Source organism: Perca flavescens, chromosome 16 (genome assembly GCF_004354835.1).
Source record: "Perca flavescens isolate YP-PL-M2 chromosome 16, PFLA_1.0, whole genome shotgun sequence".
Classification (NCBI taxonomy): domain Eukaryota; kingdom Metazoa; phylum Chordata; class Actinopteri; order Perciformes; family Percidae; genus Perca; species Perca flavescens.
In genome coordinates this window covers 32,071,323-32,143,411 of record NC_041346.1, presented here as the reverse complement: position 1 = coordinate 32,143,411, position 72,089 = coordinate 32,071,323, and the positions used below count along the sequence as shown (strand labels likewise).

Sequence of the window (72,089 nt, the reverse complement as noted above, 5' to 3'; positions counted from 1 at the left end):
AAGTCTTTTCCAAACAGAGAGATCACTGAATTAAAGATGTACCTCAGTCAATCAACCTTTGACTGCTGGGTAGGGCTGAGTATCGTTACAAAAATAATTTGATACCAGTACCGGTACCGTGACTTTGATATTGGCTCCTGACGCTCCTTTCTTTGGTCAGTGCCTAAAAGGTGTTGAATCCAGTACCCAGCCCACCATGTATGTACCCATGTATGTTAATGTCCAGGGCTTGACATTAACTTTTTGAGGCACTTGTCATTCGGACAAGTACATTTACGTTTCACTTGTCCATGCACAAAAGTCACTTGTCCGGGTAAAGAGTCATCATTTTATAAAAAAACATTGTTTTGCTAATGCAGAATTCGAACAAACCATTGAAAGCATCCAAACACTATCAACATTAATAAAATTCAGTTGAAACAGTAGAAACAAACGTGTCCCAAAAATAGATTTCCCATTCAACAAAAAAAAGGATCTCCAGACTTCATAGTACAAAGTAATATGTTGCACGCCGGTGTGCAGAAGTTAATATATTGAGATTCTAAGTCAGTATTTTAAAGTTTGTCATTACTTTCAGATTCCCAGTCAATATTCTAAGTTACTAAGTCAATATATTGAGATACTAAGTCGATACTTTGAGATGTTGAGTCAATTTATTAAGATTGTAAGTCAATATTTTAAATGTTCTTATTGGTTTGAGATTCTTAGTCAATATTCCGAGTTACTCAATCAGTATATTGAGATACTAAGTCAATATTTTAAGATAAGTCAATATATTGAGATTCTAAAGCAATATTTTACATTTTCTCATTAATTTGAGATTCTTAGTTTATATTCTGAGATACTAAGTTAATATTTTGACCAGACATAGTGGTGACTTAAACTTGAACTTATACTATATCTAAAATAATTTTGTAGACATAACAATGGATTTTGCCACTTAATGTTGGTGTTAACTATTTTTTTTTTTTATACAATTTCACTAATTTCTACCCAGCAGAGGCTGATTTAGAGATCCTTTAAAAGCTGTAGCTACTTTACAGTTGATTATTACCTGATATTTAATCAGCATGTTATTTATTTATTTGTTTCAAAAAGGAGCACAAAAAAACGACATTCTAGAACGGCAAAAACTACCTCTGGATGGGAAAAGGGTATTTTACAACAGCTTTGAATGCAGCACGAGTATGGCGAGGCCAATTTCAAGTGAACGCAACATCTGTGTTTTTCCGACAACAGCAAATAAAACGTTATACGTTCCTCTCCAGTGAAATACTGACAGACACACTTTTACACCGTTTAGCTGTCAGCATTTTAACCGTGTTTACTCTAGCTGCTAGCTAACCGTAGGCTAACGTTACCTGCTGCCAAGTGTAGTGTTTACTAGCGTGACATGCGGCGATGTTTAGGTTCCCTCGTCCGTTTTCGGAGCATCCGAGAGAAGCGCAGGCATTTCAGTGGCACCAAAATCTGCGTTGCAATTCGGTCCGGTAGATAACGGTCATTAAGGCACCAGTGCCGTATTAGCACCGGGTCTCTCGTTTTCTGTCAACGATGTGGCGAGGAGGTAACGTTAAGGCGGAGTTAGCAAGCTAACGTTAGCTAACTAACACCGGCAGGTTCACCGTGCTTTCATGCTGCATCGCTTACAGAGAACGAGCTGAACAGCGGGCTGGGTCTAACGTTAGCGGCCCGCTGACCGACTACCGCTGGGTCCGCTGCCCGGGATTGCGGGGGGGAAAAATGTATCGTGTCAAATCGGTAACATAGACGTAATGAGTGGCACATAACGTGAACTAACATGGCATTTTATTTTTTTTGAGTTTTAACTTGTCCAGTGGGACAAGTAAATTTCTCTTCCACTTGCCCTACAAAAAATCCACTTGTCCCGGACAAGCAGACAAGCCTTAATGTCGAGCCCTGATGTCCAATGTCAAGTCTATATTTGATCATATAACGAGGCGATATACATTAGCTAGTTTAGCGCCTGTCATAATATCATAACTACCTTACACCACTGATCAGAGAATCGTCCTCTAAAGCTGAGGTTTTATTCTGGTCAGAATTGTCCCAATCGGTTTTTTAAAACAAAGAAACTATTAACCAGTTAGATGTTCCTTTTGCTCAGAAATGTTTGTATTTCAAGTCTACATTAAACAGTCAACAATACAAACTTATAAACTTATATATACATACTTAAATGCAGAAGACTTGTGTGATCACTCAGTTTGATATGTTAGTCCTCCTGCATCTTACCTTGTGCTCCTGGGCTGATGCTTGATAATTTCTCCACCAGATCATTCCTATTAATCTCCTTTAAAACCTTCTTCACCACTTCTACAGACTGATGGCTGAAGGTCTGTTTGATCTTATCGACTGTGTCCAGCCTGTCTGCTTTTTCCAGGTGGTTCTTTGGGATGGCGTGGAATCCTACCAGGATCCACTTGAACTTCTTGAATTCTTCATCTTTCAAATCTTCCAGTGTATTCAAAACCTCTTTAACAGGCATTATCTCCTTGTTTGCCAAGTTTTCACTGCAAAAGAGAGACAGTACATTATGGTGACCTTATCATGGGGGAAGAGTTGAGTTTGTATTCACAGATAATTAAATGTTTTAGATGCTTCTTAAATAAAATAAAAAAAATACTCAAATATCCTCCAACAAGGAATTAAATCATAATAATAATATGAGCAGGTCTCAGAGTTTTCTTCAGTGGAATCATAGAAACACCCCGCATATTATTGGAGTGTAATACAGTACTCTCCTCCACCACAGTATCAGACGCAGTAGAACTGCCTGTTGAGCATTACATCAGCAATGTTTATCAGGTGCTGCCTCGTCACTTCACTTCACCACAAAAGCCAAAGTACTCTTCTACGCCTGTGGGAAAGCCGAGAGAATGGGATAACCTGCTCCTTCCTGAGGAGCTCCTGACAGCTTGGGATGCCTCGGTAACCAAACTCTCCCCCCTGCCACTGATGAACCTGCCCCACTGCTACATTCCTGCTCACATGGACCAGCCTGATGCAACCCATGCTGCATCTTCTGCGATGCCTCTTAGTGGATTTTAGAGCTAAGCCCTTAGCACCATTCATGGCGGACTTTCCCTCAGCACGCCTTCTTCATCTCTGTAGAGCGCCATTACGCTCTACTGGTTTGGACTGTTTTGGCCCTTTTCAGGTGAAAGTAGGACGCCGGACAGAGAAGAGGTGGGGCCTGATATTCAAATGAGCCGTGATTTTTATATATATATATATATATATATATATATATATATATATATATATATATATATATATATATATATATATATATATATATATATACTAACACTAACACTAACCCTGTAGCTATGCTTGCTATCATTTTAGCTCAGGTAAAACTGTAAAACATGAACACTACATAAAGAGATTGAATGCCTTAGAACTTTATAAGTGCTTTAAAGTGATGGTTCGGAGTAATTTCACCCTAGGGTCCTTTGCACCATGACCTCGAGCCAAACAACCCCCCAGAAGCTTTTTTCAGCTGGGTCTAACATTGGGAGAGTTAGTGTAGAGTAGCTTTATCAGCTGAATAGCTTAGCACACGGGCTAATGGACCCAGTGATGTATCTTGTAAGTTACCCCACTAATAATGCCCGAAATGATACCAAACGTCTACACTAGTACAAATAGGTTATGTACTCATAAAACGATGGATTGGAAAGTTTGTAAGTACACCAGAAGTTTATGAACACTTGCCTGCTCTCTTCTGCTCTCTGCTGTTGCTGCTGCTGCTACCTGCAGTTAGACGAGTGCTTAGGACCGTCTACAAATTACTACACCGAAAAGAGATACAACAAAAATATTTATTAATTTAATGATTAAGTAAGGTAATGTCTCCAAACTTACCTCAATTATTACTTGTCTCCTGCTAGTTATACTACAGCACTTACTTAAAAAAAAAAAGTTAAATTAAAAAATATTTTTGTTGCATCTCTTTTCAGTGTTGTAATTTGTAGACTGCAGACATGGGGGACTCGAGTCACAGGACTTGACTCGAGTCGCAAATTTTAGGACTTGAGACTTGCTTGATTAACATTCATAAAATACTCGACTTGACTTTGACTTGATATTCATGACTTGAGACTTGACTTAGACTTGAGTCAAATGACTTGAAATGACTTGATTTTCTGTTTAATAAATATATTTTCCCCCTCTGATATTGAGGAGGAGTTAATTTTACGATTTTAGTGCTATTGCATGCGCTGGAACCGTTGATATGATGACGCGGCGCGCGGCGGCAGACCGTCAGTAAACAACACTGGCTATATGTCAATGATGGCTAGTAACTTAACGTCATGGATCCCTCTCATGGGCGCCGATACCGTGGGTCCTCAAGATCCGGAGCACCCGAAAATACTGACCGCCCACGTGTGCCAGACTGCCGGTTCATTTTTACGTGAATCTAAAATTAAACACTGCAGTTGTGGAGCGTCTGTCATAGTGTGATTGCTTATGTCGGTGGCATTGATTCTTAATTTCCCACGAAGCTTATCGCGGTTACTTTTCATCTCCAATCCTGTCTGTAGCCTATTTGTGAGAAGTGGCGCTGTCCAGGCTTTATTACGGCGTGTGTGTTCGTGTCGGCCGCTGTCCGTTTCCTAAGGGTCTGAAATGCAAACACTTTTTTTTGTAAAGGGTGTGAGCATGTGAGCACCCACGGAGGAAAACATAAATCGGCGCCTATGTCCCTCTGCACAGAAAATAATAAAGTTTGGCTACAAGGATTAGCCTACACATCTGACCAGGCAAAGAGAAAACATATGGCAGTTTGCAAGGTCTGCAGTACAAACATTTCTGACGTCGAATTTCATCAGACACTTCAAAGCGGGAGAGATTCGGGTTCCAGTCCCCATATTCAGCTGAACCACTATTTGGACGTTTGTGATGGACAGAAGTCCCAGAAGTTTTTGGCCATGAATAAGCACACCCTCCCCTCTTTGTTCAAGGTGGCGGGAAGAGCGAATAAAACTAGGCATACATACATATTTTTTTTCTCTCTCTCTCTCTCTCTCTCTCTCTCTCTCTCACAGATGTAAGTATGTGAATAAAGCTAGGCACACATACAACGCACTCTCACACACACGCACAGTCACTCACCAATATTAATAACTTTTCACTCTCTTTCTCAAACACGCACACATTCACTCACAAATACACTGTCAAATATCAACATATACTTTCCATTCCATGTGATAAGCAAAGGTGGGGTGGATTCAGCTACTCCTAAAGAATATGTTTTGTTCTTAAAGAGAAGGAAAGGTTAAAGGATGTGTTTCTGTCTCATAAAAGTGAGGCATGTTTGAAGAATATTATTTGACTTAGGAACCATTATACTTTAATTGTTGGAAGGAATTTCATGATTTAACCCTCGTATTATGTTGAAAAAAAATTACATTGATGATGTTACGGGTCAGAATGACCCATACAGTGTAAATACACTCAAAACAAACTTTTTTTCCTCATCACAAAATCTTTTTCCCCAAAACTGTTTTTACCAATTATTTAGTGAAAATATTTCTGGTATACACTTGCATATTCCATGCATAGCTAGATTTGGCATCCTAGGATGCCCATATTTTGATGCCATACTTGGCAGGCTTGTTGGGCATGTACTGTCAGAAGGGACAGGGCCCCCTCAATGGAACAAGGTGTTCATCTACAGTGACATGGGGACGAGGATTGTACAAGACAGGTAAAATTTTGACCCATTTATCCCATACATCTCTGATCTCAGCTAGTTTGTCTCTTTCATGTCGACCAGCTCTAATGTTGTGGAACACCCAAGCTTTCGTATGAACTGACTCCAAAGACATTGTTGTTAGAAATATTGGCCTTCCACTCTCGTCATTCCACAGACTGGCAGTTGCTTCTCCTTTGACTTGTACACTCCAGCTAATACTATTCAATTCAATTCAATTTGATTTATAGTATCAAATCATAACAAGAGTTATCTCAAGACACTTTACAGATAGAGTAGGTCTAGACCACACTAATAAATTCCAAAACCCCAACAATTACAGTAATTCCCCCAAGAGCAAGCATTATCAGTGGCTGTTGCGTTAGTGGTGAGGAAAAACTCCCTTTTAGGAAGAAACCTCGGCAGACCCAGACTCTTGGTAGGCGGTGTCTGACGGGCCGGTTGGGGGTGTGATGAACAGTGGCAAATAATAGTCACATTAGAGATATTGGAACAGTGACTTCGAGGTAGTCATGGAAGTTCATGTGATAGCAGGGCACATCATGTCGTACTGAGTAGTGCAGTCTCCAATACCGGATTACTCTGACTACTCTGTGCGTATGAACATCACAGCAGGGTGTTGCGGGATGTAACGTGGCGCTGCAGAGCACGGGTGGATGCTGCAGACGCAGCAGGACTAGGATTTCAATGTATGCATGCAAGTCAATCTGATCCAGTGGCTTCCATTTCTCTTGAAATACACACCTCCCCTACAAGTTGGTCATGTCCAAAATGATCCTATCTGTTGGTTGGGATATGAAGAGATGAAATGGTGATTGAATATCATCAGCTAGTGTGGCAGAAAATCTTGTGGAGCTTGGAGTCATTTTGACTGTCAGTCTGTGTGGTGATGTTGACCATTTTATGTTACCATCTTTAGCTGTCCATGTTGAGGATGATTGCTGCCCATTGTTTTCAGCTAATGTAGAGACTACACCAGACTGGTCCCCTGAATCCTCTTCATCATAGGAAAATTCACAATCCGGATCGTCAATAGCATTGTTCTCGGTCTCTGAAAGATCCTCTGACTCTGAAATCCCTTCCTCTACATCACTATTACCATCACAAATCTATGCTAAAACTTCTTCAGTTGCAGCTCATTTTGTAGTGTGCGTGTCAAAGAGATGACATTACAACAGAGAAGAGGACAAGCGCGAGAAAGCTCCTCCTCCTTTATACAAACACACACACACACACACACACACACACACACACACACACACACACACACACACACACACACACGGTTCTAAATGGGTGTTGAAAGTCTCCGGGTCAAAATGACCCGCAACATCATCTTTGTATACAAACTCTGAACAGACATTACACTACACATTAGTGTGTCCAGATTTTATTAACAAGTTCATGACCCTAAATGAGGAAATGTCATACAATTTCATGAAGAAAAATATAGGTTAACCAGTATTTTGGTCAACACAAAAACGCAAATGGGTCAAATTGACCCTTAACATAATACGAGGGTTAATGTCATGTTTGACAGGCATATTGAACAATGTTGATTTATTGTTGGCCTAATATCAGTTTTAGGCTGTGATTTTTTTATCTGTGTTAATTTAAACTCTTCAGATGTATGTGGACGCAATGTCTTTTGAGTAAAAAATGCAAATAAAACTCCAGCTGTTCATAATCACTGCCTTTAGCTTGTTTAAAAATGGAACTTTGGTATGACTTGACTTGTGACTTGCTTGACCAAAGCTATGACTTGACTTGACTTGACTTGCTTGATTGTCACAAAAAATGACTTGGACTTGCTTGAGACTTGAAGGTTAAGACTTGAGACTTGCTTGCGACTTGCCCATGTGTGACTTACTCCCATCTCTGGTAGACGGTCCCTAAGCACTCGTCTTACAGCAGCAGCAACAACAGCAGAGAGCAGAAGCCAGCAGGCAAGTGTTATTTACATAAACTTTTGGTGTACTTACAAACTTTACAATCCATCGTTTTATGAGTGCATAACCTATATGTACTACTGTAGACGTTTGGTATCATTTCGGGCATTATTAGTGGGGTCATTTACGAGATACAAACGTGGGTCCATTAGCCCGTGTGCTAAGCTATTCAGCTGATAACACTACTCTACACTAACTCTCCCAATGTTAGACCCAGGTGAAAAAAGCTTCTGGGGGGGTGTTTGGCTCGAGGTCATGGTGCAAAGGACCCTAGGGTGAAATTACTCCGAACCATCACTTTAACATCCGGTCATAACGAAAAAGAACATAACTAATTGAAAGCAGGTTTCTTATGGGCCTAAATGACATGGTTCGGATCGGTGCATAGACTTGCATACTGTTCGTTACCGACAACAACTCTAGAAAAATGCAATGCAAGGTCTGTATAGAACCCCCCTCATGTCCCTTGGAATTATTTGACATGAAGTAGCCTATTTTTTAAACCTCTATAATCTTAGTTATGTAAAAGAACAACACAAGATAATAGAAAGATGTTACATATGAAGAGCACCAGAAGACACTTTCTACAGACAACCGAGCAGCACTCCATTAAGACTGTTACACTATATTATGTATCAAACATATTTGCAGATTTGATAAATTATTGATTTGTTAAATTAGAATGTAATTATGAACTACAGACCCCTGTCCTTGTTGTGCAGAAAACAAGATGCAGTTCCATATAGTTTACTACTCACTTAACTTATTTTTGCTGGTGCCCCACAGACATTGGGTAAACCGTCTGAGGGCGTTTTCACACATACTTCATTTGGTCCAGACTTTTGGACTTTTCAGTTTGATCCAAACCAAAATTACAAGACCGGGGAAGCTCCTTTAAGGAATAGCTCGGTGCTTAGTGTGTAGGCTACATGAGAGAGTGAGTGATGTTGAATGTGCTCAGAGCAGACAGCTGTCTACTATCAGAGCAGCAGTCAGTAGGAGAGAGTAGCAGTCAGTAGGAGAGAGTAGCAGTCAGTAGGAGAGAGTAGCAGTCAGTAGGAGAGAGTAGCAGTCAGTAGGAGAGAGTAGCAGTCAGGAGAGAGCAGCAGTCAGTAGGAGAGAGTAGCAGTCAGTAGGAGAGAGCAGCAGTCAGGAGAGAGTAGCAGTCAGTAGGAGAGAGCAGCAGTCAGTAGGAGAGAGTAGTAGTCAGTAGGAGAGAGCAGCAGTCAGGAGAGAGTAGCAGTCAGTAGGAGAGAGCAGCAGTCAGGAGAGAGTAGCAGTCAGGAGAGAGCAGCAGTCAGTAGGAGAGAGTAGTAGTCAGTAGGAGAGAGTAGCAGTCAGGAGAGAGTAGCAGTCAGGAGAGAGTAGCAGTCAGGAGAGAGCAGCAGTCAGTAGGAGAGAGTAGCAGTCAGTAGGAGAGAGTAGCAGTCAGTAGGGGAGAGCAGCAGTCAGTAGGAGAGAGCAGCAGTCAGTAGGAGAGAGTAGCAGTCAGTAGGGGAGAGCAGCAGTCAGTAGGAGAGAGCAGCAGTCAGTAGGAGAGAGTAGCAGTCAGTAGGAGAGAGCAGCAGTCAGGAGAGAGTAGCAGTCAGGAGAGTAGCAGTCAGGAGAGAGCAGCAGTCAGTAGGAGAGAGTAGCAGTCAGTAGGAGAGAGTAGCAGTCAGTAGGGGAGAGCAGCAGTCAGTAGGAGAGAGCAGCAGTCAATAGGACAGAGTAGCAGTCAGTAGGAGAGAGCAGCAGTCAGGAGAGAGTAGCAGTCAGGAGAGAGCAGCAGTCAGTAGGAGAGAGTAGCAGTCAGTACGAGAGAGCAGCAGTCAGTAGGAGAGAGTAGCAGTCAGTAGGAGAGAGCAGCAGTCAGTAGGAGAGAGTAGCAGTCAGTAGGAGAGCGTAGCAGTGAGGAGAGAGCAGCAGTCAGTAGGAGAGAGTAGCAGTCAGTAGGAGAGAGTAGCAGTCAGTAGGAGAGAGCAGCAGTCAGTAGGAGAGAGTAGCAGTCAGGAGAGAGCAGCAGCAGTCAGTAGGAGAGAGTAGCAGTCAGTAGGAGAGAGTAGCAGTCAGTAGGAGAGAGCAGCAGTCAGTAGGAGAGAGTAGCAGTCAGTAGGAGAGAGTAGCAGTCAATAGGAGAGAGTAGCAGTCAGTAGGAGAGAGTAGCAGTCAGTAGGAGAGAGCAGCAGTCAGTAGGAGAGAGTAGCAGTCAGGAGAGAGCAGCAGTCAGTAGGAGAGAGTAGCAGTCAGTAGGAGAGAGTAGCAGTCAGTAGGAGAGAGAGAGTAGCAGTCAGTAGGAGAGAGCAGCAGTCAGTAGGAGAGAGTAGCAGTCAGTAGGAGAGAGTAGCAGTCAGTAGGAGAGAGTAGCAGTCAGGAGAGAGCAGCAGTCAGTAGGAGAGAGTAGCAGTCAGTAGGAGAGAGTAGCAGTCAGTAGGAGAGAGTAGCAGTCAGTAGGAGAGAGCAGCAGTCAGTAGGAGAGAGTAGCAGTGAGTACACCGTCTACAAACCAATCAGTTACAACTGTCGGGAGATGTAGCTCACGTATGTGATGACGGCAGGACGTAGATTTGTCCCGTAGAGATCTTTAGTGCGCTAACATAACTGCAGCGTGAAACCAAAACTTACGGGATCAAATAGACAATAGAACAAAAACATGAGCATTGGTTCAGACTTTTAGGTGTGAAAACGCTCTGAACGATTTTTAACGTTTAACTATTATACTAACATATTTCTATCCACATCTTGACAAAATAATTAATTTTTTTAATTAATTTAATTTTTTTAAACCAGGTTGATTTCATATGCACTTTTGTATTCTAGAGGAGCAGAAACCGTCGTTTCACATCCTCAGAGCTCGGGGTCGGTCTACCTCAGAATGTCTTTAGACTTTATCTCTGATAATCTAATCAATCAATCAATCAATCAATCAATCAATCAATCAATGGGATTGTTATTACCAGAACCACACTGTTGAGCTCTATTATGCATTATTCTTATGGCTCTTTTTTGCAATATAGCATTTATATAATATATAACATTCATAAGTATTGCCACAAACCTCTCTCATGTAGTGAATTGTCTCATCATCAGAGGTGTATAATCCAGGTGCCAGAAAGTAGAAATCCTGTCCAGCAGCTGTCCCAACCATCACTAAACCAGCTCCTCTACCAGGTAGATGAGCTCGTTAGTGAAAACACTTGTTCTATATGTAGAGGCAGATCCAAAAACATGGCAGGATTTTTACTTTCTGGCACCTGGACTATACACGTCTGCTCATCATGTAGTAAATGTTATCCAGCAGTGTTTAAAACTGTGTTTTAGCATGTAATACTCACGTTGCCATGGTAACAGTTTTGTCCCTTAGTTCAGACAGATCAGAAGGCTGTTCTTTGTTCCATATTATTCTTAGTGATGACCATGAACCCCCCATCTCCAGGTCTCCTGGTCCTCCTAAAGTGTTGAGATCTCCTCTTCAGAGTGATGAAGAAGCTGACTTTAAATTAAACTGTGGAGACAGGAAGAGACACACATCATCAGAATAAACACACACACACACACACACACACACACACACACACACACACACACACACACACACACACACACACACACACACACGTGTTTCCTCCCAGCTCCACTCAGGTACATACTGCGGCAGTAAAGGAGGGGGGGGGGGGCGGGATACGAGAGGACGGGGAAGCGTCAACAAACCAATCAACTATAAGTATCTGGAGACGCAGCTCACGTATGCGATGATGGCAGGATGTAGTTTAGTCACGTAGAGATCTTTAGTGCGCTAACATACAGTAACTACAGTGTGAAACCAAAACTTACCGGATCAAATGTATATGATGAAAACATGAACCTTGGTCCAGACCTTGGTTCGGACTTTCAGGTGTGAAAACACCCTGAATGATTTTTAATATTCAACTATTATATTCCAACATATTTCTAGCCACATCTTGACAAAATAATGTATGTGCACATTATGTTTCTGACGTGAAAAGTATACAGTACATAAAACTAACGTGTCACAACAGTTGTAATAAGTCTTGTAGAAAGGTGAAATAGTGACCTAGATGGTAGGGGTCCACAATAAGAAGTTCCTTATTTAAGTTATGTCAACAAATCAAAGTTTACGATCAAATTCCATTAAGAATACATACGGGACATTTTTGTCATTTACAAACATTGGTTTCATTCAAAAATAAAATGATCTTTGGGCGCCCGGGTAGCTTAGCTGGTAGAGCTTGTGCCCATATAGAGAGGATTATTCCTCGATGCAGAGGCCGAGGGTTTGAATCCGACCTGCAGCAGGTTTTCTACATGTCTCCCCCCTCTCTCTCCCCCTTCATGCTCTCCTGGTGATTAAAGGTGGAAATGTACGAAAAATAATCTTTAAAACAATAAAATGATTTTACAGAACTCAATAGAAGAGTTGTAGAAGAATGGAGGGAAAGAAAAAACGGAGGGAAGTGAGGAGGAGGAATGTGAACGTTGCCGTTGGCTGCCACCCAGAGCCAGTCTTTGGAAGTGATTTTCATCCATTCTATATCTCCGTTGATGTTTGATTAAATGTTGATATAAAGAGTTTTAACCCTGGAACCGAGCCAACCAGCTAGGAGAGGAATCAGGAGCAGAAAACATTTGATTTGGCGCAAAAAACATTTTGAGAACAGCAAAAAAGTTAAAGGACCAAAACAGTTTACATTAACTATCAGAGACTTTAATGGTAGAAGCTCACTGTAGCCGTACATTAAACATTTCCATGGTAACCCCGAGTTGGACCAATCAGAGACGTCACTGTTAGGCTTAGGATTGTGGGTAGTGTAGTATTTGTTGTGGGTAGTGTTATTTTTCCATGACAAAAGGTGAATAAATCCTGTCCTGTCATACAGTACAGGCCAAAAGTTTGGACACACCTTCTCATTCAATGCGTTTCCTTTTTATTTTCATGACTATTTACATTGTAGATTCTCACTGAAGGCATCAAAACTATGAATGAACACATATGGAATTATGTACTTAACAAAAAAGTGTGAAATAACTGAAAACATGTCTTATATTTTAGATTCTTCAAAGTAGCCACCCTTTGCTTTTTTATTAATAAGGGAAATAATTCCACTGATTAACCCTGACAAAGCACACCTGTGAAGGTAAAACCATTTCAGGTGACTACCTCATGAAGCTCATTGAGAGAACACCAAGGGTTTGCAGAGTTATCAAAAAAAGCAAAGGGTGGCTACTTTGAAGAATCTAAAATATAAGACATGTTTTCAGTTATTTCACACTTTTTTGTTAAGTACATAATTCCATATGTGTTCATTCATAGTTTGATGCCTTCAGTGAGAATCTACAATGTAAATAGTCATGAAAATAAAGAAACACATTGAATGAGAAGGTGTGTCCAAACTTTTGGCCTGTACTGTATCTCTGATAATCCAATCAATCAATCAATCAATCAATCAATCAATCAATCAATCAATCAGATTGTTACTTCCAGAACCACACTGTTGAGCTCTATTATGAATTATTCTTTAGCTCTTTTTAGCAATATAGCATTTATATAATAAATATCATATACAAGTATTGCCACAAACCTCTCTTATGTAGTGAATTGTCTCAACTTGTAGTAAATGTTATCCAGCAGTGTTGAAAACTGTGTCTTAGCAAGTAATACTCACATTGCCATGGTAACAGGTTCAGATTCAGACAGATCAGGAGGTGTTTCTCTGCTCCATCTTCTTCTTCTTAGTATCAACCATAAACCCCCCATCTCCAGGTCTCCTGGTCCTCCTGAAGTGTTGAGATCTCCTCTTCAGAGTGATGAAGAAGCTAACTTTAAATCAAACTGGGCTGATGTGATCAGAAATGTTCCTATGGAGACGGGAAGAGACACACATCATCAGAACACGAACACACACACACGAACACACACAAAGACACAGCTGTTTCCTCCCAGCTCCACTCAGGTACACTCTACAGCAGCTGGGAGGAGAACTAGACTCACCTTAGATTTCTGATTTAAAAACTCTCTATTCCTTTCAGATTAAAAGAAAACTGAGTTAGAGCAGCAGAGTAAACTAACCTCAGACAACATCAACAATAATACTGATCTCATATTCAATATGTTGGACAATCGGTTTAATATTTAACTTTGGACTCCTGGGCTGAGAATTATTTTATTGAGGATTTAAATTAATGTTCATTAACTCTTATCAGCCCTGAGACCCTGGTTAATACAGAAAGAGGAGAGGCTCAGAGGTTATAGAGTTTCAATAGTGGTTCAACGTTCCCTCCTTCACTTCTCCTACAACGTGACATCATGACTTTGTGTTATCTGTACGCATTTTTAGCTATTGGTGTGTATGTCTACGTTTATACACAGAAGGGTTGGGTTTAGGAAAACAATAGCGGGGACACGGGACAACAACGGCACGTTTGGGTTTAGTAAAAGAAGAAAGCGACGGTTGGATTAAGAAAACTTGACAGGTGGGACCTGATCCCCGGTCTCCTGGGTGAAAGTCCTGAGTTGTTTGACCCATCCTCCCCCCCAATGTAGAAATCTATTGGGTTTAGAATAAGAATGTCCTGTAGCCTGGGACGGCCTCGCTGTCTCCTCCTGTCTGGCATGTGTAAGATAAGACAGGTTCAAATTTAGTGGAGCTAAAAGTGCTCCTGATTAGTTTAATAAACAATTGGAACAGAAGGCACCTAATGAAATCTCTTAAAGGAACAGACAATCTCTAGTGCACAACTTCTCTATCTTCTCAGACACAGAAAGTCTGAGTGATATCCAACCAATTGGCGGACCACACACAATGGCGGGAGAAGGAACTTGAAGATGAATAAAAGAAAAGGGAAAAGGAAGGTCCGGCGTCAGACCCGGAAAGACTTTGTTGGTGGTTAGGGAGAGAAAGTCTCGAAGGAGCGGCTGATCCATATGCATATGAAAGATCTGTTTGCAATATAATTTTACTAAAGATTGTTATAGTTTAACTGAACGAATCCTGAGTTTTCATTTCTTGGTCTGCCTTTCAACGAACACAATCATTTTTTCCTACACCGACCAACCTCCTTATGAGGATTTTCACCCTTTCATACTACTCTCTACGGCGTAAATTCACAAACAATCGCCAGGTAATGTAAGTCAATGGATTTAATAAACACGCTAAAAAGTGAGTATGCGTCTTGATAACACGCCAAAATGGCATATGGATTGGCGTGTCATACATACGCCACTTCATGACATCAGTCTGTCCCCTAAGCACTTCTCCTCGGGGGAATACCCGCCGCCATCTTAAGTGTCGTTCCAATTGTCTAAAAACCTGAAGTGAACTTGGTGAGATCGACCCTCAGAGGGCTGAGGGAGCGAGTTAACAACAGTGGTCCCTCCAGAGGTGGAGATCACCCACAATGCATTGCAGTCATGCATTTGGTGCAATACAATCCCTCCATGGTTAGGTGGAGTCATGTACAACTGCTAAACCACTAAAACTCCTGTTCCTAACCACCCAAGAAAGAGAAGATGAATAAATACATTTCACTTTTTAGTAACCTCATTGTTTGCTTGATATTTTACTGAAACACATAATATCACTAATGTCAGTTCATATTTATTCTATACTATTTATTTATTAGATAGTTATATTTGTGATTTCTATAAGTCTATATTATCTTTAAATCCACATCAAGGTACTGGTACTGGGAACCCAACTACGGTGGCCGACAGGTGCAAACACACTAAAACTTTATGAAACACATGAAAATAGAAAAAACGCAAGAAAACATCTTCATTAATTTCACAACACATACAATACACACAACACAACCAAATACACAAACACTCTGTATATACAGAAACAATGCAAAAAGAAAAGCACACAATCCAGCACCACAAAAACTGCTGCATCCAGTTTACTAACATTGTGTTGCATACATCATTTCTTCCTCTTCTCTTCATATTTTTCTGGTGTTTTATAGAAAAAATCTTATAGTCAATATTTGCTGGATTTTATGTGATAAGATGCAGTCTGGAATATCTGGCTTCATTATTATTGCTACATGATATCTCACAACATCATTACTGCATCGTCTGACACATGGTCCTCAGGACATTTAATTTGGAATGTAACTGTTGATAAATAGCTCTAAGCTTCTGAAAAAGGAAAATTTGTTTTATGTAACAAATAAATAATACAATTACTATTCTTTTTATGTAACAAAGGGGTGTGAAAAAATAATTTAATATGTACTTATTTACTCTCTTTTTCTCCAGTATTTCCTGTCGGGATTTTCAAGGATTTAACCCAAAACAAAGAACTTGTTAAGATCATCACGGCATGGAGATAAGACTCGTTTTTGACTCACTGAAGATCTCTGCTTTCAGAAATCCGGGCTGTAAACTGGATGCTCTAATTTCATGTACAGTATTTTTTCAATTGTAATTTAAATGTTTTCATTTGATTTGTGAAGCTCTCTGCCTACTTTTCAGTAGCTTATAATTCAACTGAACTTTTTTGTTACTGTGCTGCTACTGAAAATGTGTCATTGTGTTCAAATCACTAAAAACGACGGTTCGATGGATCTAACATGACGGTAGTCACCGCTCAGGGCAAAAATCACAACTCCCCAGAAAATGCATGGCTGCGATAGCTACCAGGGTCTACCATAATCAATGATCACATTTGGATTTATTTTTCTATAGTCCACCCCCCGACTATAGAAAACAGGCATTTATTTAGAAAAATAAAATTAGAAATACAATTTTTGCAAAGAAAACGGGCTTTTATTTTGAAGGCGAAGAAAACAAGGGGCGTTGCGTAAGCGGCTACAGGCCGCAGCTGGACTGTATTGGGTTTGTGTGCTTTTCTGTGTTTTGTCTATTTGCATTAAAGGTGCTCTCACCCCTCAGTCACATTAGCTACAAGTAGTGGTGCATGATATATCGGCCGCCGATGTAATATCGGCCGATATGGTCATTTTTTTACACATCGGTATTGTTCCGATGTCAAAATAGGGCCGATGAATAGAGCCGATGTGAATCATTCCTGTGTATTTGACGTGTGTAGGCTTAGATGTGAGTGTGTGAGAATTTAGATCTAAATCTGAGCTGTGGAGGGCAGTAATACGCTTAACAGCGTCTATACTGCTGGAATCAGAAGAAGAAGAAGAAGAAGAAGTGTGGGCGGGGATGTTGGTTTTTGCAGACGGAATCTGCGGCAAAGTGGGACACTGGAAACTTTAGTAGACCACCGGCTCTCGGTGGGTGGGGGAGAGACGAACGTTCGGAAGTAAGAGGTTGCTGTTCGGTTGCTGCGGCCCGCCGTACAGGTTAGTTTGACCAGCGGGCAGCAGCGGCGGCCGCCGGAGTGGGCAGCAGCGCCTGCCGGAGCGGGAAGCAGCGCCGGGCGGAGTGGGCAGCAGCAGCCGCAATCATGGGGGGACATTCTCAGCGGTGAAACGTAAACGGGGGCTGGAGTATAGCTAACCTAGCTAGGTGGAAAGCTAACGCTAGCCAGCCACCTGTTCCATCAATCCTGGTTGCAAGTGTCTCCATTAGACAACAAACTGGAGTACATCCAACTTAAACCAAACTCCCATCGCGAGTTCAGAGACTGCTGTGTTGTTCTTGTTGTGGAAACATGTCGCCGGGTAAGAGTGGAGATTTTGTTAACACGGACTTCTGCAGAAATTAGCTGCTTGTATCCAACTAAATGCTAACTGCTGGGGAAGTTTGTGACTAGTAAATGCCCACCGTTCTACATTTCACGCAAATTTACAACTGTGTTTATAATCTGCTACATGTAGCTATTGCACACACACACGTAAAGTTCAGCTAATGCATACTAGCATTAGCGCTTGGTTGGCTGTAAACACCTGTTTCGTATGTCGTTTTTATATCTTTTAAATGTGTAACCATTACAGCCACGGTGAAATGTTGTTTGGTGTATATGGTTGAAATGACAATAAAACACATTTGGGTTGAGTTGAATGCTGCCTCACTGTCGGTCTGTAGGTGGATGTGGCTCGGGAGTAGAGTCTAAGCAGCGAAGCAAGTGCATTCTGGGATTTGGTGTCTTTCACCCATATGAGCAAAAAACGCATTTTCTGGCTTATCTCGGCCTAGAAGGCACCAATTTCTATAATTTCAAGGGTTAGGCCTAACCTTTAAGTACTTGGCAGTTACTGTACTTCCAGTTCAGACTGCAAAAGCCAGTGTCTGTTCAGTCCAGTTTGTCCTGGCTCCATTTTCACATTTTACCTCTTTCAATACTTTTGGCTTTGGCCATTTAAGGCCTACTACTGTACTTTAAAGTTTTTAACTGTTGTACAATGTTCACAGAATACAGTGACTTGGTCTCAAGTGAGTTAGATGTTTATTGTGAATACTCAGGGTTGGCTTATTCATAGTGTGAATTCAGGACACACTTGTATACTTTTAAAAATGTATTTTTATATAAATATTTATTTTTTCTTCTGAAAATCTGATGACAGTCATATTTTGCACACAGGTAAAGGTGCCCAATATCAGTTATTTAAAAAAAAGAATAAAAATAAAAAAATTATTGATTTGATTATCATAAAATATGTGTTCTATACAGAGATATCGACATCGGTAAATATCGGTATCGGCCATAACAGCAATATTAATATCGGTATCGGCCACAATTTTCACATCAGTGCATCACTAGCTACAAGAGACAGAGACAAAGCGGCAGGCTTCCATTTATTTTCAATGGGAGTGGCCTTTTACAAGCGACGAGCTCGCCGCTGCCACGAGCGGGGCCAAAATAGACAAGAAGTCTATTTTATGCAAATGCTGAGTGATGTGACAAGCAATTGGAGTGAACGCATCGTGAGGGCAGCATGACGTATGTACGTTGGTTGTTCGAGTTTTAGAAAATCATTCAAGATGGCGGACACGCTTCAAGACATCGTATTTCTGTATCTATCTGATATGCTTGGCATTTTATCTCATATTTTGTTAACCGTATCGAGAAATTAATACTTTTAAATCCAAAAACATTGTTCTTGTGACTTGACAATACCTCTGAAGTGACTTGTAAGACCTCTTGCAGATACTAGGCAATAGCACGCTACTGCTACTGGGATGTGTTTGAAGGTAGCACCAGAGAATTGTTGTTTACTGTTGCCAAGCAACCAGGAGTAGGCTAGGCACGCCCAGGAACGCACATCAAGCGAGTGTGTGTCGCTGACTTTTGTAGCTAATGTGACTGTAGGGTAAGCAATGTCACGCATTTCTATCATTTTTTTTGTCACATACAGCAAACATCTCCTCACTATCTGCTAGCTGCCTGTCCCCTGAACACACTGTAAAAAACATCTCCTCACTATCTGCTAGCTGCCTGTCCCCTGAACACACTGTAGAAACTCTTCCAGCATCCAGCCAATAACCAACAATAAGGATTTGGGGGTTAGTGCACAAAAAGGAGGGGGACTGGATGAGGAGGAGGGAGGGGCGAGCTAGCCTCCGTTTTGTTTTACAATACTTTGAATGTCAACAAGAAGTAACGTCACCCAACATCACTTAGATCAACTTTAAGTCCTCCTCAGGCTTGGAACAGTAAAAACAGAGATTGGAGTCTAATAAGAACTGAATATCTCTGCTGCAGTGACAGGAATATAAAGTACTACTACAGGACCAGACTCTACAGAAACACATTAATGGAGACACACATCATCAGAAAGAGATTTAGTTTTTCAACACAGAAATATGTAAAGCATGATCAAAAATTACGAGCATGGCTCCTTTCAAAACAGAAGAAGAACAGTTGTTTAGTTTATGTTTCCTCCTACACCTGCCTGCCATCTGAAGAGGGGGGGATATAACACAGCAGAGCAGCTGGAAGTCTAGCCTTCTCCTTCAAGTTCAGTTTCAAGACATCTAACCTCCAGAATGTGAAGTCATTAAAATGAGCCTAAACTTCTTCTTTTAACCAAAATAGATTTCCTAAAAAGGGTCAAAACAAGAGTCAAAACTGTCAGAAAAACTCTTATTTTTTTATATACAGTACAGGCCAAAGTTTGGACACACCTTTTCATTCAATGTGTTTCTTTATTTTCATGACTATTTACATTTTAGATTCTCACTGAAGGCATCAAACTATGAATGAACACATATGGAATTATGTACTTAACAAAAAAGTGTGAAATAACTGAAAACATGTCTTATATTTTAGATTCTTCAAAGTAGCCACCCTTTGCTTTTTTTGATAACTCTGCAAACCCTTGGTGTTCTCTCAATGAGCTTCATGAGGTAGTCACCTGAAATGGTTTTACCTTCACAGGTGTGCTTTGTCAGGGTTCATTAGTGGAATTATTTCCCTTATTAATAAAAAATAAAAATAAAAATATATATATTTATATATATATATATATATATATATATATATATATATATATATATATATAAATAGTGCAGAATGAGTAGTTTGACTTTAAATCCTTTTTTCATGATGTGGACTTTTAGCAGGCCTCTTCTGTTCCAACTTCAGTCTCAGTCATTAACTTTAACTAACTTTAACTTTAACCAACTAACTTTAACTTTTACCAACTTTAACTTCAACTAACTTTAACTTTTCTCTCTTTGTCTCCTCTCTGCTGATGAACACATCAAGTCTTCCTGCAGGGTGTCCACTTTTTAAAATCAACTCTTTCTTACCTTTTGGTCTGCAGGCAGCGCATCATGGATGTATTAAGAGAACAGCATGCTCAGTCTGTCTCTCTGCTTCCTCTTTCTCAGGGTGTAGTTTCTCAGAAATCACATTATCAGAGGAGCCAATCACAGCACAGCCTGGACCCAGCCTGTTTCAGCTGCTCTCCTCTTGGGGGCGCTGTAACTCATACATACTTTTTTATTTTTATTTATTTATTTTCAGAATATAGTTTACAAATATTCAGTCAACACATTTAGTAATCAAATAAATTATACATAAATAAGTACAAATAATATAATATGAAAGTAAGTATAAAAGTAATAAACTTAACAGAAAAAGAAATATCAGTAGAGAGGGAGGATGCTCTGGGGTCACATGATTTAAGAGAAACAGTTTGACTTCAAATCATCAGTTTAACCAGACGGGGCACCGAGGGAGGATTTCTCTTTAGAAGACTTTTATTGATTTCCTGAGATGAAGCTCAGGTGTTGCAGCAAATAAAAGTAAAATAATTAATAATTATAAGTGTTGTAGAAATAATAGCATTAAATACTGACAGTTAATGCTTAAAGCTGCAGATGTCAGATAGGAATGTCAGTTTAAGGGTGTTGTGGTTTTTGCTAAAGCAGCTGTGTGCATGTCATTGAGGAAGTGGTTAAAAGAAATCTGGGTGAAATCTGAGAGCACAAAAGGTTAAGCTTAGGTATTTGAATATAGAATAAGCCTTATATGGTAGAAAGAATCATTATGAAACAGACAGGAAATGTGTAAAAGGAAGCTGTGCAACACAGGCGGCCTTAACCCTGGCCAAGATGATAGTCTGCCTAGAGACAGAGGACACCGCCCTGCAGACGAAGGGAGAAGAAGGAAGGGACAGTTGAGTTTCGGGGGACTGGATAGAGACTTTGCTAACCTGAGCTCTGACCACCTGTGTCTGAAGCCAGGGATATAAGTGTCTTTTATGAACCCACAATTGTTATCTGTAGACTCAGTAAAAGTAAACTTTTCTAGACATTAATCTATCGTCTCAGATTGATCCTTGAGTTTTGGTATCCATAAATCCTATCAAAATCCTACAATTAGTAAATTGGAGTCAGATCTTTTGGCCTTTGGGCCTGTGCCTTTTTGACGGAAATTCCTTCAGTGTATAAAACAAAACTCGTCCCAGGTGATTAGAGAGCCCGTTAGGTCTCTAGTTAGTGTGGATTAAGAGTCCACTAGTTTAGTTAATATGTCCAACAAGGGAAACCTTCACAGAACAAACTATCAGACTAATAATCAACATATTTAAATATGGAGAATCTAAAACATACTGTCACCAAAACAAAACATCAAAAGGTAATCACTATTACAAAATATTTTCTAGTACTAATATAATGTATCTTGTTCCTACTAATACGTATCTAGTGTAGCAACCCAGTCTCACGTCAGTTCGTGATGTCATTACGAAAGCTGCAAAGATGAATCAATAAAGGTATTAGTTGTCAACTATTAAATTAATCCCCAACTAATCCATTGTACAGTTTGAGTCATTTTTTGATGATAAAACAGGTAAACTAGTGTGATGTCAGCTTGTTAAATGTGAACATGTTCTAGTTTCTTCTCTCCTCTGGGACAGGACACTGAAGATCTTTGAGTTGTGGACAAAACAAGACATTTGAGGACGTCATCTTGGGCTTTGGGAAACACTGATCTACATTTTAGAGACAGAACAACTCATCCATTCATCCAGACAATAATTCACACATTAACTGACAATCTGATTGGTCTTCTAGACATTTAGAACGTGCTCTAATCAGCATGACAGCACACCTAGAGCCATTAGAGCACACCTGGTGCATCACTTAAAATATTTCTCTGCCATTTCTCTGTCAACATTATGGAGTTGAATTAAAAACTGTTTTAAAACATTTGTATTCATGTAAGTAATGCCGGAACCACAGTAAAACACACAAAAGCTCTCCAACTAGTATATAAAGTAATTCATCGGATTTACAGCTTATTTGTTACAACGCTCTGTAGTTATTCTCTTACGCTCTGGATATGTTTGGATCAGCTGTGCAGGTAACATATCTTGAAAATAGATGCTAAATGTGATTTTCACGGATGTACAGGAGCTATATCTGTTAATGGAAAAAAATTAATTTTCAGCAGATATCCTAGTTACGAGATAGAGCTAGAAAAGCAGTTTGGTGTTTATATGTGCGATAGTTATTCAGTTTGGGAAATCCCACAGTCTCTACAAAGCTAACGTTAGCTTAAGTTGACTGGCTGAGTAACATTTTACAGGGACAGGAAATCGTCTATTGTTTGAAGTTCGCAGATGTTTAGTATTTAAATCTAACCATTGCAAAAAAAAATGTCAGCAGATATCTGAGTAATAACAGGATAGAGCTAGCAAAGCAGTTTGGTGTTTATTTTTGCAGTTATTATTTAGTTTGGGAAATCCCAAAATGTCTACAAAGATAACATTAGCTTGAGTTAGCTGGCAGACTAAAAAGGGAGGGACTAGAAATTGTCTGCTTTTTTTAATTTTGAAAGCGAATTGCCCCACAATATGAATAGTTTGATTATTACTTTTATATTGTTGGGTTGTTGTAAAATTGCAATATTACACACAACGGTTCAGTCATGCTTACGGACCTTGGTGCAAGCTCTTCGGTCCTGGCCGCATCACTGTCGTGCCAACAATGCTCGTGTAATATTGCTTAAATGAAAATAATCATTAGTTTGTCACATCTGTTGCTGTGTCAAGTTTCTGTTTTTAGTTTGTTTTATGTTTTCTGTTAATTTTCCCATATCCTGTTTTATTTTGTAGATTCACTGTTCTCCCATGTGTTGTCTTGTTTTACTTCCTGTTGTATATCTTCCCACCTGTGTGATAAGCTGTCCCTGCCCTAATGTGTTGCACCTGTGTCACATTGTCTCCCCTGTCTTGTGTATTTAAGTTCTTCCCTTTACCCCAGTGCGAGATCCTCTGTTGTCCATGTATGCACCCTTCGAGTGTTTTTCCCTCTTTCCTGTGCGCCTGTGTTCTTTGGATTTTTGACCATTGCCTGTTTTCCCCGGATTCCCCCTTTGCCTGCCGTTACTGGACACTGTTGCCTGACTTTATTATCTTGCTAACAAAACCCTTGTATTTTACCTAACTGAGTCGTATATTCGTGGGTCCATTCTTTGTGTTTGTGATAGTACGATCTCGCCACAATCATGGACTCTGCGGACTCGAGTAAAGTACAAAACGCTCTACGATATAAAGGAAAGAGGCTTCACCAGCTAGATGAAGTGCTGTCCACCCTTCAACTGGAAATTAGAGGTATGTCGCAGAGTCAGCTAGAGTTACAGAGAGCCGTCTGTGAACAAGTGTCTCTCCTGACCACTACTTCCGCTGCTCTACCTCATCTGTCTCGGCCTGAACGCTTCTCCGGTGAGGCTGGTGACTATCGAACATTATTGATGCAGTGTGGATTACATTTTGAGCTCCAGTCTGTCCATTATCCCACTGATCGGACCAAGATTGCTTACCTGATTTCACACCTGTCTGGTCGAGCAGAGGTATGGGCCACAGCGGATTGGGGAAGAAATTCACCACTGTGTGACTTGTTTGCTCGTTTCACTCAAGCTTCCAAACAGATTTTTTAACATGTCCCTCCGGGCAGAGAAGCGGCCCGAGCTCTGGTAAGCCTTCGTCAGGGCAGATGATGAGAAGCGGACTATGCCATTGACTTCTGCACGCTGGCAGCAGAGAGTGGGTGGAATCAAGCGGCTCTACTGGATGCCTTCCTGTATGGTCTTTCCAGTGCCCTGAAGGATCAGCTGGCGGCATTTGATCTCCCAGGGGTCCTTGACGCTCTCATTGCTCTAGCTATTAAGATTGACATTATCAAACGTCTCTTCGATCGAGAAAAAGAGAGATTCAACTCCAAGGGTTCTCCGAGAGAAGTCAACTCGGGCTCCTGGTCACCCCCACCTCGGCCTGCTGTCACTTCACTTCAGGCTGCTATGGGTGAGGAGCCCATACAGCTATAGGGAGGACTCAACTAACCATGGAGGAGAGACTGTGGATAATCTGGGAAAGAGCTTGCATCTACATCTACTCTCTGCTGGGCCACTTCATCAGGCAGTGTCCAGTAAAAGGAGAGGCTCGCCAGTAAAGGAAAGGTTTTTCTGGTGAGCCGTGCTGCTGTTTCTAACATTCCCTCTCGTCCTATGTTCACTGTGACTCTGTCCTCCACTGAGATTTCCAGGACTCAGGAAGTTATGGTGGATTCCAGGGCTGATGCTAGCCTCATGGACCTTTCCCTTGCCAGTGGTTTGGGATTGAACTGCGTTCCACTGCCTGCGCCATTGGGCCACAGCACTGGATGGTCTGCTGCTCTGGCAGGTAACTCATTAGACCACTCCTGTGACCCTGGTTTTCCCTGACCAACATACTGAGACTATTTATTTTTTTTCTGGTGGATTCCTCCCAAAACCCAATTATCCTCGGGTTTCCATGGCTTCTCAAACACAACCCTCACATTGGCTGGATTTTGGGGGTTGTTAAGGGCAGAGGTGGGTAGTAACGAGTTACATTTACTTCTAGGAGTAGTTTTAAATCACTATACTTTTTACTTTTACTTGAATAGATTTGTGAAGAAGAAACTGTACTCTTACTCCGCTACATTAGGCTACAATGAGCTCGTTACTTTTCTTTTTACCTCTTTGGTATTCTATGCATCATTGTTTTTATCCCCCCCGCGTCCACATAAGCTGTGTCACGACGGTGGTTAACAACTAGTTCAATCAACCCAGGGTTTCCCAATCTAGCGGCGTGTGTTCACATAAAAGAGGCCGCGTTTGCACAACATGACCAATAGCCACATATTTAACATAAGAGAAAACTATAATTCTACATAAATATGAAGAACACAGACACGGTTTTACAGGCAAAACGCAATACAGTTGCTGCTTCCTAAAACAGGCTGGCAAAAAAAAAAAAAAAAAATAGGCAATGCTGTAGATGCGTAAATCACGCTTATCAATATCACTTCCCCAGGACCAAGATCTGACCATAATTACAAGTACTTTCCATAAACTGCCGTGGCTTTAGCCTATGATATCAGTTGCAACCCTGGCAGTGGAAGCGATCATGAGAGCAAATAAAAAATATAAAAACATAATTCAAACCGATGTGCGTATTGGCGACACACGGCTCAAGAAGCCGACAAATAGCCGATATGTAATTTCCTCCCAATAAAATATATATATTCCATAAATATATCCATCAGGGAATGTTAACGGGGTTGTCGATCTCTAAATGTTTTTTGTATGAGCACACATCTCTCTCTCTCTCTCTGATTTTCTATAAGAACGGTGACGCCGTTATCAATCGAGTATTGATTGGTCAGCAGGCGGTGCTTTAACACCGGTTGATCTCTGATCTCCAACTTAACCTGCTCCCGACCAGGTTAGGCGTCCAGCATGAGTTACCATGGCGATTGAACCCGGTATCAAGTGATCCACCTTCGTGATACAGGAAACCCTGGGTTGAACCTGAAGTTACCTCGTTAACACCAAATCTTGCTTCGTAGTCCAGGCCTCTGGCCCCATATTGAAAGCATGGTTACCTTATATATATATATATATATATATATATATATATATATATATATATATGTATATGATGCTCCAGCGGCATCAGGCCAGCACAGAACATGCAGGTGAATGGTTCCAACTAGCCTACTGCTCCGAATAAGTGACAAAATAACTCCAACATGTTCCTATTTACATGTTGTGATTTGTAGAGTCTGGCGTGTTCAAAAACAACGTAACATGAGACACAGCCATCTTCTAACTGTAAACAAACCGGGAACTATATTCTCAGACAGGCTTGCTGCGAGCATATCACTCCGCCCAAGTACTATATTCTTCCGCCTGAGAATATAGTTCCCGGTTTGTTTACAGTTAGAAGACTCATGTCTCATGTTACGTTGTTTTTTGTACACGCTGTGACTCTACAAATCACAACATGTAAATAGGAACATGTTGGTGTTATTTTGTCACTTTTGTTACAATTCGGAGCAGTAGGCTAGTTGGAACCAGTTACCTGCATGATCTGTGCTAGGCTAAGCTAATGCTGGAACCGTCAGACAGCGTTACAGCACGCACTGAGATGAGAAGGGTATGTATGGACTAGTCTAACTCTGGGGGTTACGGTGAATAAGATAAAGTCCCAATAAGAGATGAGAAGGGTATGTATGGACTAGTCCAACTCTGGGGGTTACGGTGAATAAGATAAAGTCCCAATAAGAGATGAGAAGGGTATGTATGGACTAGTCTAACTCTGGGGGTTACAGTGAATAAGATAAAGTCCCAATAAGAGATGAGAAGGGTATGTATGGACTAGTCTAACTCTGGGGGTTACGGTGAATAAGATAAAGTCCCAATAAGAGATGAGAAGGGTATGTATGGACTAGTCTAACTCTGGGGGTTACGGTGAATAAGATAAAGTCCCAATAAGAGATGAGAAGGGTATGTATGGACTAGTCCAACTCTGGGGGTTACGGTGAATAAGATAAAGTCCCAATAAGAGATGAGAAGGGTATGTATGGACTAGTCTAACTCTGGGGTTACAGTGAATAAGATAAAGTCCCAATAAGAGATGAGAAGGGTATGTATGGACTAGTCTAACTCTGGGGGTTACGGTGAATAAGATAAAGTCCCAATAAGAGATGAGAAGGGTATGTATGGACTAGTCTAACTCTGGGGGTTACGGTGAATAAGATAAAGTCCCAATAAGTCGGCGTGTTCCTTTAAGGGTTGGGGAGAAACCTGTGCCAGGACCTCTTTTTGGTCCAGATCAGAAGGGCGTTTTGGAAATTTTATTCAGGTGTCAACTCTTGCAAAGGCAAATTATGAAGAGAGATTCTGAAGAGAGGATTCCCACGCCTTCTTTTATGGACCTGGAGGTTTCTGAGGAGAAGAATTTTCCTGATGTATCTTCTGTTCCTTCCTGCTATATGGATTTAAAGGAAGTGTTTAACAAGGCTAGAGCTACTGCTCTACCTCCTCATAGACCATAGGACTCGCCATTGACTTGCTGCCTGGCTCTTCACCTCCTAAAGGGCGGCTTTACTCTCTCCCCCTGAGACTCAATCCATGAAGGAATACATGTTGATTTTGTGTTTTATATTGATTGGATTTGATCAAATCCGTTGGTTTTCTTAACTTGTTTGTGAACACTAACCCATAAAAGGTGGTGTGTGTGTGTGTGTGTGTGTGTGTTCCTACCTCAGCTGATGAAGAAGGCCTAAAGAGATGAGGAACTCCTGCGAGAAATAGACACTTATTTTTCTGCGCTCTGATGCAAAGAAGAAATTATGCTAATTTCTTCTAGTTTTCCTGACAGTTGTAGTTCACATAATGTTGAAAATCAGAAGGCAGAAAACAGCAACTTTTTATGTCTATCAAAAACCAACTTTAACAGTAGGGTTGGGTATTTTTTTTTTTTTTTTCGATTCCGGTGCTAAATCGATACTTTTAAAACGGTGCCGGTGCCTAAACGGTGCCTGAACCGGTACTTTTCAATAAAAGAAGTGTAGTAAGAAGTGTTCTTTTTCAAAAAAAGAAGTGTAGTAAACAACACTCAGTGACTTGTTTATTGCTAAGGCCACGGTCAAAATTAAAGATTTAATAATAATGTAATAACTATAACAATAACAATAACTTATTTCACCAGTAAATTGCTGTTGAACCCCAAATGGGAAAAGGGTATTTTACAATTACTGTGAATGCACCCCGAGGCTACCTGTTTTAAGTGAATCTGTGTTGTTTAATTCCGACAACGGCAGCTGCAAGTGAACGCACCATCTGTGTTGTTTAATTCCGACCATATAAACATACTGTATATCTATGAATTGCAACAACGGCAGCTGCTGCGCTGCAGAGCAGATTGTTACATCCCGCTGTAAGTCCTCCACAGTGAAATCCAGTCACACTTTACACTGTTTAACGTTAGCTGTCAGCATTTTAACCGTGATTAATCCAGCTGCTAGCTAAAGGTAGGCTAACGTTACATGCTGTCAGGTGTAGTGTAAAGTTGAGCACCGAAATGAGGCACCGAAACTTTCGTTCTTATTTGGTCTCGTTACTACCGTTTACGTCGGCACCGGTTCCCTATTGGCACCGAGTTTCGGTACCCAACCCTAGTTGGGATTAATCCCTATTTGTGCATTTTATTTTTATTTGTTGCTCTTTATTTATTTCTCGCTACACATCAGTGTGAATTGGTATTATGGGGTGATAGGGTGGTCTGGCCTAATATTTTGTTTATAATATAAATTAAGCCACATTGAGCCGAGTGTTCATTTTTCCTCTCAGCTAATTAAATTAGGCCTGGTTCTCAAACTAACCCAATTCACATTCTATTACTTTTAGGTCAACCTGTTACGGGGTATTTCGTTATTAGTTGTGCCTTGATGCTATGTCTGATTCTGTGGGAGTTTCTCTTGGGTTTAGCTCAGGTTCAGATTCTCCGAGTTGCTGTCAGTTTTTGTGGCAACATGTTATCTCTTGTTTCCTGCACTGCTGTTTCCCTTATGGAGACTTTGTTTTGGTGCATGTGGTATGTGATTATTTGTACATGTATTTGTCTGTGTCAGGGACGTTGTGTGGGAGGGTGGGTGGGCGGGGGTGTCTCATCCTGGCTATTTGGTTCTTTTATTTACTCTTAAATGTGTTCTGCTAGTTTGAATACTACTGCCATTAATATAGGCACGCCAACTCGTTTTCTCACTTGGAATATACGTGGTATGAGCAATCCTGTTAAAAGATCCAAGGTTTTTAGCCACCTGAAGCGGCTTAATGCTGACATTGTGTTTTTGCAGGAGACCCATCTTAGACTTAAGGATCATCATAGGCTAAGATCTCCCTGGATAGGTCAGATATGCCACTCCAATTTTAACTCCAAAGCCAGAGGAGTTGCTATTTTAATTGGTAAAAAAGTTAAATTCCTACCTAGTGAGGTAATTGCAGATAAAAATGGCAGATATCTTATAGTTGTGGGCAAATTGATGCAAACTAAAGTGTTGCTTGTCAATGTGTATGCACCTAATTTTGATGATGTTGAATTTGCTAATAGATTACTCAGCGGAATACCTTATTTAAACACCCACTTGTTGATATTTGGAGGCGATCTGAATGGTGTGTTTGACCCGGTGTTAGATCGCTCTAGTCCCCGCACACTGTCCCAATCATCTATGTCTAAATCTTTCGCTGATTTCATGACGCAGAGTGGTTTGGTTGACCCTTGGAGGCATTGTAACCCCTTAGCCAAAAAGTTCTCTTTTTTTCTCACCGGTACACCAATCATATTCAAGAATTGATTACTTTTTCATAGATAACAGTCTGAATTCCTGTGTTGTTTCCACTGATTATTCTACCATTCTAGTATCTGATCATGCTCCATTATTTCTTGATGTCCAGTTATCCACACATAAATCTACTCCACCGCTTTGGAGACTCAATCCTTTATTGTTGGCAGATACAAAATTATGTGAATTTATTTCAAAATCTATTGATGAGTTTCTCTCTTTTGACCAAAAGGAAGCTACCCCGTATTCACTACTTTGGGAGTCGTTGAAAGCGTTTCTCAGAGGACAGATTATCTCATACTCCTCCCAAGCCAATAAGAAACACAATGCTAGGTTGTCAGAGCTTTTGTCAGCTATCAGTAACCTTGACCAAGAGTGTGCATTTGACCCCTCCCCAGAGCTATTTAAAAGGCGACTTAATGTTCAGACCGAGTTTGATTTGATTTCAACTAGAAGTGCTGAGCGTTTGCTGTTACTATCTCGTGGTACTTTCTACGAGCACGGTGATAAAGCAAGTCGTTTATTGGCCCATCAGTTGAAACGAAAATCCACCTCCCGTCTCATACCGGAAATTAAGAATTCTTCTAATGTAGTTCAGCGTAAATTCATTCAGGTAGACTATTAAAAGGTATAGTGGAGGATTTTCTTTTTCCGGGTGGATCATCAAGACTATTGGTCCTCCTGGTTGTCAATCATTCTGGTGATATGTTTACGTCCCTAGCTTTCAGGTGTGTGTGTGTGTGTGTGTGGTGAGCTTGAGCTCCGGTTTCAGCCATTCATTGAAGCTTTTGGGAGAATAGTTCACACGCTGGCGTGCGCTAAAAGCACAGGTTGGGCTTCCCACTGATGCCTCAGTCGTGAAGTTTCTACTCCACAGGTAAAGTTTGGCTATTTGGAGAAATCCATTTAAAATCACTGCTAGTAAAAGTTGATGTAAGCTATGATTAGCGATGCTAGCCCACGGTAAACATCTCAATCTGTGAAAAAGTGCAAATCTTCTTTTGGAGAGTAGGCTTGTATGAGCCATGCCGACAGCAGCTTGTAAACAGTGCTCTCTCGTGCACACGTTTAATAGGCGTTCCCTGACGGGAGCAGGCAGAGTGTTGCACATGTGCATTTTTTCAAAAAGTACAGAGGACGGTTCTTTTCTAAAATTCAGGAAAATCCTCCAATATACCTTTAAGTTGTCTCTGATCAGCAGGGCAGTGGGTGTTATGGTTCTGTATACCAATTAGAATCATGCACTTATGTTCTAACCCAGGGGTTGTCAACCTTTTGCAAGCTGGGCCCCCCCAAAGCTGGTCCATTGCAGTTGGGCCCCCCCCTCCAATTTCTTGGCGAAATGTCTGATAAACGTAGCTTCAAATCATCCTCGATTTGTGCACGATTGCGGTATTTCGTTTTGATTGCAGTTATTTCTGAGAATCCTGCCTCACACAAATATGCCGACGCGAAAGGGAGGAGAATCTCCAAGGTGACGTCACAGAGTTGAGAGTATTCCTGCATCAATGCTGCCCAGAATGACCAAAGAGGGCAGGAGGTCAGTGGCGTAACGAGCCAACACCGGGCCCCTATGCAGGATTATCAAGGCGCCCCCCCCCCACTACAGCATGTGATGACGGCGCAATGTCCACGAGTAGACTACCATGAATAGGACAGGATAGGATCATAGAGACACAGCATATAAGAGATGAGATGACTGAAAAAATCAGGAGTAGCCTACACAAACCACAACAACAACAAAAACACTGGTGAATGTTGACCATAACACATGAAAGAACACACCAGATCAGTCCCTCCACGATTTCACGGCCTTTTTTTGAGATTATTGCGGCCCAAAATGCCTGATTTCACGGGAGCTTTTGTTAAAAATTGCGATAAAAGTTGTGGTGTCTTGCAGATGACAGTGAAACGTGCAAAAAAAGTTGCAATTTTTTTTTATAGTTCTTTAAAAATAAAAAGGAAACTTGTTTTGGGGAGAATAATAATTAGTATTATTAATTAATTACTCTGGGCTGAGATTTCCTAGGGAACCTTAAAAGGCTCAGGATGCTGCAAATGTTGGTATAATAGGAAAATGTTTGGTGGATTTAAGATATAAAATTATAATTCATTGAATGAATCAAATATGAACATATCTGTCACTGTCAGTGGCTTGTTGATCACATTGTTGGTTAATGTCCTATCTTGGCCACATACACACACACACACACGCATTCATACGGTTTGATAAAGTACTTATTGGACTTTAACTTATCATTGCACTTACAATAACGGGCATAGCTGTCCTCAATTTAGGTCATCTGCGTTTTTTCCTGCATCCACCGTGTGTGTGTGCGCGCGTGTGCGTGCGTGCGTAAGCGCGTCAGTCGCCGGGGAAATGGAGCAGCAGCCCCCCCCCCGCTGCAGAGAGCAGACAGTACTGAAACAGCAGCTGCTTCAGTGACTATATAATGAGAAATCGTTCCAGCGTACATTGATGTTAAAATGTATACACGTTGGCAGTAGCCTACAGTCTGAAATGTTTTGCGCAGTCTTTTGCTGTACGTTTTGTTGGTAAATGTGAGATGTTGGAGTCACACACACACGATCATCTTCATAACAGAAACAAGGAAATTAATTTGACCCGTTCTCACTCCCACGTGGTCAGTGGCTGTTCTATCATTGCTCAGACGCTGATTGAAATCGAGAGGAGAAGTCGTGTGACGTGCATCAGTGATGAAGTCTGCGAGGCTGGGGAACATGTCGCTGTTCCCTCGGCTGATGCGGCCAGAGGTCAAGTTCTTGTGTGAAGGCGTCCACTCTGTCTGCAAGGAGCAGAATCTGAGTTTCTATGAGGAGCGGTGTGTGTCTCCTCTCTGGTCTGACTGGTGCGCGAGGCTACTGAGAGACTGACCGCCTGGGAGGGCTTTTGGACAGGGGAGGGGCTCACGGCAGCACCCGCTGCTCGTTTAGCACAGTAGAGTGATACGTGCTTTCGAGTCTCCAAACACCACAAAAGTCTCCAATAACACCAGTAAAAGTCGCTAGATTAGTTTTTGACAAAAAAGTCGCCAGGAAGATGATTTGTTTGTGTATTACAGTCCAACCACTTGCATTTCAACATGGGGGAAATTTTCTTTCTGAATTCTTTTTTTTTTTTTCCCATCCTGTAGCCTACTCGCGCCCCCCCAGGGGGGCGGGCCCCACCGGTTGAGAACCACTGTTCTAACCAATCACAGCAGACTACCTTGTTTTAAATCTGTTCTCTCTCTTGCTTCTGTCAGTTGTCTTTTCAGACGTGAGTGTGACCCGCCTCCTCCCCTTCCGCCTCCAGGCATTTTCTACGGTGTTCTCGGTTTTCTCCCGGCTGCCGGCTCGTGTTCCATCTTCGGATTTCTCACCACCACCAGTGTTTAGTTTCCATTGGGGGGATGTGTTTTGGTTTTCCTAAACACTAGATTTGTATAGATACCCCTTTACAATGGAGACTAATCTAAAAATAATAAAAAATAATTGTTTGTACCTACTTGGTTATAGTTCATTTAATAAATGCTGCATATCTGCAACTGAGTCTCTCCTGATTGAAATATAATAGTCACAGATGCTGTTGAAATTAATGGATATTTTAAATCATTCTATTCTACTCTGTACAAATCAGAATCTCCCACGGATACCACTGAGATGAGTCAGTTTCTAGCTCGTCTCGAAAATCCTACCATTGATTCTGATCATGCAAAAGAGTTGGATGCTCCACTCTCCCTGGAAGAATTACTCCTTTCTATTAAAGCATTGCAGTCTAACAAAGCCCCTGGTCCTGATGGATTTACACTAGAGTTTTTTAAGAAATTTAGTGACAAATTGGCCCCTTTACTTTTGCAGATGTTTAATGAATCATTGGAAAATAGTGTGCTGCCTCCCACACTCACTCAAGCATCGATATCTCTTCTTTTGAAGCCTGACAAGGACCCCACCTTATGTGGCTCCTATAGACCTTTGTCCTTACTAAATGTAGATGTGAAAGTACTAGCCAAGATGGTCGATCTCCGTTTGGAGAGGGTTTTGCCTAGTATTATTTCTGAAGAACAGAGTGGCTTTATTAAAGGACATCAATTATTTTTTAACACTCGTACTCTTTTGAACATCATTTATTCAACACCAACAACTAACTCGCCTGAGATTGTAATATCATTAGACGCAGAGAAGGCATTCGACAGGGTAGAGTGGGGATACTTATTTGCTGTATTAAAAAAGTTTGGCTTTGGAAATACATTTATAAACTGGGTGAGATTATTATATACAACGCCACGAGCCAGTGTACAAACAAACGACACCCTTTCTGAATACTTTTCACTAGAACTTGGGACACGTCAGGGCGGTCCTTTATCACCTTGGCTATTGAACCGCTGTCCATTGCATTAAGATCGTCCACCTGTTTTAAAGGTGTTTTTCGAAACAGTGTTGAACATTGCTATATGCGGATGATTTGTTGTTGTATGTATCCGACCCTGTCTCCTGTCTTCCTGGCATTCTGTCTATTCTAGATACGTTTAGCTCTTTCTCTGGATATAAAATAAATTTACAAAAGAGCGAATGCTATCCTATTAACACAGCAGGTTTGCTAATTCGGCAAACAGATTTGCCTTTTAATATCAGTCACTCTGGCTTCAAGTATATTGGTATTAACGTGACACAAACATTTTCTGGTCTGTTGTCTGCCAACCTTTCCCCACTTTTAACCCACTTTAAGATTATTACATCAGAGATGGAATAATCTGTCTCTCTCTCTTGTTGGGAAGATTAATGTTAAAATGAATGTTTTGCCTAAATTTCTTTATCTGTTCCAATCAATTCCTCTGTTCCTACCTAAATATTTTTTTGACTCCCTAGACAAATTGATAAGTTCATTTATATGGGGTGTGAGGTCTCCACGGATCGGTAAATCATTACTTCAGCGATGTAAGTTTGGTGGTGGTCTTGCCCTACCGAACTTTCAATTTTATTATTGGGCTACACACATTCATAAAATACGCTACTGGATTTTCTCTCCTAATTTACCTTGGTGCAAACTGGAAGCTCTATCTTGGTGTCCGACATCTTCTATTGCTGCTCTCATATATTGTTCCCCTCCAACCAAAATCTCATTGTATGTTAAAAATCCTGTGGTGCTCAATACTTTCAAAATTTGGTATCAATTCAGAAATCATTTTAAATTTGTAACAGCATCTCCTTTTGGTCCACTATGTAAGAATCATTTGTTTCCACCCCCTTCTCTTGACTCCACATTTTCAATATGGCATGGCAGGGGGTTATGGTGCTTAATTGATTTATATTCAGATGGTGTTTTTGGAAGTTTCTCCAATGTGTCATCATTGTGTGGACTATCTGCAAACCATTTCTTTAGGTACCTTCACTTTGTTTCAAAAAGTTTCCGTAATTTTCCCTCCTTACCTCCCAAACCACCATGGGAAGAAGTGCTTAACTTTAAGCCACAACAAAGACGGATTGTCTCAGAAATATATAATCGCATTCTGGATCTTTGCAATCACACAAACTCTAAAACAAAGACTGCTTGGGAGGGGGAACTGGGACTCCAATTTACCGACAAGTGGTGGCAGAAAGTTGTTGATGTTCTGAGTACTGTGTCATCTTGTGCACGTCTAGGGCTGATCCACTTTAAGGTTGTACATAGGGTCAACTTTTCAAAATCAAGACTGTCGGTTATCTTCCCGGAAGTAGAGGATAAGTGTGATAGATGTCTGAACCCACATTGCCACCTGAGCCACATGTTTTTCCTTTGTCCACGCTTACACATTTTCTGGTCTGGTTATTTCAATACAATTTCAATTATAACAGGAATAGATTTCCAACTGTTCCCCTTGATTGTTATTTTTGGGACACCTTGCCAGTCAGATCGACTATCTTTAGCACAGAAGGAAATTCTTAGCTTCACTTCTTTACTAGCCAGACGTCGAATTCTTTTACAGTGGAAGTCTCCAAACCCTCCTTCAGTTTCACAGTGGCTCAAAGATGTTATGTTTTTCTTGAAACTTGAGAAAATTAAGTACACGATGAGAGGTGACACTGCTAAGTTTTTTTGTATATGGCAGTCCCTTCTATCATATTTTGCAGACTTACAAGACTAAGTTCTGTTATATTTTGTATGTATGCATATTATACCAACTAAGCCAGGGTGGGGTGGGGTGGGGTGGGTGGGTTGTTTGCCTTATTTGATTTATTTACTCTTTTTCTTTTTTCTTACCTTTTGTGTATAATTTGTCATGCTCTGTAATTGTGTCTTCTGTTCATTTTTCTGTTTAAAATCTAAACTGTACAAAATGTTTATTTCAAAAACTTGATTCTGATCTCAATAAAAATATGTTGCAAAAAAAATAAAAATAAAAAATAAACCGTTTGATTGAAAGCGTACCGAGACCACCTCTTCAAGCAGGTGTCGCTACGCTTGTTTGGTCCGTTTTTGGTGGGCACCAGAGTTAGATTGCCGCGTTCTCACCTGCCCATACAAACCGCACCAGTGTGGCAAACAAACTCTAGTTCGATTCAACCAAACTAAAGGCTGTCGGTGAGAAAATGCCTTCAGACTACCCTCAAATTGTTCAAATATATATTTACTGTGAATATATTTAATCACTCAAAATAAAAACAAAGTACAACATAAATGGATTAACATGTTTTTGTCTTCTGAAATATAACTAGTCATTAAGCATGAATACACCAGGGTATAAAATATACAATAACATATATTGATTCAATGACTCAAAAGTCCATTCGATCTCCAACACAGCAGAATATTTCTGTCTGAGTCAAGAGAAGAAAACATCATCTGTACAAACTGATTAACAGGTGGAAGGAAACATGTTTAACTGCGTAATATGGATATTTATATATGATATTCTCTCTCTCTCTCGGTCTGTCTGTCTCTCTCTGTCTCTCTCCGTCTGTCTCTCCCTCCGTCTGTCTCTCTCTCCCAGTCTCTCCGTCTGTGTCTCTCTCTCTCTCTCTCTCTCTCTCCCCGTCTCTCTCCGTCTCTCTCCCTCTGTCTCTCCCTCTCTGTCTCTCCGTCAGTCCCTCCCTCCGTCTGTCTCTCTCTCTCTAGCCCTAAAATGATCTAAAAATAAGCAATGACATAAATGCAGATTTTAAACATTTCAAAAAATCATCTTAAATTCCTTCCTTAAATATTTTATGAAAGGAACCTTTAACACCAGATTTATACAACATGTACAGATGGGAAACTACCGTACCCATTTTTGCCATCCTCTTTTGACCATTTTAGATGGAAAGTGCATTAGATTGCATTATACATGTACTTTGCTGCTGCCTGAAATCCTTCAGATTTTCGACTTTTCATTTGTTTTAGATGGCTGACCTTCTCTGTGTCTTTTTTCTTCTCCAACTCTTCAATCAGGAAGTCCAGGTGGACATAAGTAGACAGTGAAACCACATTCAGGGCGTTCTCCTCCAGTTTGACAACATGATGGTAGGCTTCATCCAGCAAAGGGGTTTTGTTTTCTTCAAGGGTTTCCTTCTCTTTCTGAAGACTTTCCAAAAGGCTCTCTTGCTTCTCAGTCTCTTCTTTATTCATTTCATACTTCCCTTTCACATCTTCTAGAGTTTTTTGAGCTTTTCTTGTCTTGTTCACATACTTCCAGTTTTCTTTCACATGATCTGATACAGGACACTTCCCGGTACATGAAGTGCAGCGGCCATCTTTCATGACCTCACAGTGTTCTGGTTTCCAGGCCAGTGTGCATCCAGGATAGTGACAGTTCTCCTCACAGACAGTACAGCAGGTTGCTCCTTCATAGAACACCAACCCCCACATCTCACCATTGATACGTTCTTTATCTTTGTAGACTTCGTCAACTTCTATAGTGAACTCCTCATTGTTCTTCATCTCTCGTTCATACTTCTTCAGACCATCCTGAATCTGTTGGATCTCTGTTTGCTTTAGATCAATCAACTCAATTCTGTCTTGCAGGTTTTGGATGCAGGCTGTCAGTCTGATTCGCTCATTCAGGACATTTACGGTTGTTTCCAACCTCTGAGGTTCAGTTTTTACCAGAAAGTTTGTGAACTGATTCATTCCTTTCATTGATATTTTATTTGCATGTTCAAGGTCTTCTGCATCCTCTGTCCTGTCTTCATTCTGGCAGTTATCAAACAGGAAGTGAACAGATTGATTTTTCTCATTTCTGGCACATTTAATCTCTGCAGCCTCAAGAGCTTGTAAAGAATCTTTAGGTTTTCTTCCATTTGAGTATGTGATGAGGGCGACAATGTTCTTCTCCATGTCTTTCCCAAACAGAGACACCACTGAATCTAAGATGTACCTCAGTCGGTCATTCAGTCGATTCTCACTGGATTTCATCACCAGGCCCACTGCATTAATCTCATGAACTCCATCCTCTGAGCGGAACAAGTAAAATAATCGTTCCATGATGTTCAGGTCATGTTTGATCCCTCTGGTATCTCCGTATCCAGGAGTATCGATGATGGTCATTGAGTAGGGCAGAGTTTTATCTTCAAAACCAAAGATCTGGTACACGATCACATCTGATGTCTTACTTTCTAATTGAGTTTTCATTTCCTCCTCTACGATCTGAAACCAGACATCATCCTCCCACTCCACTCCCATGGCGTAGTTGACCAGAGTGTTGATCAGAGTAGATTTTCCTGTTCCTGTTTCACCAACAAGTAAGATGGTTTTGTTTATCTTGTTTGGATTTTTTTCACCAAGAGTCATTCTTGTCAGAGTTCCAATCTTCTCTTTCTTTGGTATCAGTCGATACAGAGTAGGAGATCCTGAATGGATAAGATCTTTGTAGGGGATGTTGTCATATTTGGATGAAGTGTTCCTGTAGAAAAGTAAAGACCAGAACTCAAAACACGAATTGGTACATTAGAGACTGGTTAAGAAAGCAGTAATAGTAGTAATTATGTAGGCCAGTAATGTCATAATTTAATATACTGAGTTTAGATGAAACCAAAACCCCTCAGAAAGATATGAATGTGGGCGTCGGGTAGCTCAGTTGGTATAAAGAGGTTTATTCCTCAAAGGGAGAACTGCTGGCACCTTCTTTTTGTTAGAAAACAGCATAACCTTGTTTTTTTTATCATTTAACACCAGTTTGAGATGAACAGGTGTGACTGTATAGCGTCAGATGCAGTCTGCAGATGTTCAAAGACCAGGGCAACAGTGTTCGCACGACAATAAACAATGTCATCATTTCATCCTCTGTGTACGTTCTCATAAAACAGTGCATTTGGTGTCATTTGACTCTTGTAGCACACTAAATGGATTGATCAGTGTCTCAAGCTAAATAACTAGCCAGCCAGCCGGCTACTCTATCATTAAAATTTAACAAGTTAATGTTTTCATGTTTGCACGGTTCTTTTAGAGGCAGAGATTACAAACATTAGTTTTTTCCAGTTTAAAAATTTAAATAAATCATCAACTGAATGCATGTAGGTTCCAGTGGCAACATGATGCATGTAACTTTAAGGTTCAACAAGTTAGAATATATATTACGTATTCCCTCAACTAAGATGTGCCTAATTTTAGGAATGTTCCGCAGGTGAAAAAAAGCTGTTCTTGAGATTTGTTGTAAGTGGGCGTTAAAGGATATATCCTGATAAAAAAATAACTCCTAGATTTCTGACAGTAGTGCTGGAGGCCAGAGCAATACAATCCAGAGTGGATATGACACATGCCTTTGGTGTGGGAGATCTGGGATCAATGCCCACTGTGATAACTCAACCAATGTGTCCCTGAGCAAGGCACTTAACCCCAAGATGCTCCAGAGGTGTGCAACCTCTGATATATAAAACAATTGTAAGTTGCTTTGGATAAAAGCATCAGCTAAGTGACATGTAATGTAACATGTAATAGAATGTAAGTTTTTACAGAATTGTTGTTGTCTGTTTACATAATATTTTACACCTCTATAATCTTAGTTATGTAAAAGAACAACACAGAGAAATGTTTTAGAAAGATATTAGACAATGAAGAGCACCAGAGAGACACTTTCTACAGACACCCGCAGCACTCCATGAAGACTGTTATATATTAGACATGTATCAAACATATTTGCAGATTCTAGAAACACTGAAGACTGTGTTATAAGATATGTTCCTTATTTAGTTTATGTCAACAAATCAAAGTTTCTGATCAAATTCCATTAAGAATACATACAGGCGATTTTTGTCATTGTATGTATATTGCGCATTAATGGGGTAGTGATCCAAAAATGGGTTTTATTAAAAAATAAAATGATCTTTGGGCGACCGGGTATCTTAGCTGGTAGATCTTGTGCCCATATAGAGAGGATTATTCCTCGATGCAAAGGCCAAGGGTTTGAATCCGACCTGCGGCAGGTTTCCTACATGTCTCCCCCCTCTCTCTCCCACTTCATGCTGTCCTGGTGATGAAAGGTGGAAATGCATGAAAAATAATCTTTAAAACAATAAAATGATCTCACAGAACTCAATAGAAGAATTATAGAGGAATGGAATGAAAGAAAAACGGAGGGAAGTGAGAAGGAGGAATGTGTAAATTGCCGTTGGCTGCCACCCAGAGTCTTTGTGGTTATGAAGGGTTAGAGGCAGCGTTACTGCTCCCAGATGTCGTGTGGCTTCTCTAAATAACAACTTAGGAATTCATGAAATACTGGCTAATAAAATGCATAACATGCAAATGTGGCATACCCAAGTAGGTGTCCACAAGACATTTCATGTACATAGTATGGATATGATTAAATAGTATATCTCTCTCTCTCTCTATATATATATATATATATATATATATATATATATATATATATATATATATATATATATATATATATATATATATATATATGTAGTTAGCTGCATAAAGACACCTGTCCACCCCATACAATCAGTAAGAATCCAACTACTAACACGGCCAAGACCAAAAAACTGTCCAAAGACACTAGAGACAAAACTGTACACCTCCACAAGGCTGGAAAGGGCTACGGGGAAATTGCCAAGCAACTTGGTGAAAAAAGGTCCACTGTTGGAGCAATCATTAGAAAATGGAAGAAGCTAAACATGACATCTCCCTCGGACTGGGGCTCCATGCAAGATCTCACCTCGTGGGGTCTCAGTGATCCTAAGAAAGGTGAGAAATCAGCCCAGAACTACACGGGAGGAGCTGGTCAATGACCTGAAAAGAGCTGGGACCACCGTTTCCAAGGTTACTGTTGGTAATACACTAAGACGTCATGGTTTGAAATCATGCATGGCACGGAAGGTTCCCCTGCTTAAACCAGCACATGTCCAGGCCCGTCTTAAGTTTGCCAATGACCATTTGGATGATCCAGAGGAGTCATGGGAGAAAGTCATGTTGGCAGATGAGACCAAAATAGAACTTTTTGGTCATAATTCCACTAACCGTGTTTGGAGGAAGAAGAATGATGAGTACCATCCCAATAACACCATCCCTACTGTGAAGCATGGGGGTGGTAGCATCATGCTTTAGGGGTGTTTTTCTGCACATGGGACAGGGCGACTGCACTGTATTAAGGAGAGGATGACCGGGGCCATGTATTGTGAGATTTTGGGGAACAACCTCCTTCCCTCAGTTAGAGCATTGAAGATGGGTCGAGGCTGGGTCTTCCAACATGACAATGACCCGAAGCACACAGCCAGGATAACCAAGGAGTGGCTCTGTAAGAAGCATATCAAGGTTCTGGCGTGGCCTAGACAGTCTCCAGACCTAAACCCAATAGAGAATCTTTGGAGGGAGCTCAAACTCCGTGTTTCTCAGCGACAGCCCAGAAACCTGACTGATCTAGAGAAGATCTGTGTGGAGGAGTGGGCCAAAATCCCTCCTGCAGTGTGTGAGCAAACCTGGTGAAAAACTACAGGAAACGTTTGACCTCTGTACTTGCAAACAAAGGCTACTGTACCAAATATTAACATTGATTTTTCTCAGGTGTTCAAATACTTATTTGCAGCTGTATCATACAAATAAATAGTTTAAAAAATCATATATTGTGATTTCTGGATTTTTTTTTTAGATTATGTCTCTCACAGTGGACATGCACCTACGATGACAATTTCAGACCCCTCCATGGTTTCCAAGTGGGAGAACTTGCAAAATAGCAGGGTGTTCAAATACTTATTTTCCTCACTGTATATACACTACCGGTCAAAAGTTTGGGGTCACTTAGAAATTTCCATTCCACTCCATTCCAGACACAATACCTGCTGAGATCAGTTGCATTGTTTTTTTTAACCAGGGCAGCAGTTTTCAGATTACATTATGTGCTTACATAATTGCAAAAGGGTTCTCGACTGTTGTAGAAAGAAGTGGCTGAAGAAACACTTGAAATTCATGCTTTTTGGTCTAAACGTCATACCCAAATTAAAAGTGGTACAGCTCCCATATACTTTGACACTCAGGGGTGTGCCTGATATCATTGGAAAGGTGATTGATGTGGGTTTGTTTGTGTATTTGAGAAGTGTTGTATTTTGTAGTTTGGCTTTTTTATTTGCACTTTTCAAATAGAAATAAAAAAACACACAGACATATTTGTAGAAAAGAATTCATATAAAATCCATTTTTGAGTCTTTTAGCTTCTGAATTTTTTTCTGTAGTAAGCTGAGACGTGGCTAATGCTGTGTTGTCTGTCACCTGTCAGATGTGTTTACAGCAGTGTATTTTAATAATTTTACAGATTTATAACTTGGACAGAAATAAAAAAATCTCCATTCTAGCCTCTGTAACTCTGTGTTAGTAAGGCCTAGAATCACCCTGACACAACTTGAGTGTTTACTTTCCAATGATATCAGGCACACCCCTAAGTGTCAAAGTATATGGGAGCTCTAACACTTTTAATTTGGGTATGACGTTTAGACCAAAAAGCATGAATTTCAAGCATTTCTTCAGCCACTTCTGTCTACAACAGTCGAGAACCATTTTGCAATTATGTAAGCACATAATGTAATCTGAAAACTGCTGCCCTGATTAAAAAAAACAATGCAACTGATCTCTGCTGGTATTCTGTCTGGAAAGGAAATTTCTAAGTGACCCCAAACTTTTGACCGGTAGTGTATGTGTGAATAGCTTGACATTAACTTTTTGAGGCAAGTACATTTTCATTTCACTTGTCCATGAACAAAAGTCACTTGTCCGGGTAAAGATTTATCATTTTATACATTTTTGTGTTTTGCTAATGCAGAATTTGAACAAACCGTTGAAAGCATCCAAACACTATCAACATTAATAAAATTCAGTTTAAACAGTAGAAACAAACGTGTCCCAAAAATAGATTTCCCCTTCAACAAGAAAAAAGGATCTCCAGACTCCATAATACAAAGTTATACTTTGCATGCCGGTGTGCAGAAGTTAATATATTGAGATTCTAAGTGAATATTTTAAAGTTTCTCATTACTTTCAGATTCCTAGTCAATATTCTGAGTTACTAAGTCAATATATTGAGATACTGAACCAATATGTTGAGTTACTAAGTCAATATATTACGATACTAAGCCAATATATTGAGATTAAGTCAATATTTTATAGTTTCTCATTACTTTGATATTCTTTGTTTATATTCTGAGATACTTAGTCAATATATTGAGATACTAATTCAATATTTTGACCAGAGGTGGTGGTGACTTGAACTTATAGCTAAAATAATTTTGTAGACATAACAATGGATTTTGCCACTAAATGTTGGTGTTAACGTTTTTTTTTTTTCTTTCTACAATTTCACTTTCTACCCGGCAGAAAGTTACCAAGGGATCCTTTAAAATGTGTAGCTATTTTACAGTTGATTATTACCTGATATTTAATCCTGCAAGTTGCAGAGCTGAGGTTTTACAATAACTGACGGACAAACGAGTAGCGGAGCAGCTAGTAACGTTACGAGACAGAGAGCCAGCCGTCAAGAGTCAAATTAACTTCATGCTTCATCCGCACAAAGCACACTTCTATCGCCACGAGTGACAGCTTTATTCGGCTCGTTTACTGTGAACGATTTGGCGACGTGGTAACGTTAAAGCGTAGTTAGCATGCTAACGTTAGCTAACTAACACCGGCTGCCTGGCCTGCTGGTTCCGCGGTGCTTTCTTGCTGTATCGCTTACAGAGAAGGAGCTGAACAGCGGGCTGGGTCTAACGTCAGGGGGCTGGGTCTAACGTTAGTTAATGTATTTGTTTCAAATCGGTAAAGTAAAATCTGTAACATAAACGGAATGAGTGGCACATAATAACGTATATAATGCTTTATCCACAAAAAGCACATTGCTATCGCCACGAGTGACTTCTGTTTTCAGATTGTTTTCTGTGAACGATGTGGCGAGGAGGTAACGTTAAGGTGGAGTTAGCAAACTAATGTTAGCCAACTAACACCGGCTAGCTCGTCGTGCTTTCATGCTGCTTCGCTTACAGAGAATGAGCTGAACAGCAGGCTGGGTCTAACGTTAGCGGCCCGCTGCCCGGGATTGTGGGGTAAAATTTGTATTTGTTTAAATTCTGTAACATAGACGAAATGAGTGGCACATAACGTGAAGTAACATGGCGTTTTGTTTGAGTTTTAACTTGTCCAGTGGGGCAAGTAAATTTCTCTTCCACTTGTCCTACAAAAAATCCACTTGTCCCGGACAAGCGGACAAGCCTTAGTCGAGCCGTGCATATTACTGCTGTCACTTTAAGGAGTGACACAGCACAATCAGTTGCGCTCCGGTTGCTATGGGGATGGACCTCCGCTCGCTCTCAGATACAACTTGGGAAAATACGAGAAAAGCTGCGGTGTCAAACTCTCCTTTTATTTCACCTGTCTTTTCAGGTCAGTAATGGGTAAACTGCCCATCTTTACTTTGTGGGGTCTCAACCTTTTGTTCTTACGCCTGTTTGATGACTAGTGTTGTTTGTAACATAACAATAAAAGAGTAAATAGAAAGTTTGCCATTGATCGGGGCAGCTAGCTAAGGTAGGCTACTGTAAACAGTCAGCTACCGTCTCGTGAACAAGCTGCGGTAGAAAACACATGTCACTGCAGACGGTTAAAGCCGTCTCGCAGCAAACTGGTTCATTGTCCTCCCATTGATTCATGTAGCATAGCATTTCGAGCTTCGACACTCTGCTTGTTAGAAACGGTTATGTTAACAAGTTTAACGAGTATGATTTAGTAAATACACATTGGTTTTAGAAACGATTATTTGGCCAACTGTAACAAGTAGACATAAGTTTTGATGTAACGGCTAACTGGTCATGTTAAATGAGTAAATAAGCGATGAGAGTGAATGATTTTCTTCTAATGTATATTGAATGTAAAAAAAAAAAAAAGGTATTAAGCTATACAAATATATTTGATAAATTGTTGTTTTAAGGAGAAGTGATGTAAATGTCTGATCCTGTATTTCTGTGTCTGTGGGGAATTCTGTTAATACGACCAGTATTTGCTAGGCAGCTATATGTAGCAACAATTTTAATAACCATGTAGCCATGTAAAGTGCACTATGCAGCCATAGTGGCCTTGTATGACAGATGTAAGTTAGAATGTGACAAGTGATATGGTGTTATTTTGGGAATATGTCAATGTTTTGTGATTTATTCTGAATGAATAAAGGAGATACAACTTGGGAAAATACGAGAAAAGCTGCTGTGTCAAACTCTCCTTTTATTCCTGTCTTTCAGGAAATTTTAATTTGTTACCCGGTCTCCTTGCCTGGGACCCATAACACAAAGATATGAAACAAAGTCATTCTCTTGGGTCTGTTTTGACCCCTGGTGTACATCAGAGAGTTTAGAACCAGGGAGCAGGTTGTTTAATGCTTTATATATTATTGGTGCTGTTTGAAAATGAACCAGATCAGTGAATATCAATGTTTATGATTTGAAGAATAATTAATGTGTGTGATCCCTATGACCGGTTTAGAGCTCAACAGTGACCGCCTATTTTCTGAACAGCTCTGCCTCCAGAAGTGTTTCCCTCTGTTCAATATCTCTGTTGAGGTTTGATTAAATGTTGACATAAAGAGTTTTAATCCTGGAACCATGACAACCAGCTACGAGAGGAATCAGGACCCTAAAACATTTGGCGCAAAAAACATTTTGAAAACATCTAAAAGTTAAAGGAACAAGACTGTTTACAGTAACAGAGACGTTGATGGTAGAAGCTCACTGTAGCCGTATGATTAACATTTCCTGGTAACCCCGAGTTGGACCAATCAGAGACGTCGCTGTTAGGCTTAGGATTGTAGATAGTTGACATGTACAGTACAGGCCAAGTTTGGACACACCTTCTCATTGAATGCGTTTCTTTATTTTCATGACTATTTACATTGTAGATTCTCACTGAAGGCATCAAAACTATGAATGAACACATATGGAATTATGTACTTAACAAAAAAGTGTGAAATAACTGAAAACATGTCTTATATTTTAGATTCTTCAAAGTAGCCACCCTTTGCTTTTTTTGATAACTCTGCAAACCCTTGGTGTTCTCTCAATGAGCTTCATGAGGTAGTCACCTGAAATGGTTTTACCTTCACAGGTGTGCTTTGTCAGGGTTAATTAGTGGAATTATTTCCCTTATTAATAAAAAAGCAAAGGGTGGCTACTTTGAAGAATCTAAAATATAAGACATGTTTTCAGTTATTTCACACTTTTTTGTTAAGTACATAATTCCATATGTGTTCATTCATAGTTTTGATGCCTTCAGTGAGAATCTACAATGTAAACAGTCATGAAAATAAAAAGGAAACACATTGAATGAGAAGGTGTGTCCAAACTTTTGGCCTGTACTGTATAAGTAATTCGACAAACCTCTCTCATGTAGTGAATTGTCTCATCATGTAATCAAATGTTATCCAGCAGTGTTTAACACTGTGTTTAAACAAGTAATACTCACATTGCCATGGTAAGTTCAGACAGATTAGGAGGTCTTTCCATGCTCCGTCGTCTCAGGTTTGAAGCCATCTCCAGGTCTCCTGGTCCTCCTGAAATGTTGAGATCTCTTCAGAGTGATGAAGAAGCTGACTTTAAATCAAACTGTGGAGACAGGAAGAGACACACATCAGAATAAACACACACACAGACAGACAGACAGACAGACAGACAGACACTAGACTCAGCGAGTCTAGTTCTAGAGGAGAACTAGACTCACCTTAGATTTCTGACATTTAAAAACTCACTATTCCTTTCAGATTAAAAGAAAACTCTGAGTTAGAGCAGCAGAGGAAACTAACCTCAGCCAACATCAACAATAACACTGATTTGATATTAGATATGTTTAATATTTAACTTTGGACTCCTGGACTGAGACTTATTTTATTGAAGCTGTAAATTCATGTTGATTAACTCTCATCAGCCCTGAACTTTCGGCCGAAATACTTTTATCACCGAAACAGTACCGAAATGTTGTGATGACGCAAACAGAAACCGCAACCTGCACGTGTGTCAATATCGAGGATTTACGACACTACCCGATCGGTTTCGTCCCACGCTAGCCTAATTTGCTTAAATCGGTTAATTTGGCTAACTGCTAGCTGATTGTAGCGGTATGCCGTCAGCCTCCACAGTTAAGCTAGCGGTAGTTTAGCTAACAGCTAATTTGGCTAACCGCTAGCTGGCACGCAAGTACTTGTCTGCTCCGGTGTTTCGGTTTTCGGTCTTGGTTTCCTCTTTTTTGGTTTTCGGTTTCGGCCAAGAATTTTCATTTCTGTGCATCCCTAGTAGTATTTATCTTAGGCTACGTTCACACCGCAAATCTTTATGCCTAATTCAGATTTTTTGCTCAGATCCGATTTTTTGTTTGGCTGTTCACATGACCTTTTAAAATGTGGCCTCCACTAGTTTCCCCTCCGGCTTCGCCCTCGCACGCGATCACGCTCCACCTCCCTGACGGTGTGGGCGAGACGGGCCGGTGGTCCGCCCGACTCTGAGGGACCGGGATCCCACCTCAACCGGCGCGCGCCGTCCCTCACTTTCATTGCGCCACGGGGTGACCCCGACCTGCGAGCGCATTAAAATCCTTGGTCCGTGTTTACAGGCGGGTCGGGGGGGTTGCCGACATCACCTTTTTACGTGACCCGATCCCCGCCCTGGTGATGCGACGCGGTTGGGGCACACGGAGGACAGTCTGCCCCGGTTGGTTTTTGAGGTAAAAGTCACATCAAATCCGCCTTGGCTGTTCACACTGCGGTCGCATTGAAAAAAATCTGATCTGGGTCGGATTCAGGACCACATGTGGAAGTGGCCTGGATCTGATTTGAAAAAAAATCTGATCTGGGCTAGATTTGAGTGTTCACACTAATTCTGAAGAAGCCTGACCTGGTTACTTGACCCCAAAAAAAATAAAATAAAAAAAAATCGGATTTGGGCCACATTTGCCTGCAGTCTGAACGTAACCTTATAGTCTCAGGAAAGTCACAACTCAAACTAAACTTTATTATATTCATGTGGTCTTCTCCTCAAAAGAGAAGAATCACAACACTTTAAAAGATTGATCACCAATCATTTTTAGAGCCCCCTTCTAATAGATACGTTGTTATCAGAAGGTATAGTCTGTGGCTGCGTTTCAATAGTGGCTCAACATGCTCTCGTTCACTTCCCCTACAACGTGACATCATGACTTTGCATAAACTAACGGCACTTATCTGTACACATTTTGAGCTATCCGCGTGTATGTCTACGCCGTATACAGCAGACGGGTTGGGTTTAGGAAAAGAAAAAAGCGACGGTTGGGTTTAGGAAACGTGACACGCGGGACCCGATCCCCGGTCTCCTGGGTGAGGGTGCTGTGTTTGACCCATCCTCCCCCCCTACGTTCATTTTCCCTAAGCACTTCTCCTCAGGGGAGTCCTCGCCGCCATCTTAAGTGCTGTTCCAATCGTCTGAAAACCTGAAGGGAACTTAGGGGGCTGAGGGAGCGAGTTAACAACGGTGGTCCCTCCAGAGGTGGATATCACCCACAATGCATTGCAGTCATGCATTTGTTGCAAGATATAGGTCACTATTTAACAAACACTATAGAGGGAATAATAATAATAACTTTATTTACAGACTCAAGGTCCAAATATAAAAGTACACACAACATACCACAGACAGAAGGGTACACCCAAACACAAAAAACATACAGACACACTGTCCATCACATAGTACACAGAGGGAACATACAAAACATACATACCTACATACATACATACACAGACACAAAGATAGTTATACACTATACTTATAACATATGCAAATGCGTATGCCAGTGTTTCCAGAGTTTGGAAGTAAATCTGATATCACTAAGTGCAGGGTTAGTTAAGGCAGTTAAAATTGTATTCTTTGACTCTGTTAATTGGCACCTAAATTTGTACATAAAATTCCTCAGTAAAGCATGGAAGGTGGGAACATTACTTGTCACAAAGAAATGACTAGCACTGGTCCATCTTGGATACTTCAACAAAATTCTAAATGCATCATTGTATGCTACCTTTATCTTATTTATCTTTGCTTTACTATAGCTGCACCATAGGTGAGCTGTATAAAGTGGTGTACAGTATGCTCTAAAAAGAGACGTTTTAACTTCTTCAGTACACATATGAAATTTACGTGCCAACATATTTGCCTGTCCATATAATTTACAACACTGGCGCTGTATGTCATCATCATCACAAAAATCATCCCTAATAATGTGGCCCAAATATTTTGTTTTAGTAACTACATTTAGCTCTTGCCCTGTCAAATAAAAAGATGGAAAGCATAGCTTCCCGTCCTCCTTAGTTCTGACAATCATTACAACACTCTTTTTTGCATTGAATTTGATGTCATACTGTAGTCCATAGTTTGAACAGACACTAAGCAGTTATTGTAGGCCAGCACTATAAGGAGACATAACAATTAAATCATCTGCATACATCAGATGATTGATACGCCTATCTCCCACCATACAACCAGTTTTACACACTTCTAATGTCCTAGAAAGATCATCCATATACAAATTAAAAAGAACAGGCGACAATATTCCACCTTGTCTAACCCCGTTGGTAACTGGGAAAGGATCTGATGTAATCTTGCCCCATCTAGCTTGCATTGTTTGATGGGAGTACCAATAATGCAAGATACGTATTAGGTACAGAGGGACCCCTCGCTCTTGTAATTTAATAAACAGTTTACCGTGATTAACACGGTCAAAAGCTTTGGGTGCATCAAGGAAACATAAAAACATTGTTGATCCATGGCTTTTGTACTTGGAAACAAGTTCTTTCAGTGCATATATGCACAAATCTGTGCCATGTTTCTTTTTAAAACCAAATTGATTGTCAGTGGTTGTTATATATTCTTGTAGTCTCAAATAAAATTTGTTCTAATACTTTAGAGAGTATACTCGCCAGAGCGATTGGCCTGTAGTTTTCTATGCTAGTTACCTTACAGGTTTTGTCCTTAATAACTGGCACTAACAGTACAGGTAACATAGCGTCAGGTAATATGCCATGCGCTAATATTCCAGAAAAACATATAGCAAGTAACACTGAGATTCTATGGCTTGCATACTTCAGGTGTTCAGCTGTTATTTGGTCAAGACCACACGCTTTGTTCACTGCCAATTTCTCAATAGCATGGCATACTTCATCAGGTCTAATAACCACGCCATCATTATTAATGACATCATCAACATGATATTCAGCACTCTCAACACAGTTAAAAATCTCTCTGAAATGTTTCCCCCACAGCTCCGCAACATTTTCATCCCCAGAGATCCCATCAATACTGGATGGCAAAGGCATCTTGCTATTATTGATGACCTTTACTTCCTTCCAGAAATCATACAAATTATTCTGCTGAAATTTTCTGGCCATAGAATCTGCCCTCATCATCTGCTCATTACTCCTGATAAACCTTACAGCATATTTAAACCTTGCATTTGCCTTTTTCTTATGTTCAAACTCTGGGCCATACCTTGCTTTTCCAGATGATACCCAGCTCAGAAAAGCTTCCTTAGCTTCTACATGAAGTTCAGACACCTATTCGTTCCATCCAGGTCTAATAGTGAGGGTTAGATATAGTTCACTATTTAACAAACACTATAGAGGGAATAGTGAGGGTTAGATATAGTTCACTATTTAACAAACACTATAGAGGGAATAGTGAGGGTTAGATATAGTTCACTATTTAACAAACACTATAGAGGGAATAGTGAGGGTTAGATATAGTTCACTATTTAACAAACACTATAGAGGGAATAGTGAGGGTTAGATATAGTTCACTATTTAACAAACACTAGAGAGGGAATAGTGAGGGTTAGATATAGTTCACTATTTAACAAACACTATAGAGGGAATAGTGAGGGTTAGATATAGTTCACTATTTAACACTAGAGAGGGAATAGTGAGGGTTAGATATAGTTCACTATTTAACAAACATTATAGAGGGAATAGTGAGGGTTATATATAGTTAATCATTTAACAAACACTATAGAGGGAATAGTGAGGGTTAGATATAGTTCACTATTTAACAAACACTAGAGAGGGAATAGTGAGGGTTAGATATAGTTCACTATTTAACAAACACTAGAGAGGGAATAGTGAGGGTTAGATATAGTTCACTATTTAACAAACACTAGAGAGGGAATAGTGAGGGTTAGATATAGTTCACTATTTAACACTAGAGAGGGAATAGTGAGGGTTAGATATAGTTCACTATTTAACACTAGAGAGGGAATAGTGAGGGTTAGATATAGTTCACTATTTAACAAACACTATAGAGGGAATAGTGAGGGTTAGATATAGTTCACTATTTAACAAACACTAGAGAGGGAATAGTGAAGGTTAGATATAGTTCACTATTTAACAAACACTAGAGAGGGAATTGTGAGGGTTAGATATAGTTCACTATTTAACACTATAGAGGGAATAGTGAGGGTTAGATATAGTTCACTATTTAACAAACACTATAGAGGGAATTGTGAGGGTTAGATATAGTTCACTATTTAACACTAGAGAGGGAATAGTGAGGGTTAGATATAGTTCACTACTTAACAAACACTATAGAGGGAATAGTGAGGGTTAGATATAGTTCACTACTTAACAAACACTATAGAGGGAATAGTGAGGGTTAGATATAGTCCACTATTTAACAAACACTATAGAGGGAATAGTGAGGGTTAGATATAGTTCACTATTTAACAAACACTAGAGAGGGAATAGTGAGGGTTAGATATAGTTCACTATTTAACAAACACTATAGAGGGAATAGTGAGGGTTAGATATAGTTCACTATTTAACAAACACTATAGAGGGAATAGTGAGGGTTAGATATAGTTCACTATTTAACACTAGAGAGGGAATAGTGAGGGTTAGATATAGTTCACTATTTAACAAACATTATAGAGGGAATAGTGAGGGTTATATATAGTTAATCATTTAACAAACACTATAGAGGGAATAGTGAGGGTTAGATATAGTTCACTATTTAACAAACACTAGAGAGGGAATAGTGAGGGTTAGATATAGTTCACTATTTAACACTAGAGAGGGAATAGTGAGGGTTAGATATAGTTCACTATTTAACACTATAGAGGGAATAGTGAGGGTTAGATATAGTTCACTATTTAACAAACACTAGAGAGGGAATAGTGAGGGTTAGATATAGTTCACTATTTAACAAACACTATAGAGGGAATAGTGAGGGTTAGATATAGTTCACTATTTAACAAACACTAGAGAGGGAATAGTGAGGGTTAGATATAGTTCACTATTTAACACTATAGAGGGAATAGTGAGGGTTAGATATAGTTCACTATTTAACAAACACTAGAGAGGGAATAGTGAGGGTTAGATATAGTTCACTATTTAACACTAGAGAGGGAATAGTGAGGGTTAGATATAGTTCACTATTTAACACTATAGAGGGAATAGTGAGGGTTAGATATAATTCACTATTTAACAAACACTATAGAGGGAATAGTGAGGGTTAGATATAGTTTACTATTTAACAAACACTATAGAGGGAATAGTGAGGGTTAGATATAGTTCACTATTTAACAAACACTAGAGAGGGAATTGTGAGGGTTAGATATAGTTCACTATTTAACACTATAGAGGGAATAGTGAGGGTTAGATATAGTTCACTACTTAACAAACACTATAGAGGGAATAGTGAGGGTTAGATATAGTTCACTATTTAACAAACACTATAGAGGGAATAGTGAGGGTTAGATATAGTTCACTATTTAACACTATAGAGGGAATAGTGAGGGTTAGATATAGTTCACTATTTAACAAACACTAGAGAGGGAATAGTGAGGGTTAGATATAGTTTACTATTTAACAAACACTAGAGAGGGAATAGTGAGGGTTAGATATAGTTCACTATTTAACAAACACTATAGAGGGAATAGTGAGGGTTAGATATAGTTCACTATTTAACAAACACTATAGAGGGAATAGTGAGGGTTAGATATAGTTCACTATTTAACAAACACTATAGAGGGAATAGTGAGGGTTAGATATAGTTCACTATTTAACACTATAGAGGGAATAGTGAGGGTTAGATATAGTTCACTATTTAACACTATAGAGGGAATAGTGAGGGTTAGATATAGTTCACTATTTAACACTATAGAGGGAATAGTGAGGGTTAGATATAGTTCACTATTTAACACTATAGAGGGAATAGTGAGGGTTAGATATAGTTCACTATTTAACAAACACTATAGAGGGAATAGTGAGGGAGGGGATGAGGGAACGGTCTCAGGCACAGCTGAGGTCAGAGTCAGAGTGGAGGTCTGCAGACAGACACTCTGGAATGTTTTGGGGGATTTTTTTAAAGATGTCAACAGACAACAACAAGCTTTGACACACACATATGACATTTAAAATAATAAAATATATGACACCTTATGTCTTAGAAGTCCCTAAGGGTTCCCCTCTGAATTAGAGGGACAGACAGACGGACACTTAAAAACATACAAGTTTAGATGAAGTGTTTTGGTGTGTCTCAAATCGCGCACTTCTTTACGTGTACTAACTATTTGAGTACACTCAAAATGTCACTCGTCGAAGTGTGGTAAATGCAGTGCACTACAAGTACCCGGATGGTGCACTCATAACGGTGAAAAAGTTGAGTGTGGAGAAAGTATATAATGGACCAATAGACCCCGTTGCTCTGGACGGAGACCAGTGAAGGCTATTAGAAGCACTTTTCCGGTGATGGCCAGCTTTACTGCGCAGCCTCCAACTGAGAGAATGTGAAGTGAGCAACGTGTCTGAAAGTTGTAAGTCTTCTGGTAGCTGTGCCAAGAGAAATCTCAATCATTCCCAATCTTACAGATACGGAGACTGTAGGTGTATGTAAGGAGATAACATGGGCACAGGCTAATTACTGATCACTAACATGCTAGTTAACATTAGTAATTAAACCTAAACATCTCATGTAAGTCCAAACTGCCTGTGAGCTTCTCCTGTACTATACGGTAATTCCTCTACTATGCGACAGTAAGTCTCGTGGTTATGACACAATCGTTAGCCTATTTTTACAAAAACGTCTTCTACGGAGCCATAACGTGAGGTACAAGGTAATGAAGCCTTTTATACATTGTCGTGTTTCTTTGGAACTAAACAACGGACAAATAGAGTCTTTAAAAGCTTCAGATGTAAAGTTATTCGCAGTCAAAGTGACGTAAAAAAAAAATGGCAGTCAGCGGAATGCTAACAGGAGGTGATGGCCAGTTAGCAACAAAATGGCGCCATGATGGCTCGAGTTCTGAAGCGAAGCTTATATACTGTCTATGGTGTGGATCGATGGACACTTTCCACACTCAACTGTCGCCATTTTGGCTACGTAGCGGAAGGGGCGGAGCTAACAAAAGGTGAAAAACTTTCGATAATGGCGGCCGAATTCGCGACAGCAAGACCCAAATGTAAGTTCAACATTAGTCTTTTTGCTATACTTGTTTAACATATACGCAACCTGTTTATGTATGTGTGGTAAATTTTGCAGTCAGTGATGATTTTTTTACCGCGAATTATAACGTTTATTTGCATCGTAATTTGACGTGCTATTAAGCTAGTTTTAGCTAACCTTAGCTAGCTAACAGCAGCGAAGTTACCCGTACTTCTAGCTATGCTCTTTGGTTTAACCACTGGCAAATCAGTGATAACCTAGCTAACGTTACATGTGTTGTGGTGTACGGTTGTTGTTTTTAAACTATCTTACTCACTGCAGACAATTTTAGCGTTAGATGTGTGATCTGGTAAATATACATTAAGCTGCCAACGTTAGTAGTAATGTTACAGTACGTTAATGTATGCTACGTTATATCATATTAACAGTGCAGTTTCTGTCCTGATCTGACTTATATAATCGTTAGGGACACGGACAATGCTGCCAACTTGAGGGAAGTCCTCCTCCGCTGGGGGAGGAGAGAGAGGATTTCCCTGCTGGTCTTGTGGACAGCACGGTGCAAAGGCTCTGGCTAAACCACGATCAGATGTACCGCTGGCGAGCCAAAAGAGGAAGACGAGGGCCTCGATGACGGGTCCCCACGCCGTGCCCAGGATGTCCCGTTAAAGGATCCTGCTGTAGAGTCTGAAGTCCCCCCTCAAATCACTTTCCCCATCAAAATACAGGGCCAGCAATGAATAGAACAATAGGATCTATTTAAATGTCTATTGTGTTGCCTCTGCTTTCACTTTTGTATTTTCACTGTAATTAATAGCTATTGCAATAAACACCCTTTATATAAACATATGACTATTTTCTATGTTAACGTTATATGTCAGTTGGACACCATTTTAATTGCTCCAATTTTGCTAAATAACTCAAAATGGCCATTTTTGGTTATTTTCTTTTTTTTTACAATGAATTAAGAGCAAAAGCATGAATATCATCATACCTGGATGTTTACGGATGCATAAAACAGAGGGAAAAAACAAGCAACAATAAAAACAATCACATTCATTTTGATGAACAAGGCAGAAATGTATGGTGACAACAGGTGGTGAGAATGCTGTGCCCTGGGTATAATTCACAATTTCACAGAAGAAGGAGGAGGAGGACTGAGATGTTTTGATCGTCACTTCCGGTAAGTACATAAGGCAGTGCGCGATTTGAGACAATACTCCCCCGTCAAATTTTACGCACTATGCAAGTAAGTACATAGTGTACAAGGGCACTTCCCTTAGTGCACTACGGGAAGTGCGCGATTTGAGACACACTATTGGTTTGGATATGTACATTTTAAAATAATTTTTAAAACTAAAAAAAAAACTTTTCCCTCTTTTTTTGTGATTATTTTTGGGTCTTTTTGCCTTTAATCAGTGTTTCCTCTGTTGATTTGACCGTGGTGGCCCCCCACGCCAACATTTCTGTGACTTTACCCTGCTGTTGAACTCCTTTCCTCCTCATCAAGGACTCCAACATGTTTACGTTTTTGGTGCTGACTCATCACCGTGGTGCGCCCCTGCCATGCCGTGTCGCTTTTGCTTATCGTGCAATTAACACGTTTCTGATTGATTTAGTGTGAAATGCTCCCACACCTTGGATGACTTGGGTCGTACTGATTTCTCTGCCTCCGCCGAGTGTTTCAGAACAACGTTACGGGTCTCTCGAGTCCATCTCCAACGAGCCTCATGTTTCTGGTCAGCTTTTTAAATTCATCTTTCTTACCTTTTGGTCTGCAGCAGCATGCTCAGTGTGTCTCTCTGCTTCCTCTTTCTCAGGGTACTTTCCCAGAAATCACATGATCAGAGGAGCCAATCACAGCAGAGCCTGGACCCAGCCTGTTCCAGCTGCTCTCCTCTGGGGTGCGCTGTAACTCAACCAGACTTTTTTTTTTTTTTTTTTTTTTATTAGGGCCCGAGCGCCGACAGCGGCGAAGGCCCTATTGAAACTGAAGGAATTATTATTATTTTTCTTTCTATTATTTTTCTTTCTATTATTATTTTCCCGTCAAACGAATTGGCTTTTTGAGGGGCTTAACATATTCAAAAACTCACCAAATTTGGCGGCCGCATCAAGTCTGGTGAAAATTTACATATTTTAAGGGTTTCCGGAATAGGTGCACAAAAATGGCTCGCTAGCGCCCCCTAGAAAGTTAAGAAAATTGAGCCCCTGCAGTGCGTTTAACGTAGACTCCCGAAACTTGGTACACATATGTAACATGTCAAGATGTACAAAAAACTTGATTGGAGCCATACCCTAAACCCAACAGGAAGTCCGCCATTTTTAATTAAATGTTCGAAATTAGTGCAATTTTGGCCATTTCCACATGTCGTACTTTAACGAACTCCTCCTAGAGATTTCATCCGATCAACTTCAAACTCGGTCTGTGCCATCTTAAGATGTTAAAAGAAAAACTTTTCGTCATAGGGCGTGGCCGTGGCGGGGCGGCCATTTTGTGCGTTTTGCCGCCGAAACAGGAAGTGGGTGTAACTCGAGCGTACGTTGTCCGATTACCTCAAAACTTTTCAGGATTCATGAGTCTTGTGTGAGGTGTCATTGAACTCAGCAGATAGTTCCTTCTTTATTCAGCTGTTTTAGAAGCTGTTATAGAAGGTGCTACACACATAGGACCAGCAGTTATAGAAGGTACTACACACACCGGACCAGCTGTTTTAGAAGGTACTATACACATAGTGTGGCAAATTTTATTTTAACCATTTGTTTAATGATATTAACCATTGGTTTGATTGTTTTACAACGCCACAAGATTTAGCTTCTTCATGTGTAGATTCAAAAGGCTCCAAGTGAAATAGTTGGCAACCGTGAACTATAGCCTAGAAAGTTATTTAGTTCTACTAGTTTGAAGCTCCTCACATTGTTGACTTTTTGCTTAAATAGAAGTGGAGAAGGCCGATGACTGTTTACAACAGTGAGAACTACGTAGGTTTCTGTCTCCTGAGAAACTGTTGTTTAGGCTAATGTTAGGTACAGGAGCAGAGGGGAAGGTGAGACAATGGTTTGACTGTAATGATGTCCTCTCTTCAACTATGGCCATACTAAAAGATACATTTAGAGGGGTGGCTTAACAGATGTTTTCACTATATGATGTTTGGATGTTTAGATTTTAGGTTAGAAAGACATTTTCAGTTGTGCTGCGTGTACCTTTTGAAACTGTTTTCTCCATTTGCAAATGTAAATAAATACTCAAAGACCAAACTTTGGTTTAATTAAAATATGTCCAAGTATTCAATGTGTTTGTCTGGTGTGTATACAAATTGCCAACCATGGTGTTAATTATACAAGGGAAGAAAATTGGATTTTTAGTTGATTCGGGAGCAACAATTTGGGTTTAGTGAAGTTTTGTTCTTCAAATCAGAAGCTCTCTGGTAAACTAGGGTTTTTTTCCCTTAGAGAAATGGTTAGAAGAATGGTTATCTCAGAGAAGTTCACCATTCTTATGATTTGAGTATATTCAGATCCTTGGGATCCTGAACCAGATAAGAAAGGAAAATGTTCATTGTTTTTCTCCCTTCCATCTGAGTGTCCTGTAAATTTGTTATGCAGATTGCATTTGAAAATGTCGATTTTGAAATTGAAGACATTCTTTCACCCACGGGTCTTAGGAATGTTTATTCTTTTGCCCACTGGCTTTAAAGTTGTGCTGTTTGATAAAAATCACTCTTTGGCTGACTGACTGGACTGACATTACTGATAATGTTTTTATTTGTCTCCATCGACAGGAGACTATAGAAAACCTATACGACAGCGTAGGCCTTGTATTCACAGTGTTTTACATATTCAGTGAACCTGTGACTACAATAGATGCATATTCACACGGTAAAAACAACATTTTATATACTGATGTTTCACCACCTTTTGTCTCAGGTACAGCGTTATCTCTGGGCAAAACACACAAATGTGACGTGGATTGATTGATAAATTGTTAACCTGTAGTCATCAAGCTGCGTTCGGACTACAGGCCCCAGAAACATCAGTACACGCTATAACAGGTAGTAATCGACAGAAATCCGACCGTGTTTTTAACTCTTTATTGACGGATGGGGTTTATAGTTCCGTGTTTAGATTCTCCAACACGTACACTTATTCTCTCAAGTAACATAAATAAGAAGAATCATTTTTATTACAAATGTTAAAGTTGTGTTTCATTCAGGACCTTCGAGCAGTAAATGCAGTGGGTCTATGCTCGAGCACCTAATGTCTCCCACAGCTAAACATAACATTCTGCAGGGAATGTTAAAGGTTTTGATTCTCTGTTGTTTTGTCGTTTTTCTTTCCTCAAGGTTTAAATAGAAAAGACAGTAAATATCGTTTTATAGTTCTGGGTGATGGTAAGCTGTACACCTTGACACACCTTTGTGAGGAATACATTGAGTTGTTAATTAATGATGTCATAAATTACAAAAAGAATAACAGTGTGTTTATGTACCCTGGAGAAATCCTTCTTTCTTTGAGAGAGGACAGCCAGAGGAGGAGACACACACACACACACATACACACAGAGATAAGACACAAGCTAAAACCAAACATGAGTAGTACAAGTGAAATTTTGGTTTAAAGAAATGATTTTGATATACATTTTTGTTGAATGTTATATGATATGATGCTTCCCATAATAGGTATATTCCCCAGGAGATGTCACCACACACACACACACACACACACACACACGACATTTCAGGACTTCATCTTTGGGAAACACCGATCCACATTTTTCACCATTGGCAGACATTTTAGAGACCAAACAACTAACCCATTAATCCAGACATTAATCCACCATGGAAACAATCATGGAAGCGCTACATCTTTTACATTTATTTCTGTAAAAATTCTGAACAAAGCCTCTTTCATCTGAAAATTGAACTTTGTGAACCTACCAATCCTTCTTTCTTCTAGAGCATTTTTTATATCTACTCTCACATCATCTCAGTGAATGTATTATTAGAAAATGTGTATATATATCTGTCTTTTTAAACCTTTAAAACCAGATGATAGGATATGAACCAGAAAACAATAAAATAATTTTATAACCAGTGTAAAAAGTAATTATCAGGACGTTAACACACAACACATCAACATATTCAGAACTTTTAAGTTCTAAGTGTAAACTATCTTTTTATGTATTTCTGTGAGTATATAGTGTATCTAGTGAGGCAAGGACTAAGTCTATAACATACAATTGTATAATTAACATAACAAAGACAAACAGACGTTTCTTGAAGAAAGTTTGACAGACTCAAAAAGCTGCTGATGATCCAATGAAGGCACTCGGAGCAAACTGGTTTCATCAAGCAGATATTTTATTAATGATTCACAGAAAACTACGTCAGACAGGATATTATATCATTTAGAACAACAGAATATATTTAATCACTCAAAATAAAGAAACAAAAGTAGTACAAAATAATCACTAAAACACATCAGAATGAATCACAGCCCTGTATTGACTGAACAGCACATTAGGAAATCATTTGAAACATTTAACTCACACAAAGAAAGTAAAGAATAATAAATGTATTTGTGATCTGACTGCAGTTTGCGATATGGAGGGAGGGAGCTGCTGTACTCAACATTAAACAGCAGGGGGCGTCCTCACTGCATTTAAAACCAGAGCTGTTTAAACCAAGACATTCTCACTCCCAACTCATCAACATGCTGATGCTTGGTCAGTGGCCCTCAGTGTCAGATACCGATGCACAAGGCACCCTTAAAGTATGAAGAGCCACAACGGTAGGAATTAGTATTAGAGACCGAAAATAAAACAAGCAACACAGGACTTTCCCCCAGGAGACCGGGGTTCGTGTTCCTTTCTTGTCCTGTGTGTCACTTAAACACACATCATATCTTTTAACCACCATCTTTTCCCAACCCTAACTAAGTGGTTTTACCCTGCACATTGAAAATGACCCCACAGAGGTGCCCAGATTGTTAAGAAGTGGCACCAGGGGTTCCTGACCAAGCACATTAAAAAATTACACCAAATTGGACTTGACCAAGTGCGTCAGGGGTTCCTGACCATGCGTGTTGGGAGTGAGAATGTGGTGATTAAACATGAAACTACAAGAACAAACAGAAACAGTCATTACACCACAGAGGGCACTTTTTTCAGGAATTACACATTTGACATTTAAAAGGTGATCGCAATGTAATATTTATTAAATGAAATGAAACACATTTGTAGTGTAGACCTTGTTTTCTACAGTTATTTTCTCACAGGGATTCTGATCATGTAGTTCTTTGTCTCTTTGCTTTACCAGCTCCTGTTAGTTTACTAAACCCATATTGTAGCGCTGCTTTGATTCCTTCATCTTTATCCATTCGACCTTTCATCTCTTTCAGTTTCCTCTTCTTCCCTGTGTCCTCTTTCTCCGTCATCTTCTCAATCAGGAAGTCCAAGTGGTCATAAGTGGACACTGAATTAACATTCAGGGCAATTTGCTCCAGTTTGACAACATGCTGAAAGGACTCTTCCAACAACTGATCTTTTTCTTTCTGAAGTTCTTCCATGTTTTTCTTAAGAGTTTCCAAAAGGCTCAACTCGCTCTCACTTCCTGCCTTGTTCCTTTCATACTTGTCCTTCACATCTTGCAGGGTCTTTTTCACTTTTCTTGTCTTGTTCACATACTTCCACTCTTCTTTGACATGAGCTGATACAGAACAACGACATACAGTGCAGCGGCCACCACTCATGACCTCACAGTCTCTTGGATACCAGGCCACTGTGCATTCAGGATAATGACAGTTCCTCTGACACGTTTTGCAGCAGACAGCTCCTTCATAGAACCATAACCCCCACATCCCACCATTGATAGGTTCTGTATCTGTGTAGACCTCATCAACTTCTACAGTAAAGTTCTTATTGTTCTTCATCTCTTGTTCATACTTCTTCAGACCTTCCTGAGTCTGCTGGATTTCTGTCTGTTTTAGATCAATTGACTCAATTCTGTCTTGCAGGTCTTGGATGCAGGCTGTCAGTTTGGTATGTGTATTCAACACTTCAACAGTTGTCTCCAGCTTTTGAGGGGGATTTTCTGTCAGGAAATCAGCGAATTGGCCCATTTGGTCCTTTGTTACTTCCCATGCCCTTTTCAAAGCAACCTTATTTTTCTTTGTTTTCTGAGTGCTCTGGCAGTTATCAAACATGAAGTGAACAGTCTCATTCTCTTCATCTTTGGCACATTTAATGTTTGCAGCCTCGAGAGCTTTCAGAACATTTTCAGGTGTCAGACCATTTGAGTGTGTGATGAGAGCAACAATGTTCTTCTCTATGTCTTTTCCAAACAGAGAGATCACTGAATTAAAGATGTACCTCAATCGGTCAGTCAGTCGATTCTCACTCGCTTTCAGCACCAGACCCACTGCATTAATCTCATGAACTCCATCCTTTGAGTGAAACAAGTCTAATAATCTTTGACTGACGATGGCATCCTGTTCGATCCCTCTGGTGTCTCCATATCCAGGAGTATCGATGATGGTCAGAGAGTAGGGCAGAGTTTTATCTTCAAACCCAAAGATCTGGTACACGATCACATCTGATGTCTGACTTTCTGATTGACTTCTCTTCTCCTCCTCTACGATCTGAAACCAGACATCATCCTCCCACTCCACTCCCATGGCGTAGTTGACCAGAGCATTGATCAGAGTAGATTTTCCTGTTCCTGTTTCACCAACAAGTAAGATGGTTTTGTTTATCTTGTTTGGATTTTTTTCACCAAGAGTCATTCTTGTCAGAGTTCCAATGTTATCTTTAACTGTTCTCTGAGGTTGAATGTTCTCCTTCTCAAGTTTCAGCCGGTAGACAGCAGGAGATCCTTGGATTAGAACCTTGCGGGGGATTTTGTGATATTTGGATGAGGTGTTCCTGTAGAAAAGTAAAGACATGAGCTCAAAAATACTGAACATAGAAGGAAATAAAATAACATCACTCTACCTACTGGGGCCAAACTATTTTACCTTGTTGAGCGCTCAAAACATGAATCTATAAAATATCCATAAGCTGTGCAGTAACAACATCTAATATTAGATTCGTATTTAAAACAATCAGCCTCATCACCAAGTAACAAAAATGGCCTAGGTCTGAGTATTTGGCGATAAATTGGTCCTCAGTGTCGTCTTCAGGGGTTGCATGTGGGGGCCTTAAAGGCTGTGATCAGGGGACGCATTGTACAACATGCTTCATTTTATAAGAGGAATAGTGCACAGTGCAAAACACGCTGAAACAGATTAAGCGAAGAATGTCACAGAATGGCCTGAGAGAACAGTCAGTTAAAATATCAGCTCTGCATTGGCCAACCTGCCTGCTGTTCCCTCACAGCAAGGGACATCCAATCACTCAACGAAATCCTGTTTATGTCTGTTAATACTTTTTGCTGTCCTGGCCCCTAAACCATGGAACGAGCTCCCCATTGACATTAGGACGGCTGAAAGTCTACACATCTTCCGTCACAGGCTAAAAACACATCTCTTCCGAAGCTAATGTGCTTGTGCTCGTTTCTTTCTGTCCAGAGTTTGTACCTTCATGGATGAAAGCACTTAATTGGGAGTTGCTTTGGATAAAAGCGTCACCTAAATGTCATATATTGTTTTGTAACCCAGGACACTATAACAATTACCGCCCAATTTCCTTAATGCAGTTAGACATTACGATTTTTTTAAACATTTTGGCGAACAGATTAAATAAGGTAATTCATGTTTTAATTTATCCCGATCAGGTGGTGTTTATTCGTGCTTGTCAGATAATATATTTTGCTCTTGAAAGGAGAACAAGACAAAGCTTGCCCCTTACTCCTTTGTTGTGTCCATAAACTTATGCTATATGCGGATGATACATTACTTTTTGTGTCCAATCAATACCCTGTCTACTCTGGATCCCTGAGTATTTTTACATGCATTTTTCCGGTTGGATATTCCGAATATGGCTTTTTTTTCCAAATATAGCATTTTCCGATTAAAATGTGGGATATTCGGTATTATTCAGGTTTTAGAGGCATTCTTTGGACATGTATACAGCGCATTCTGAATATGCATCTCAATCAGGGTTTTACTGCAGGCTTATGGTCAGCTCTGTGCATTGCTATGGTTGCTGTACACAAACCAACCAGCCGACAGTTTGCAGGGCTGCAGACCCGATAAGAAGGAGAAACACTGCTACTTTTAAACATTATCAAAGACTTGGATATCAACAGGTTTTGGATATGCGCATTTTATCGCTTCCGACCTTTTCAAGAAGCTGGTTGAAGGAATTAAAGAGGAGGCTGTGTTCGCACAGTCCAACAAGTCTGGCACCCGCTGGTAAGGGCTCCTTGGAACTGGATCCATATCTAAATGCCTCATCAAGTATCAAAATTCTTTGAGGATGTGGTACAGCAATTTGGAATCCCTAGTTTCCGATTTCTTTAAATATTTTCAACTTCCCCCATCTCTTAGTGGGGATTGTTTTGATCCAGTTCTTCAGACCCGAGGCACCAGAATGTTTAGATAAGGTGTTGATGAACTTTGAGAAAGGAGTATTACACTGGATGATGAGCAATGGGCCAGAATAAAAATAAAACTATGTCACACGATGTGAGGGTTGTGCCTCATTCAGTTTTTTAGATTAAGTAGTAGTAATAGTTTAAAGATTATGCATTTCTTCTACTGGATGCCCTCCAAATTGTTTAGACTTGGTCTGAAGACCAGAATTGTTGGAAATGTAAGACAGAGGACGACCAATTCCATCATGTGCTATGGTCCTGTGACAAGGTCCAAGAATTCTGGACTGGGATACATGATAACCTATGTCGAATTGCAGGGACCCAGGTTGCATTCATCCCAAGATTATTTGTTCTAGGAGATGGGTCAATCATATTATATATATATCATATATCATAATGTATAAGCAAATAATCAGTTGGGTCCAGACTAGTTAATGATAGGCAGACAGATTATTTTAAACGGATGGAGGAACGAATGGATACTTTCAATCCAAGAATTGGCTTGTGAGATGGCTGGAGTGTCAGCATTTGAAAAAATGTCTGTTACGTGCCTTATTGTTCTGTTTGTGTTTTGCTGTGAGATAGCCAGAGTTGAGCCAGAGAACCAAACCAGGTTGTCCAGTGTGGAAGCTGCGTATGTGTGGTTTCAGACACGTGCTGTGAAGCTAATGTTAATTGAGATTATTTGCTCCTTTTGTGATTTATGCGTCTCCCTTTTGTGAAGACCGTTTTCAGTTTGTTAGTTTAACAATAAATTATTTGATGTATCTTGAACTTTTTCTGCCTTTCCCTTGTTTTTCCCCCCGGTTTCTTCCCCTAGACACGATAGGGACATAACAATGTCATACAAACGATTTGCAAGATTAAATGTTCACACACAAAAAAATGGGAAAAGTACGTAAACTTTCTGGGGGGCTCCTAGGAGGCTATGTACAGTGGACGTAGGCACGTAGGCAATGCACTTATGATGTTATCATATTTATATAATATGTTAATTAGATTTACAGTTTGTTTCTATTTTGTTATTTTATTGTATTGGATTTGGCTATTGTTTAATCTTTTCTTAAATTTGTATAGGGAGGTGGTGATTGCGATTTGGAAGGGGGGGTCAGATGGGGAGGTGATGTTTTCATGTTATAAAATAAGTTAAAAATAACTAAAAAGTAATTAATTTAACCAAAAAGTCTCAATTGAGTTGTTTTAATCAAAACCCACTGACACATGCTCGGCCGCTGAATCTGTACATTAAAGAAGCAGTAATAGTGGTAATAATGTAGGCGAGTATTGTAATAATGTAATATATTCAGTTTAGACAAAACCCAAGTCAGAGATAATGGATATCACCATGGTGATTATCAACTCTGTCATCCTCTGTGTACGTTCACATAAAACGGTGCGTTTGGTGTCTTTTGACTCTTGTACTAAATGGCTTGATCGGTGCCTCTTACTTCAGTCAAGAGGAACAGGTCCTTAGGAAAATCCAACGTGAAATGAATTTTATCGATTGAATATTACCTGTGATATAGACTAATACATTTTCTAATTTGTGATCTATTAGTTGCAAAATCCTAGCAGTGTAATCAGGACCAATAAAAACATCAAAAGTGAATCAATAATATAGAGAACTATTGATGTATTCAATTTTAAATACATTTTTTTTCCTGAAAATAAATATATGAGGAAATAAAATAGGTTTTATTTTAAAAAGATTTTAGAATCACTACTTATGGTTATTTACTGTGGGCAAGCCCATAGTTGCTTGCCCACAGAAAACCAACATAGGGGCCTCTAAGGGCAAAATTGCTGTGGGCCCCACACAGCAGACTAACCCACAGGAGGCCAACATGTGATTAGAGTGGGTTTACCTCTGCCCACAGAATGGGCTCACATGCGCATGTTTGCCTGGTTCTTTTAGAGGCAGTGAACACATGGGCGTCGGAACCATTGTATGTGGGCGGGACTCACTTTTCAGCACATCTGTCTGTTTTACTTATCAGAGCGCCGTCAGTCAAATCCATTCCACTTGAGGAATGCCCAAATACATTAAACTCCCTCCGCGTTTTAGCTACAGCCTTGACTTACATGCTACTGCTTCCTCCAATCCATTCCACTTGGCTCATTCAGAGTCCATATAAATTAAACTCCATTCCGTGTTTTCACTACTTGCATCTGCTGCTCTCAGCAAGGTAAACAAAGTATAAAATATAAAGCTTTAATGGAACAATACGTTAACTTAAAACAGATGAAGAAAAGATCAAATTCAGATGATGAAAACATGTCAGAATTAAAAACACAAAGAGATCACCTTAATAATGAAATATTGTATAACATTTATAAACAAACAAATACAGATAATAGAGGAAATTTAATACATACTCTTAAAGCAGGACAACAGCAAATTCAAAGCAAATTTATTAAATCTATAAAGAAACAAGACAGTGATGCAGTGTTTGATGAAAAGCAGAAAAGACAAGTGATCAGAGAATTATGTACAGAAGCATATAAACATATAGAAATAGATAGTGGCTGTGTAAATATTTTATTAGATAAGCTTCCCTCATACAGCTCACTGAGCTTTACGGAACTTGTGGGAAACATAAGAAATGATGAAGTGACACAAGCCATCAAACAACTAAACGTTGGTAAAAGCCCCGGCCCTGATGGCCTGTCTACAAAGTTTTATCAGTTAAATATCGATGATGTAACAAACGTCCTCACAGAGATGTATAATGAAGGTGTGAACAGTGGCTGTATGGGGGGATCCTTTTATCAGGGTGTAATGTGTTTGCTTTATAAGAAAGGCAATGAAAACGACATTGATACAGACATCTGACTATAATGAATACTGATTATAAAATATTAGCCAAAGTAATTATGAATAGATTAAATAATATATTAGATGAAATTATAGAAAAAGAACAAACGTGTGCCATTAAAGGCCGTCTAATGTGGGATAACCTTTGTATATTGAGAGAAATGATAAATAAACCTGCTAAAAGGACTTTTATATAATCGGGCTGGACCAAAAAAGCCTTTGATTACGGTATATTTCTAGAGACTATTTATGGGCTGTAATGAAGTCTTATGGCTTCCCAGAAAGTTTTATCCATTTGATCAGATGTCTGTATGTTAAGTCTAGTGTGTGTATTAATGTAAATGGTGTTTTAACAGAATATTTTAATGTAGAGAGGGGTGAAACAGGTCTGTCCTCTTAGTGCCGCTCTATACGCCCCTGGCCATCAGCCCTCTTATTAAAAAAAAGATAAACTCTGAGAGGCTCATATCTGGTACACGTGTTGGGCTCGTGCCCAAAATCACTGCCATGGCCTACGCAGATGATGTCACTGTTGTCATTAAGAATCAGATGGAGATGGATGTGTTAACTAATCACCTGAACCTATATGAACTGGCTTTAGGGGCTAAATTAAACCATGATAAGACAGAGGGAGTTTGGATCGGAGCGGAAAGTAACAAACGTGATATCAACATTAAAGTAAAGGATGAAATTAAAATCTTGGGCTTGATCATTTGTAATCAAGACTGTAGTGAAAAAAACTGGGAAAATAAACTATGTGAAGTTAAGAAGTTAAAAAATGGGAAAATAAAAACACCAATTATAAATCAAGAGTCAATATTGTTAAAACTTTCATCCTATCCAAACTCCTGTTTTTGGCAAACATCCTTCCTCCATCTCACAAAATAATAATGAAATTAAATAAACAGTGTGTAAACTTAGTTTGGGGTACAACCAGGGAAGTAACAAAAAGAGAACTCAGTAAAGAATATGGGGGGCTAGGGGCAATAGATATGCAAATTAAATTGTACATAGCTTTTGTTAAAAACGTGTCAGCAGCCATCTCCAGGAATGCTCTCTGGATCGGTGATCGCTCCAAGTGGAGGAAAAGGAGAGGGAGAGCCGGACAAGGTCCAGAGTACAATCTCATTCATGGTGATTTCATATATGAATATGAAAATCTTAAAATTGACTGGAATGGCCTTCCAAGTAAAATGATTTTAAAAAAAATTAATGATTATAAATATGGTGGATGTATAAACTATAAAAATTTAACACTTACGAAGGAACCCAGTTCCTGAAATTTTTAAACAATAAAAACCTTTCAGAGAGCATCCGCGATATGAGATGGCTGATATCTGTAAATAGACTAGCTGTCAGAGCTACTGTTTCTTGGAGTTGTTATGTAAAAACAAAAAAATGTCCCATGACTAATTGTAATGAAGATGAGACACAGCAGCATCTACTAATTGACTGCTATAGATCTAAAGAGGTCTGGGACACATTAGTAGGGTATGGTGTAAATATTGATCTTTCATATAAATCTGTCATGTACTGTATTGTTGACGAATCTCTATCAGAGAAACAAAAGGAACTACTACAAGTAATCATATGTATTGTTTGTTTTAAGCTGTGGAAAACTAGATGTTGTATGACTATACAACAGACTTTCATAAGTAGCGATGAAGTGTGCAAACAAGGGCTCACTGAGCTCAAGAGAAGAAGAACCCTTGATAGAAAACAGCTCCTTCCTTGGGACACCTTGAACTTGTGAACCTCAGCACTTTATGAAATACTCCATGCACTTTATAAAAGACTATATGCACTTTATGAGACTCTCCATGCTCTGTGGACACACCTTAAGCTCAATTTGCACATTTTGTTTTACTAGTTAAATTTTTGTAATTGTTGTATTGTTTATATTGATTGTTGTTTTAACGTTGCCTACTGTATGTTTAAATGTAACCTGTAAATTTGTAATTTGTAAAACCTTAAATAAAGCTCTTTATAATAAAAAAAAAGTAAACAAAGTATCTTATCATGTCAGCTGCTCAGGTGGCTCTGGCTGTTAGCCCATACACTGTCACTAAACCAGGGTTTTTCCTGCATAGAGAAAGTTTTGGCGCCCCCCCCAAAGAGGTTTTAGCAGGCGCCAAAGGAAAATCACAAGCGCCAAAATGTTTGACTTTCAGCAGCCAGCTGAATTCCCTCTCAGCCACAGCCAGTACTGTATATGCACCGGACTCTCCCGGTGACCATGCTGCTCTGGGGACCGGCGGCGCAGTGAGAAACCGCTGCTAACGGACTTAGAGCTCTCCTTCTGCCGGAGCTTTGACGTCTGTCTGGGCGGCCGCGCTGCCGTCTATCGGTATTACATTGAGACAGTTTTATAACCTGTAAAAACGTCTCATAGTAGCGTTAAATAGCCTACTTTTTCCTGTGTTTTAGTACAGTTTATTTAAACCCAAATGAGCTACAACTGTAATAGTAGTTACCTGATGTAAGTCACTCCTACACTTCCAACTAAGGACCAAAACGTGCTCCTTATAAAGATACGGCTATGCCCTGTTCATACTAATCAAAATGAACTGGACATAGTCGGATGAAAAGCCTCCTAACCTTACTACATTATATTCCGTTACATTTTAAATTTTGAATTGTTACTTGCAGAATTTTGTATTTTCCTTGACATAAATTATGAAGTTTTTACCATACATTTGTGCCTAAAAATGTGTCAGAATGCAGAAAATTTGATGCTCAAAATTTTCCTAGGGCAGGACCCCCAGATACCCCATTCCATATGTGAATATTCATTATTATTATTGTTCACCTGTTGCTTTTAAAGGCATCATGTAGTCTTTGTTACAGCATTGAATTATAGGACACATACACATGTTATTATAAAACAGTTATTTGACATTTTGTTAGGTGCAGTAGCTACTGTTAACATCAATCAACCAGTTTTAGCAGCTCTTTGAATCCTGGTCAATGAGAGAAGCTAGTTGTTCTTCCAGTGCTCTGTGTTTCCAAATATTAAAGCCAAGCTGCTACTGTATGGTTATCTTCACTGACTAGCAAGAGAGGACCCACACAATTTGTTTTTGCTTCCGAAGCCCATGAGTGAACACTGTAAACATATTGCATTTTTGGCAAAAACCAAGTGAATACATGTACGTGACAACATGATGAATATAGTTTGTGCTTCTGTAACTGCACAGCTTCTTTCAGTGGCATTACTAACGTAACTTTAAGGCTCAACAAGTTTGAATATATTACGTATTCCCTCAGCTGAGAATCTCTTTCACCCAGAGATTGAATATTGATTATAGATTTCCAAAAGATGTTGATTAGTGAAAGATTTCAATCTAAAACTCTGAACATAAACTGGTCCAGATCAGGTTAGATCTGCAGCAACAACAGGTTAAAACAGAGACAACATTGAAAACTCAAACTGCAACAGCTGAAACAGCTTTTAGAAATGTTGGTATTACTCACGTTGCCATGTCAACAGCTTCAGCGGGGCTTGAGGACGGAGCAGTTTATGAGTTCTCTGGAAGAAAGGGAAACAAGTCAGTGACCTTCACCTCCTGTCAGCTGTTCTCTTATTAGATAATTATGTTCTCTGGTCATTTAAAGTCAACACAGTGAGTTTAATAGCAGCGCTATTAACCTGCCCAGTAATTAAATAAAAAAAACAATTTCACCTTTCACAGATGAAGGCATAAACAAAATGCTTTAGTTCAAATTGTTCAAAATGACAGCTGCTTTCATTTCAATGTTACTGAAAGATTTATATGTTCAGTTATTAGTTATGTCAAATACATGTTCCGCATGCATTCGCATCTGATAGTATCATTGTAAAGTATTTCCAGGTCTAAAGTGTTCTTACCTGTGTTGTTGGTCTGTGATACTGAGGAGGCAGAGAGAGCAGAGAACAGTTTATATTTTATATCAGAAGAGAGGGAGGAGGATGCTGGGCCATTTCACAGAATGCACTGAAGTCTTTTTTCAAAGATTTTATTGTCAAGACTTTAAATCATCAATTAAAACAGGAGGGGGAAGGAGGGAGGAGAGATCTTTAGATAAGAGAAGGTACACCTTGATTACCTTAGACGAACTCGCAATAAAAAGTAAAATAATCAGTATTTACAGGTGTATAAAACAAAGGTAGCTGCAGGTGATAAGAGAGCCCTTCAGGTTTATAGTTAGTGTTGATTAAGAGTCCACTAGTTTAGTTAATATGTCCAACAAGGACAACATTCACAGAACAAACTATCAGACTAATAATCAACATATTACTCAAATATGGAGAATCTCAAAAATGGAAGTATTTCAAAACCTTAAAGGTAATCACAATTATATTCCAACACTGTTGTGCAAAGGACATCAATACTTTCTATTAAGGTATCCTGTTCCTGTTAATAAGATTTACAGTAGAGCTGCAAAGATGAATCAATAAATTGTCAACTATTAAATTAATCGGCAATTATTTTTGATAGATTAATCAGTTTGAGAACGGTGAAACTTGTGTGATGTCAGCTTGCTAAATGTGAATATTTTCTAGTTTTTTCTCTCCTCTGTGACAAGAAACTGAATATCTTTGAGTTGGGGACAAAACAAGACATTTGAGGACATAATGTTGGGCGTTTGGGAAACCCTGATCCTCATTTTAGAGACCAAACAATTCATCCATTCATCCAGGAAATAATCCACACATTAATCCACCATGGACATAATTGTTAGTTGCAGCTCTAAATCTGTTCTGAAAGAATCTCTGTGAACAAAGCCTCTCATTTGTTTCAATTGTATCATAAATTGTAAACACAGTTTTCCTTTCTGAAGATGTATCTCTGTGAAACTACCTTTGAACCAAGACCAGAGGTCCAGTCAGTAGATAGGATACGAGCCACAAAAACAGTTTTATAACAATTATAAAGAGTTATCGGGATGTGACAGCAGCATTTGAACATTGACCTTAACATCATAACCCAATTATCTAATCACTGATTTCTCTAATCTGTTTGTGATGTTGCAACATTATTAAAAATATAGAAAAAGGCAGTACATCTCAAGTTCTCACGTCCAAGGACCACAAATTACTGTCATTTCATTATTATTTTTTGATCTTTCCAATGGAACTTGAGATGTCCTTCACTTTTTGGAACATGCCTGTTGGATTTTGATTCAGCAC

General features: G+C 39.7%; 2 protein-coding genes across 3 annotated transcripts; both read right to left on the bottom strand.

Moving 5' to 3' along the window:
* Positions 1-36,734: 36,734 nt before the first annotated feature.
* Positions 36,735-56,401, bottom strand: LOC114570785 (septin-1). The gene is made up of 3 exons (XM_028601347.1): positions 56,339-56,401; positions 46,590-46,729; positions 36,735-38,562 (listed from the first exon to the last, which is right to left on the bottom strand). Exons 2-3 carry the CDS (start codon positions 46,655-46,657, stop codon positions 36,993-36,995), a joined length of 1,638 nt encoding a protein of 545 aa, XP_028457148.1. The 5' UTR covers positions 46,658-46,729; positions 56,339-56,401; the 3' UTR covers positions 36,735-36,992.
* A 4,373-nt stretch (positions 56,402-60,774) lies between these two features.
* On the bottom strand, positions 60,775-70,800 carry LOC114570784 (uncharacterized). Of its 2 annotated transcripts, XM_028601346.1 has the most exons (3): positions 70,788-70,800; positions 70,394-70,448; positions 60,775-62,492 (listed from the first exon to the last, which is right to left on the bottom strand). In XM_028601346.1, the coding sequence occupies exons 2-3, from the start codon at positions 70,399-70,401 to the stop codon at positions 60,857-60,859; spliced, it is 1,644 nt and encodes a 547-aa protein (XP_028457147.1). In that variant the 5' UTR covers positions 70,402-70,448; positions 70,788-70,800; the 3' UTR covers positions 60,775-60,856. The 2 variants fall into 2 exon arrangements, with proteins under 2 accessions (XP_028457147.1, XP_028457146.1); XM_028601345.1 differs by lacking the exon at positions 70,788-70,800 and having other exon boundaries at positions 70,394-70,468.
* Between the last annotated feature and the right edge of the window lie 1,289 nt (positions 70,801-72,089).

What these genes read in the sequence shown, in the direction of transcription:
- LOC114570785 (XM_028601347.1), bottom strand. Translation starts at nt 46,657, where the DNA reads ATGGCTTCAAACCTGAGACGACGGAGCATGGAAAGACCTCCTAATCTG. An exon ending in TCTGAACTTACCATGGCAAT is followed by an intron (nt 38,563 to 46,589) that starts GTGAGTATTACT and finishes ACTTTTCTACAG; the next exon opens with GAACACTTCATCCAAATATG.